The sequence below is a fragment of the Pyrus communis genome, chromosome 11 (assembly GCF_041283825.1).
Source record: "Pyrus communis isolate YQ-2024b chromosome 11, ASM4128382v1, whole genome shotgun sequence".
NCBI lineage: Eukaryota > Viridiplantae > Streptophyta > Magnoliopsida > Rosales > Rosaceae > Pyrus > Pyrus communis.
In genome coordinates this window covers 8,435,260-8,495,000 of record NC_142575.1, presented here as the reverse complement: position 1 = coordinate 8,495,000, position 59,741 = coordinate 8,435,260, and the positions used below count along the sequence as shown (strand labels likewise).

The window sequence follows — 59,741 nt, the reverse complement described above, 5'->3', positions numbered from 1 at the left end:
GGTATTACGTATGTAAATGGATGTTAGGCCTTGGGATGAGAAGGGGGTTTATACGTTTCACTTCCTTTAGGCCGTTTGGGAATCTATAAAAGTGGGAACAAATAGAATATGTTTTCCTTTCTTTCGTTTTTACTTTCTGTCAGTTTCGCGTTGATCAACTGTCATTCAAGATCAAGCATTGTTTGATGTTTTACTGTCATTTGGTTTCACAGGTGTCTTTCCAGTTACTTTATACGGTGCCTTCCTACCCCGACATATATTCTGTCGACTCAATGCTTTGTGTGCATGTATACGGTGCCTTTTTGTTGCTCTCTGCATGCTGGTCATGTGGCCATCGTTTGATGTAATACTAGCAGATCAGGTTTCAGTTGTCATCCTGATGCAGTGCATGGGGAACAAATATATTTAAGGCTTTAGTGACTTCTCATCTCTCAAAACCTTTAATTGTCACCATAACTTTTAATTAAGTTGCCTAGTAACTATTCTACTATTAAATATGTACTCTACCAATGCTTTGTAATCTCCCTATTTAAAGATCTCCAAATGTATTTTAGGGTAGTCAATTAGTGAATTAAAATTAATCCAAGAAGAGAGTGAGTTTTCTCCTTCCTTAAAATCAAGTGTGAGACTTGGTCATGTTGAATGAGTCCACGATTAGTGATGTGAGTGATTCCGTTGCCTCTGGTCGAGTGATTCCCAAATTCTGTACCCGTAGAGATGTCGAGAGAATCCGTTGCCGTTGGTTGAGTGATTTCCAGGTTACTACCCCTTGTCTTTTTGAGACCCTTGGTCTTTTCTACGTCAAGTGGCATCAGAGTCGGTTTTCCACTGCAGTTAAAGATCATGGCTATGATTATCAATCTGTTTCAAGATCACATCATTGAAGAGATTAGTTTTGTCGATTGGAATTCTCCACCAATTTATGATAAATATGATGATGACGACGAGTATACCGTTGATGTGGCTCATCCAGAAGTTTATTTTCTGCTAGGAGATGAAGGCTTTGTGGATTGGGGTTATCCACATAATATGAGTACAATGGCGGAAACATTTTACATGCAGCTTCATAAAGAGTAACTATGGTGTACTTGCTTTGGAATAGCATGCATGGAAGTGGAGTTCAAAGGAATATTTTGTGGGACGGAACAACTTGACAGCTTTGGATTTGCTTTTGCTATTGTGGCTGTTCTGTAAAAAAAAAAAATTGAAAGGTCATCCAAAAGATCGAGGAAAAAAAAAATCAAAGGAAACTCCAGGATAAGTTTTTTTTCAAGAAGACAAGAATGATGCAGTGCATGAAGAACAAATACATTTAAGGCTTTCGTGACTTCTCATCTCTCAAATTTTTTTGTCACCTTCTCTTTTATGAGTTGCCTAGTAACTATCCTATTATTAAATATTTACTCTACCAATGCTTTGTAATCTCCCAATTTAAGGGGCTCCAAATGTATCTTTAAGGTAGCCAATTAGTGAATTAAAAAGAAAAGTAATATAAGAAGAGAGTTTTCTCCTTACTTAAATCAAGAGTGAGGTTTGGTCGTGTTGAGCAAATCCATGATTAGCGACGTGAGTAATTTCGTTGTCCCTGGTTGAGTGATTTCCAAGTTCTATACTCGTAGAGACGTCAAGCGAGTTCGTTGCCACTGGTTGAGTGATATCCCAGGTTACTACCCCTTGTCTTTTGAGACCCTTGGTCATAATGGCTAAATAGCCAAAATGGTCCCTGAGATTGTCTACCATCCATCATTTTGATCATTCCATTAAAAACTCCATTAAGTGTCCTGGAGCTTTTGGCCGGAAGTTTGGACAATGTTCAAAGCTTAATAACTCAATCATTTCTTAACCAAGTTTGACCCATAATATATCAAAATGAAGATAGGAAGGTGTAGAACAAAATTATACCCAAATTGAAGTCCAATGGTTGCCGGAGATAACCGGAAAACAACCTCAAAGTTGACTGGTCTGCGGGAAAACTGGAAAACTCACCGGAAACTGGGTAAATTTTAAACGTTCATAACTTCTTCAATACTCAACGAAATTGAGTGATTCGAAAACAAAAATCATACTTCTTGACGAGAGGAAGAGAAAGGTACCTTTCATGAGAGCTAACTCATCGTGTTTTGGCCGAAAAATGGCTCGAAAGTTGGCTAACTCGATAATGAGTTAGCAAATTTCGAGCCGTGTTCCGGCCAAACCACCACGGGTTAACCACCAATAAAGGTACCCTTCTCTTGGTCTCGTTGAGAAGTATGATTTTAATTTTTGAATCACTTGATTTCATTGAGTATTGAAGAAGTTATGAATGTTTAAAGTTTACTCAGTTTCCGGCGAGTTTTCCAGTTTTCTCGCGGACCAGTCAACTTTGAGGCTATTTTCCGGCCATATTAGGAAACAATTGGGTTACAAATGGTATAATCTTGTTCTACACTTTCCTATCTTCATTTTGATATATTATGGGTCGAATTTGGTTTAGAAATGATTGAGTTATGAAGCTTTGAAAATTGCCCAAACTTCCGGCCAAGAGTACCAAGACACTTAATGAAGTTTTTAACGTAAGGACCAAAATGATGGATGGTGGACAATCTATGGTGGACAATCTCAAGGACCATTTCTATTGATTTTCAATCTTAGGAACCAAAGTGATGTGTTATGCAAATCTCAGAAACCATTTTGGCTGTTTAGCCGTCTTTTCTATGTCACATTGCACTGCTGAAGCTTAAGAAGGCAACAAACGTATATGCACTTATTTCGTACAAATTGTGATCTGGTAGCTTCTGGTAGTACCGTAGTAGAGTTGTTTAATGCATTACATCTTTCTGTCCAGGTTTTCTTTTATTGTCATTTTCCGGATTTATTGCTGGCTCAACACACAACTGTTTTGAGGAGGATATATAAAAAAACCCATAGACTTCGTAGAAGAAATGACAACTGGTCTGATTCCATATCTCGGGTTTATGACATCATCTAATTTTTCTTGTGCATTTTTCAGTGTTATTTTGTTGCGGCTATACCACTATTCCTTACTATATTTCCTTTTTCTTTTTGATAAATACTGGCACTCCTACAGGAATGGCATAACAGCAAATTCACAGCATCTACGTTTGCAAAAACATTTAAGCATCTTGACGATAGAGGAATTCAGCCAGCTGTTCTTTATCGAGCTGTCAATGTGAACCAGTTTAATGAACCCGCCAATTCATCTGGTAGTTTACTGTTTCTTTTTCCTGCTTCGGTTTTTTCATTCCAGACTAAATTTTCTGTCTATCAATCGTTTTGAGAGGAAAAAGAATATAGACGTGGCAATTTCAGCTTTTGCTTTGCTTCGTACCTTTGAAGGGGATGTGCTTCAAGTTCCTGATCTGGCTGAAGATTCCTTGACAATTGCAGGCAAGTTCCTAATTATAATCTCCCCAACTAATCTACTAATCTTAACGATTCTATAGGGATATGCGTGTTCCTTTATTACCTTATGTTGCTGTTGAACACTGTTTATATTATTAGGCTATCAATAACCAAGTAGAAGCATGCAGTAATAACCTGGTCGTGTGATTAAGCTTTCCCTTAGTTCATTTGTGTGTTTAATGCTATACGGATCTTGCAATTTAACGTTACTATTTGAAGAAAGCCACGAAGAAAGTTGAGGTTCCACCATAAAATCTAGGGCTGGGTTCGGTTCAAAACGGTTCGGTTTTTTGCCAAAACCGAAACCGAACCGAAATTTCGGTTCGGTTCTTTTTTTTTTTCAGTTTTTTTTGGGTTCGGTTTTTTTCGGTTTCGGTTTTTTCCGGTTCGGTTTTGGTTTTTTTCGGTTTTTTATTTTTATTTTTATTTTTACTTTCAGGGCAAAACTCATAAAAAAATAAATCAAGTAATCATCATAGTAAGAGGGATCAGTAAGAAAAAAACCATTATACGCACACACATTGCGGACTATGAGGTTTTATTGTTCATACTTACTATAATTTAATTGTGATCTTGTTTGAGATATAAAAGATGATACCTACTAGAAAATAGTCATTTAGCTACATAAAACACCAAAGGAAAAAAAAAAGTTGAACAACTGACTCAGCCTAAAAAACAAGTTGTTGATAGGTTCTTTGTTAAAGAAAAAGTACCACGAAGTTCAATTTTTTTTTAAGATTGTCTTCAAAATGGCTCCTTTTATAAATTTCGCATAAGGCTCTCGAAATCTCAGAGACGACCCTGATTTAAGATAAACTGATAACTATCATGAACGTTTATTATATATTCCAAACAAAACAAAACAAAACCTTATATGTTTATGAATCAACATAATTTTTTTTGGTTGCCCTCGTTTTTTTGGGCCACAAGCTGTCACCCTAATTGCACTGGACCAGGGCTAGCCTTGAATATCAGGACTATAGCTGCGTCTTTAGAATGATTATCTTCCAAGCAAAGAAAACCATCAACAAGGAAACAACTGATTAGTACTTGTTAAACTCCGATGAACATTAGCCGATTATGGCCCAGTACAAATTCCATTACCAAATCACAATACTATGATTTCAGTATTTGTGCTAGCTTAAGGACCAAAAGTATAATTTTGAGTTAATGTACAGTGGTAGACTTTAAAAAAACTAGGTCTTCGCTTTGATTTCGAGTTAATGTAGACTTTAAAAAAAATTAGGTCTTCTCCCAATTCTTCCCATTGGCCCGAAGACCAATAATTGATTAAATAACTATCCTAGGCCCTAAAGACCTATTCGCATATATTTGTTTTCTTTTGCTTGTTATATATTATGTCTTGTATATATTGCGTTTGTCTATAAACCTGAAGTTCATACTTATGAACCCGAAGTTTCCAAAAAATGCTATAGAAACTTGAAGTTTCTTAACGCGCAACACTCATGTTAAGACCCAACGTTCTCCATGCTTAAATCCGTTTAAACCAAACCATGTCTTAGAACCTGCAAGTTCTAACTTGGATATTTATGGAAATTTTATTTCCTAAAACACCAATCACATTCTTGTTTCCACCATTCAATGTATTGTCGAACCGTAACAAGTTCGATTTTACTGATTTGGAAGTTTCGAACAAGAAACTACTTTATATGGATACAAGACGTGACACCCTGCTTAACTACGACTAGTTGCGAAATTATTGGAGTCAGTTATGGGGTGAAAGAGCTTAATAAGCCTTTGCCATGATCTTTATTTGAACACTTATGCCTAAAGCATATCAAATGGAAGTATATAACTGCCGAGGACTCCATGGCTTCTTGACTCGCTATGGACCGTTCCAAATCATGCAAAGATGAATTCTTGCCTAAAGAAAAACATGATTGAAACCTTTACGTCCATGAAGTACAATTCTAAAGTTTATATCCGATCGAATTTCAACTGGAAGAAAATCTTTCTCAACCTTCTATATCTCTAAATTGCTCTTGAAGTAACAGTATAAAGAGCGGAAGTTTACCAAATTCTTGGATCTAATTACTACCACACTTGTGAGAGAAATGTACCCCAGCAATTTGACTGGGAGCTACTATAAACCCAGTTTCGACTGGAGTCTACTAAATGGAGGTGCCCTGCTTTGGCAGGGATGCACCGAAGGGCATGCTTTGTTTCAGCAGAAGTGCACCGAAAGGTACTGCTCTGCTTCGGCAGAGGCCTACCGAATAGACCTCTCCAGCTTCGACTGAAGTATACCGAACCCAAGTTTGGGTCTGTCTGTCTGTCTTTCACTCTCACAATCTCATTTTGAGTTTGTTTTACAACATATGGTAGAATCAAGGCCTGCCAAGAGGTGGTATCACGCCCAAAGCATGATCCTCAGCACCTAAGACCTAAGACTTCAAGAATAAGGGATAATATTCCTGAACCTCAACCCTGCAGAAAATAATTTTGTTTTAACGAAATAGATCATTGGTTCTCCACTTAACTGTGTCTCTACCAATGTTGTTGAGGAGTACCATTCTCGTAGTCAATTTGTGAGACTAATTTTGCTTAACCTAACACATTTGGAAGAGTGAAATTTGACATGGAATGCCTGCCGAACCTCTTGTATATTTAGATGTCATTATTATTCTCAAATAAGAGTTAACTAACGAAAATTACCATTTGTGACTAATACAATTAACTCATGCTTAGGTATATTTTGTGGGGAAATTAACAGTCTGGTTTTATGCTGACTTCATACCTAATCACCCCCTGAAAACCTTTCAGGCTTATCTGACCTGATTGTGGGGCATGACACTGCCCTATAGTGTCCAATGGTACTAATTTTACCATGAAAAGAAGCCTTATACTCACATCATTCCTGGACAATGCTCTATTGAGCTTTAAGGATATTCGAGAAAACTATTACCATATTGAAACTAATGTAGAAAATGGAGTAAAATTCTTTTGCACTTCCTACGAATATAGCCAGAAGCGTATTCTAGAGAAGATGAAATGCCTAACGAGTATATTACACCCATTAAGGCCCACTGTGCAGCCGGCCAGAAGCCCAAAATCCCAAGGAATTTTCACTATGGGTGTACGATTGGGATATCTGGGATGATCTATGATGCACTATTTTGTGCATCATCTTACCAAAAGTAAAAACATCATATTTGGACACGCACCATGCATTAGTACCCTCCATCTTTTCTACAAAGGATTCAAAGGGACATTTGTGGACTAATTCAACCACCCTGCGGACCATTTAGATATTTTATAGTATTGGTTGATGCTTCTACACATTGGTCACACGTATGGCTATTGTCCATAAGCTGTTTTCTCCACACTGGTGGCTCAAATTAACAAGCTCAAGGCTCACCACCCTATTTATCCGATCAAATCTATTCGATTGGATAAGTTGGAGAATTTACATCGAAAACTTTCGATGAATATTACATATCGGTTGGGTTTTTGAAGTTGAACATCCAATACCACAAGTTCATACCTAGAATGACCCAGCAAAAGCATTCATTAAACGCCTTCAAATGATTATGCAATTGTTGGTCTTACGTACCAAATTCCTGATCTCCACTTGAAGTCGTGGAATATTGCAAGTAGCCATGTTGATCCGCCTGATGCCCGTCACGACCCAACTTTATAAAGTGTTTGTTAGTTGGTTACTAGATACGAACTCGATATATCGCATATGTGCGTCTTTGGTTATGTGGTTTATGTGCCATTTGCACCGCCCTTACGTACAAAAGAAAAAAATGGTCCTCAGGGAAGGATGAAAATCTATGTCGGTTATGATTCTCCTTCTAATATTCGTTAATTAGAACCCTTGATAAACAATCTCTTTACCGCTCGTTTTGCGGATTGTCACTTTTATGAGACAATCTTCCTGCCGTTAAGAGGAGACAAGAACATCAACGTTCTTAAAGAACGACGCAAATTATCGTGGACATCCCCACTATGTCTCATTTCGATCTCAATCTAGATCGTCAGAGTATAACTAGACACTTCCTCTGATCTAGCAAAAGTGACAATATCACATATACCAGCTGCAAATGTGCCTGCAAAGATGAATGTACAAATGTACGATGGACCTTCATCCCCGAAAGCAGGAATGCCACTACTGTGGCTGACCCTCGTACATTGGCGGCTAGCCAATCAATCTGTCATGCCCCAGAAGTGTGGCAGATCACTCGGTTCGAGGATTGACTTCCCCAAAATTGGAGAAACATGGCACAAACTGACACACCTCAAAATTGGAGAAACTCAGTTCGAGGAACGCGACTACTGTAGGCACGTGCTAGCTGGCACTTGAGGGTGATGAAGTCATTTTAAACATGCATACAAACAAAAATATGTAATTAGAAGGAAATACGACAATGCAGAATCATGTTCAGAACATACAACTACTCAAGAATAATGTGGAAAAATTATTATAGAAAGGTACAAACCAAGGGATGTGTCCTACACAGAGGAGACTCAAGGATACCTTAGCTGAAGTGCCTTAATGCTTGGATTGTATGCCTCGATTCTAACTTCTGAGAGGACGAAAAACAGAAAAGGTGAGTGGACCAAAGTTTATAATAATACTACTAATAAGGAAAACCGATATATTTATGAACATAGTAACCCTCTGTTTTGAAAATGTATATACCATGAAATCATTCGTAAAACAAATATGAGTAAAACCATGCTCAATAACGGTGCTATCATCGCCCGAAGGCAAATCCATAAATCTCGTCAATACTGTACTCTCTAGGGGTAATATAGTCGTCCGAAGGCAGTACCTGTCCATCACCCGAAGGTGAAGCTGAATAACATGTCCATCACCTGAAGGTGAAGCTGAATATAATAGCATAACATACACACCGACACTAATCGTGGCTAATGAAGTTGTCCAACACTGGTTTCGCCAGTGAAGCTAGGGGTATAAATATCTCACTACTCCTCCATTGTGTCATATGGCCATAGACGTCATACCCGTGTTGTGTGTATGTACCGTATAACAACCTACTAGATAAGTACCAAAAACATATCTCAAAACTCGCATTAAAACACCGGAGCTCAAAAGCTTAAAATCCAATTTCACAAACCCATAGTAAATCACATTCGTAAATTCATAAAATAAATCATATTTGTAATCCATAGAATTTCATATACAAAAATCCGATAATTCATAACCTTTCGTAAAACGTAAATGCAATAAATCATAAATTGTGAAATCCCGTCTCTAGATTTCACTATTTAAAATTACGTATTTCGTATTATTATTATCGACGCGTTTATATTTGCGGAGCATAAATTTATTTCAGTAAAAGGACGAAAATGCCCTTAATGGACGAAACTGAATTTTCGAGGACATATTTGATGCGCATGTATTTTTCCATTTTTCTTTATGTATTTGGATAGTACTTGTCGATACGAGCGCGTGAGCGCAAACGGAACGTAATTTGGAGTTATAACGAAGGAGATAATAACATTTAAAGGAGGGGAGGAGGTTGACCAATGGGAGGAAAAGAAATGAGGGGAAGGGAGAGGGGAGAGAAGCATGGAATCACCTCGCCCATTTCCCTTGCGACCCAACCCAGTCGGAAACCATGGAACCCAATGGTTCTCTGGCCAATTTCTGGAGAATTAAGCCCAGACACCACCTCGAAGTAACTCAGCATCAACTCCTTTTCCATTTCCACCTACAATCGACAGGAGTTGGGTCCCGATTCATGTTGAACCGCGACGGTGGAGCTGGGGGTTCTAGGGCCGTGATTTTCCGTTTTTGAACGTGTCACGGTTGTCCACCACCACCATTACTCTCTCCTTGAACGCAAGAACAAAGCCCAAATAAACTTGGAGACAACGGAGCACCGGAGGTGACGAATCGAAGCACACCCTTTTTAGGGTTTTCGGTGTGTTTGAGGGAAATTGGGGCTTTTCCCAGAGAGGGACGGTGGAGGTTCAGGTGAATGATTTGTTATTGTGTGACAGGGGTTGAGTGTGGTAAGTTTTGAGGGTTTAGGGTTTACTAGGGTACATATCTTTTAGGCTGTCAAAAGAGCTTTGAAAATTTTGGCATCCTTGCACAAGAAGGGCTGATAGAGCCGTCAAATGTACTATGAATTGTGTCATTTCATAGTAACATTGAACAAATTTGTATAAAGATGTTAACTTTTAACTTTGTTGGTAAAAAGAGGATTAAAGTTACTTTTTTGGACAAGGATGATACCAATGTTACGTATCATTTAATTTTACATGTGCTTTTAGCCGTTAGATATGATTTTTCCAATGGTTAAGATTTTTATTTCCAATCTCATGTGCTCATAATCCGTATCAGTTAATCCTACATAGTATTTAAAAAGAAAAAAAATTTGGACGAGTCAAGCCATTTTTTGCAGTGGGTCATCCACTTGATATATATCGCTTGATGTCACATTCAACACGAAGAGTTAGGGTAGTGAGGGAAAATGGTTTTAGAGGACGTTTGCATTGCCTTGGTGCTTTATTTGGTGACAAGACGTGACAAGATCAAGTACCGTGAATCGTTCGAAGGGCTAATGAATTGGGAAAGCATACCACATTCAAAGCTTTGTCTAATAAAACCAAGGTATTCATCATCCCAAAGGGCCATCCATTATTATTACATTATTGATAGAGATTCGTGCAAACTCTCTTATGGAAGAGTGGTACCAAAATTGATGTAATTGATAGTGTTCATTTTTCTCCTTCTTTTTTTTTTTTTTTTTTTTTTATCAAACTAAAAAACTTCCATTAATTAAAAAAGGCAAGTACAAAGAAAAGGCAGCCCACTACCTACATACAAGCACAACAACAAAAAAGAAAACACAGTAGATAGGCCCAAAATTGACCAGCTGGACAATAACAAAGAAAACCCTAAGACTGGAAAGGAAACCAACAGCAACCACCAGATACGCCTCCATCGCAAGGCCACCACCACGACCAAGAAAAAGAACCAACAAAACAACTGGATCAACGGAAAATGGGGGTGAGCGAGCCACCTGCGCAGTGAGCGCTCTCATAATTCTCGAGGATCACTAAACTTGGCTTACTTCTTACTGAATGTCGTACTTAGCACTCGGGGCGGGCCGAGTGGTAGAGGCCGGTGGTAAAGGATGTGTGACATAAAGTCGCATCGGAGCAGATAGGGCCATGAAGGTCTAGATCTGAGACCAGCTCATGGGAATTGAGACAAAGTTCAAGCGAACAAAGCTCAAGGGAAGTCAAAACAAATATCAAAAGAGAAAAATTTCAGAAAATAAAAAAACTAATTGAGTAGAAAGATGGGGAAGGATAAAGGAAAGAAGGGGAAATGGAAGATGCAGAGAGTGGAGATGAATGGGAAAAGGGAAGGATGGCTAGAAAAAGGTGGGAAGAATGGTGGAAATATGGGGAAAGATTGGGAAAGAGGAAGAAGCAAAGGGTGGAGAAGGAAGAGAAAGAGGGAAGGATGGTAGAAAGAGGTGAGTTGTGTTGTCGCCGACCCTAAGTTGAAGCAAGGAGCAGTGGCTATGAATGTTTCGTTTTTTTCTAAAAGCATGGGGGGGAAAGGTACAGGAGAAACCGCATGAGAAGAAGAGTGATTCTTTTTGGAAGTCATCAAATCTATCAACAATGTTCATTTTTCTCATAGAGTTATAATTGGTTACGAGTTCTAGTCGTGGAAGGTACGATTCCGCGTTTGGGAGTATGTCTATAGTCTATACGAAACTCATGTAAGGATTTTTGTTAGAAGTGCTTTTATGAAAGTATACAACCCATTTGAATATGTCTTTTTTCTTTCTTTTATTTTCCCAAAAAATCACTTGTACGCTTCCATTACAAGCACATAAAAAACTTTAATAAAAATACAAGCGTTTCTAGAAAAAGGCAAACAATAAATTCTTTTTTTTCTGAAGCACTTCAAGTACTTTTTTTTTCTTGAATCTATCAAAGAAGCAAACAATTGTCTATATGGATAGTAACCCAATTACGTTTAGTGTTTAAAAAAGTGATTTATAGCAAACATGGTCATAAGCGCTTTCGGTGTTCTAAAAGCACTTTGTGGCCTTAAGTCACTATTTTCCAACTTAGCCATCTTCAACACAATCAAATAAGAACTCCCATTCCCATCATTACCTTTGAAGACTCATTAGGGACTTAAAGGGAATCTTTCTATTCCTAAAGGAATTTGCCTCCAATGTGAAAGTCCTTAGACCATAAATCTAAGGTTTTTACATTTTTATGTGATAATTTGTTTAGGTGCAATTTTTTGTTTGTGTTAACTTTTTTGAATTAATTAAAAACTACGTTGTCGTAAAAAAAATTTGTGAGCATTTAGACAAACAAAAATTCAAATTTTGACACCAAACTTTTTTCTTCACAATAACGTGACTAAAATGGCTCCATTATGAGATTATGTCATGATCAATTATTTCTGATTTAGAAAAGATTTTAACTCTCTGCAATAATTAGATTAGATTTTCTTATCTTAAGCATGACATAGAGCAACATCTTCTTCAATTCAGTAATTCTACCTTTGGTTGGAGCCTGACTTGAACCCTCCATCAAGGGATAAAATAAATCAAGAAACTAAGCAAAACGAATTATGTAAAATGAGAGAATTGAGGTTAAGTGATGAAGTTGCGGTAAATTTTGCAATAATAAAACAAAGAGAGAGGGCAACATGTGTGCAAGGGGCCCACAGCTGACGATGCGAGAGTAATGCTTAGTTGTGAGTGGTTTGCGCGTTCATCACAGATGCTTTGCAGCTTTCATGCGGCGGGCTCAAAATTTTTATACACATTTTGGAGCCCTTTACTATAGTGTCTTGTCTCATACACTTAGGAAAGCTTGTACCTCCTAAATTAGGCTTGTACGGTTGTAGGGACTAGACATGGAGCACCACTGTCCGGCGGAGAAAGAGTCATCCGATTTTAGAAGAAATACATTTAAGCGCTTAGCTTGTCGATTGAACGTATTTCTGAGTTTTCATAAATAACTATTATTCGCCTAGCTTGGCTCGGCCTGATGCAACTCTACTTTATGTTGATTGGATTATTCTTGCTTGTTCTTCGCTTTTGACTTTTTGGTTTAGGTTAGCTCAAGTGGTGAAGGAAGGTGATATACAGATTAGAATTTTGACAAAATCCAAATTTGACTCCCTCCAATATACAATAAGATAAAGTTAGTACTAACCCATCATCACAATAAGGTTCCTCTCTTTAACAAACTTAAAATTTCATTTGACGCAGAACAAGAAATAGTGGGAAAGGGCAAAGAATTTGGGTGTCCATAGAAAATTAGAAATGAAAGTGGGGCGTGTCTGTGTTCATTTTATATTGGGCCCTTGGCCCAATTTCCCCAAACAAAGGAAAGAAAACTCCTAGAAGTCGCCGACCTATCCAACTCACGTGCAACGCACGTGACGAAGACTTCATTCCCGCCCAAAGTCGTTGAAAATCCTCAGTCCCAAGAAACCCAAATCGCGACCCCCAGAAATTCAGAGTCCCACAAATTCTCGGTCACAATTTTCACAACCCAAAATGCAGCAGAGATTTTGGTCGCCTTACTCCTCTCGAGTACCCGAAGATCAAGCTTTTGCGACTGTCAGCGGCGGCGCAGCTTCGCAGCAGCAGCAGCCACAGCTGAAGCACCACCACAACAGCACTCCAAGAGCCAGCGAGGATGAACTCCCCGTCTACGACCCGCGATCCAGCACTGGAAAGAAAGACGGTTCTTCAAGATCGGTGGAGAAGTGGGTCCATGCCATTCCGGTGATCGTGTTCTTCTGCCTCTTCGTGCTCTGGTGGTTCTCCGTCTCAGGTATTGCAAATTCCGACACGAAATTTGGGTTTCTTGGTTTTATCTGCTTGATTTCTTTGATGGGTTCCTTATTAATTCTGTTTCTGAAGATAAATTTCTGTAGTTCTGTTTAGTTAGATGGGAACTTTCTGTTTAATCTGAAATTTGTTTCTTGGTTGGAGAAAATTGGGTGATTGCTAATTGCCTTGATTCTTTGGGGAATTGGTCCTTTCTGTATATGAATTATGATTTTTTTGCTAGACATGTGATTTCTGTAACGGGGTAAAAAATTTCGATCTCTTCAGGTTCTCTGCCTGATTTCTTTGATGGGTTTATGTTATTGTTTCTTGATAAATGCTTATTTGATGTCGACTTCATAATTCATTCTGTTTGTGAAAACAAGTTACCATTTGGGGAAAAGGGTACTTTATTGCTCCGAACTTCGTTTCTTGGGAGGAAATTTTGAGAAATTGCTTCGATTCTTTTGAAATCGCTACTTTTGTATATGACTATGGGGTGGTTGTTCTGGCTTGAAAATTTGGACAAAGTTTCAATCTCTTGGTCTTTATTGGTTTTGCTTGTTTCGATTTCTTGTTCATTACGTTTGTGAATATAAATTACCATTTGGGGAAATGGGGTATCGTTCATTTTCTCTAAACTGGTTTATCGGGAAAGAAAATTGAGTTATTTCTTTGATTCTTTAAGAAAATGATACCTCCGAATATGATTATGTGGTTGTTTGTGTAAGTGAGAGGAATTTAATATTTTCTGATCAACTATCTGTTGCCTTTATTCGAAAACAGTAAAAGTGGCGAGCATCGATGGAAGAATTACATCTGTAGTCGAAACTGAGATACCGCTCCTTCTCAATGAGACTCGAATTGATATTGCAATCCTGGCAGCCTTGGCCATGTCACCAGTCGCCACAGTTCCTCAGAATCTCACGGTCAACAATGCAACTGAAGTACCAAGTGGTGAGCAAAACTGAATGATGACCAATTTTCTTTTCACTACAGTAAAACAGCTTTATGAATCTATTTTTGTCAATCTTGTAAACAACTTAGAACTGCGATTCATGCGAAGCTTGGAGAAGACGTTCATAGATGTATCTGCTTGATACGCTGAATGCACCGGCAAGGAACTTGTCGTAGTTAGACTTTACAGATATAACAACGGTGAATAGTGTACTCGGTTCAAATTTACATAAAAAGTAAGAACAATGAATTTCCAATTCGTAGCTGTCTGATTTCACCATTGATGATATTTTATGAACTTTCTATTGAAGCTAAATTTAACAAGGGACCTTTTCGTATTCTATTCCCATCAAAACTTGCCATTTGATTTTATTCCTATAACCCTCTAAAGTCTCAGACCGCGGGAAGCAGAACCAGATACAAAAATAGATCAAGGAGAGATGTTTCCCTATTCCTACAAGCCTCTACAACTCACTAACCTCACCTACTCTGCAGTTGTCGATCAATAAGTACATGGTCGAGTTCTTCTGCGATGGAAGAATTCTACAACAATCTCTCCTCGGTGACTGCAAAAGGAAGTTTCTTTCAGTTAGAAACGGAATTATGAACGAAATATATGAGGATAGTATTAGGATCAATGTGAGTGCAGTAAAACCAGTAACCCTAATTCATAATTTTGCTTGATACATGCTTTTATGTGTTGTAAAAGAAACGATGCGTTGGAGTTATGGGTCAAATTTCATGTGCTGGAAAAATCATACCTTTTCCCAACGAAGAGGATCCGGCCTTTTTAAGACTACGATGGAATCAACTACCTCTGGTGACGCCATTTTCCATCGGCAGTGAGGAATGGGAGATTTGTGACGAGTGTAGTAGCCAATAATTTTCTTTCCACCTTGATCATACTGCGTTGAGCTCAAGTAAAAAATGAAGGGTTTCTGACATGGGTGCTTGGGCACAGGCCTTGTGTTGAATGCATATGCTGTGTAATCAGCTCTTCTATACCAATTCAGAAAGGTTCTTGAGGGCGTCTCTAGTTCTCTCGGAGACATGATTCCCCTAATGATTTGAACTACATAGCCCCATGAAACAGAGATGGACCAGTATCGATCTTTATCGTAGCAGATTGATTGCTGCATTATACTAGCCGAGTCGAGCTTGACGGATTGGAATAGATGATGAAGCGCTTTCCCTGGACTCATGTGCGGGAAAACTGGTTCAACTACATCAAGGTGGTGAAGTGACACCATAGGAGTCACAGGATGTGCACTCAGAAGGCCTAGTAGGTCTCCATACACATCGTACTGCACAAGCACAAGAAACAGAGTTCATAGTTTGTATTTGCAAGTTATTTCAACAATTCTTGCATACCAAGAAATGTAAAATGACATCTGAAACTCCATCACATTCAATTTCATTGATGAAAAATCCACGAAAAATGAAGCCAGAAAATGGCTGATGCAAAATACTTGATAAGAATGTAACACGCTAGTACTAGAATCACAAAATTCTGGTCACCAAATGTAGCAGATGACACAGTCGTAAATAAACAAATGAAACATTTCCTCATCATTCGGGATCCAAAGTTTTCGGATTCAAGCAATACTCAGAGAAAAAGGAGAAAAACACAGATCAGTTGCCAATTTCAAACATTTTTCATGTTTTGTTTCCCTCTTACCTGATGAAATCCAGTTTCCTTGGTAAGTGGCACGCCTAGTTCAGCCATACAAGCCTGCATTCGATCATCACTGCCATATAATGCGGGATAGCGCTGAATGCACCGGTCCTGCATCTTTTCCAATTCCACTGCCAAGGGATAACTTATAGCAAAACCTCCTCCACCATACGCCATAGAATACGAGAAAAATATGTTCTGAATATGACTCTCCGACGAGCTTCCCACGTAATAAAATTGCGTGTGGTCATACTTGTTGAGAATCCTCACCACATTTTCCACGATGAAAACCGTGTCATCATCCCCCATCACAAACCATCTCACATCCTTCACTCCAAGCCTCAATGTCTCCGAAACCACCCTTGAAATCCTCAATGCAGATCGCCGCCCCTGACGATTCACGTACTTAAATCCGCTTGTGTCTCCTGAAATCCGAATCTCGGGTAGCCCCTCACTTCTTCTAGCCCTTACCCTTTTGTCCAACCAAACTACCCCTCTAGTCTCGTTAGGCCTCCACCAAACTTTGATGTATTCCTTCCTCTTCTGCCACAAATTTGACGAAGCAGCTATCCCGAACATAATGTGTTTAAGCTCCGTGTCGTATCCCTGAGGCTTTTGATAAAGTGCAGCCACTTGTGGGGATTCTTCGTTGCCTTCTTTGTGGTCCTTCCCGAGTTTGAGATCAGCTGAAGTAGTGGCATTGGAGATGGATTCCAGGTGCCGTTCGGTGGAGGGATCTACGGCGGTGGTTGGACAATCTTGGTGGTCGTAGAGAAGGCGGTTGGAGTAGTAGAGGACATAGAGAACAGAAACGGTGAGGAGAACCCAAGTGAGGGTGGCTCTGAAGCCTATCATTAGAGGAGCCACTAGTGCAGGTGACGATTTCTTTTCGGAGTCTTGGAGTTTGTGGTTGCTGTTGATGCTGCTACCTCCCATTTCTGTTGAGTTTGGTTTCAAGAAAGGAGGTGAGAGAGAGAGAGAGAGAGAGAGAGAGAGAGAGAGGGGGATGTGTGTTGTGTCCTAAAGTTTGTTATGGAATGAACGAAATTGACTGCGAGGAAGTTGGAAGTTTATTGACCCTTTTTCCTAAATGACACATATTGATCATGTCTAAATTGCTAGGAGAAGGAAAAATTGTATGGTTTGTGGGAGAGCAGGCAGTTTTAATGAGAAATATTTTTGCACACCAACCTCTTTCTCATGAAGATTTTGGTCTTATGATTTGTAACCGAAAAGAAAAACATTGGTCATATGATTAGCAAAATTTGGGTGGGCATGGCAGGTTAAGTGACAAATGTTGTCACGTGTTATAAGTATTTTGTGTTTTAATAACTCAAATTTTGTAACTTGTGAACTGAATTGTACCTACCACTTGGTGTGCTAGGTGAAAATGGCAATCTCCACTCCAGTCTTCTTCAATAGAATTGTAAGATTCAGGTCCTCTCCGGATCCGTGCCTCCAGATACTGAGGACCAAGTCATATTAGCTGTTTGATTCAGATCTTGCGGTCGGATTTTGATTTAATTTATTTCCCTTCTTCTTCCACTTTCTTTTCCTCCCTCTTCCTATTTCTTCCTCTTTGTCTCTGTCTCTCCCCTTCGTCTGAGTCTTCTCTCCCAAATCTCAATACCAGAGAGAAAACCCAGAAGCCACCAACCACATAACTTTGCTTTCCGTATTGCTTGAAGATGTAAAATGTTTGTATTGTCGTATTCTGATTTTGAACAATTGATCAGGTTGAATCTTGTTTGAACATATTCATTATAGTCATATATTGTGGCAATATAAACAGAGAACGTTGCATTTTGCATGTTATTATTACAGGTAAAGTGACTGATACATGGGCATGGTCCGCCTTGAGCCCACAAGAACTCAGAAATCTCTTTTCTTTGCCTTTTGGACCCTTTGTTCTTTTGGTTATGAAGCAATCTAGAGCCCCCCAAAATCACCTCGATTCCTTGAGCTATCACTGTTCCAAAAAGTTGAAAAAAGCCCATTTTTTAGTTTGGGTCATCACCCAACAATCCCATATAATGACGGGAAAGTGACACAGAGATAAAAGAAATAGCTGAGAGACTTTTTTTGGTGTATCCAGTGCTTTTTTACATTTTAACCGTTAAATCTTTATTTAAAATTGTCAAACTCTTTCTGGCTTTGTGAAAAGATCCCTCTCATTAGATTATCATGACCCCTACGTTTCTGCTTTTCAAAAGGCGATCCGGAAGAAGAATTCAAAAAGTGACAAGGCTGCAAGAAAAACCTAAGAAGGAAGTTTCGTGAAAGACATAAAATACAGGATACTCCGGAGCATCTGAAAATTTTTGAAGCTGCAATCCCAGTGTGACATAAGACAACCCAAGTTAGTTCGTAGCTGTGTAACTTCTCTTTACAACGTTATAGCAACACATGGTGGCATGACTCCCATGCTCTCTCTCTCTCTCTCTCTCTGTGAGGCAATCACAATCGTTGGGAGGGACCATGTTCTGAGGGTGATTTTTCTATCTGCCAGAGAGAATAGGGGTTGGGGCCAACCAAGGAAAGGGTCAGCACTTGAGCATGAGGGGAGGTTGTGTCGTCTGATGTGATCCCATCAGGCCGTGAGCGGATGAGATGTCTCTGTGTGAAAAGTTTGTTCACGTGTTTCTAGGGCCTACCACATGTGTGAGTACCACATAATTAAAGGTGAGTATCATATACTTCACTGGAAAAGGCAGAAATCTCACCCCAACTTAAATTTGATATTAAGTTAACAAAAACTTACGCTTATTTTTAGCTACGCTCCTTAGAATGCGATTTTAATTTTATTTTACTTTTTGTAATTCAAAGATTATCATTTTATTTTTTGAAATTTAAAATTCGCTTTACTTTGTCTCTTTATCTTTTGGCACTCAATTTTGATCACATTTTTCTTTCTGAAACTTGAAAATTGTCTCCATAAAACTTAAAATTCGCTCCACATTGCCTTAGATCTATTAATTTTTATGTGGGTTTGATTTGAGTGCGTCATGCTAATCAATTTATTTATTTTTTATCTTTTTCTTCTCTTCAATTTCTTTTAAACTTAACATTCTTTGATTGTTTGAACTGTGGCATAGTCATATTGGGTGTTAGGTCCCACTTATGTTTTAGGTGGTAACTTATAAGTTTTCGGGAGAAAAGTGAGTCCACATATCAAAATAGTACGAATTTTGAGTTTCAGAGAGTAAAGCGATAACTTTTCAATTATAACAGGTACAGTGAAATCAAAATAGAGTTACAGGAGCGTAACTAAAAATAAGCCAAAAATTGATAACTTAAAAGGTTGGGCTTATTGAAGAGAAATGTATGCAGCTAGCCACTTCTTGTTCGGATCTGCCAAGGTTTGTAACTCACGTTTTGGCAATGGATTTCAAACCAAAAGCATCTCTCTCTATTCCCCAAGAATCAAGTTCTATATATAACATTTACCACAAATTCTAATTTCTAATTTATAATTAGCCAAGTCTCTACACACACTGCTTATTTTCCCTACTGTTGATACCTTGCCTCATGACAACTATACCCAACTACAGTGTTTGGAAACTCCAAGGTTTGTAAAAATGGTGAGTGAGGGCAATATTTTTCAGTCGCCCTCGTGTAAACCTGCCACCAGTATCGATTTCAAAACCCTAGTGATGATCAACTCGTATATTGAAGCAAAACTCAATACCTTGCACTTCATAGCATCGAATTATATCACAATTGTAACCTAAATGTTAGCATTCATCTCCCTCCACTAATATCGATTGTGTTAAAAACCAAAACACACAATACCTTGTAGGATAGGGTAACACTTGTATAGTTTCCTTCAAGTTCCTTATGCTTTGGTATAACCACAGCACTTACACTTGATTTTTTTCCTTTAAGAAATTCACTGTCAATTTTTTTTAGTTCAACCCATCCAATCCTCTTAACATATATAGTAACGTGTACTTGAAGAACTAATTTGATCAAGTAGGGTTCTCTCTCCGCCAAATGAGAGGATGGAAGAGGAGGGAAAAAAAGAAGGAAGAGAATCCTGCTCCTCTGAACAAACCCTTCCATGTTCCATGTTCCATTGTTCCATGAGCATGAGTAAATTTGGTAACTTCAACAAACCTAGGTAAATGCTTTTTAACCCTCCCAGGAACATGTTCCATGTTCCATTGTTCCATGAGCATGAGTAAATTTGGTAACTACAACAAACCTAGGTAAATGCTTTTTAACCCTCCCAACATTGCCATGTGCATGTGCACTCCTCTTACATCAGAGTTCTTACCCATGACCACTCCACCTCAGGACAAAATATTATGCTTCTATAGTTTATCTTACTAATTTCGGAAAGTTTATCCCAAAACCCAGGTAAACTTTTAAAGCCACAAGCAGTTTGATATTCCCAAAAAGGATAAATCTTTGCCCTAATTAAAAGAAAAAATATAATGCTGACAAATTCACAAATCTAATCATAACATTCAAGAAAGTTTCACCGCCACAAGCGGTTTGTGTGCGCGCGCACATATATATGTATATATGTATATATATAGATATATGGTCTTCATCATTTCTCTCTTTTCCAATGCAAAATATAGAAATCTTACTTTCTATCTAGCACGGCAGAAAAACACAAGAAGCGTTGCTGATCGAGCTATACGGGTTGGATGAAGGGCTCCTAGATCTACTACTGCTTCTGCTTCTGTGACTGCCTTTGTTGTTTTAGCTGCTGCCAGCCAATTTCCAGTCTGTAAAGAAAGATACCGGAAGCTCAGTCATATATTGGGGGCAAGGTAAGAAAGATATTAATAATGGAAGCACAAAATAAATTTATAATTTAGATCTCAATCATATCTTGGAGCGTCTGTAGTTTTTCTAGCCTAATCCTCCGTTGCGCTCTCTATGGTGTCTTTAAGAACAATACATAGAGTGTGGGATTGGTATAGCAAGATGTGGAAGAGGGCATGTGAGTATTTGATATGGAGGGATGGGAGGCCAAACCATTTGTTTTCTCACAATCATTTTATCTTTCTTGTTTTTCTCTCTCAATCTTTTAATTTGCCCACTAAAAACTGCTCCCTCACCCATATTATGCTATCTTCTCTTCTCTCTCTCACCAATTATTTTCTTGAAACAAAAGCCATAAAAATGAGCTTCTTCAATTTGCTAAGAATTGAAACTCATTTATTTCCCAATTGCCTTGTTTAGCAGTACACAAGTTCACCTGATCAGGTACTTCTTCTGTATATGCAAAATCTTTGAATGTTCTCTCTCTCTCTCTCTCTCTCTCTCTCTCTCTCTCTCTCTCTCTCTCTCTCTCTCTCTCCCCAACCATTCCAGCTACTGAGCTACCAGTCTTGTGTGGGTGAATAAAAATTTTCTACAACACTCTATTGGTTAATGGGTTTTTAGGAAGATGCATGATGACAGAAAATTGAACTACTTAAACAAACTTTTTGGGTCCACTGATTCTTGCAGTTCTGAAAGTTCAAATTCAACTATACATCCAGCTTGGTAAATTTGAGTTCAATATGCATGATCAGTTGATCACTTCCTACTTCTATGTTATCCTTAAATATTACTCTAATTGCAAGATTTTGAATGATATTTTTGTTTTTTGAGTTTATGTAGAAGCCAAATGATATGCCAAACTTAGAGTTAGAACATCTCCAACAAACCAGTTAAACTCACTTTTAATTAAGTCATTTTCAGCCAATGAACTCAAAGACACTTCTCCAAGAAACTAGCTAGCTATCCACGAATCAAATTTAATCACGTGAGTAGTATAGCTAGCTTTGCTGGAGTGCTCTCACAACATGTTTATTTGAACTCTAATAATTCCTACTTCATCAATTCATTCACCTTAGGTTATAACAATCATATGTATGATTCTCCTCTCCAACTATGCTTTTGTACAATTTGTTGCCTAAGTTATTGCTTTCTATATCATTAATGTTGCATATTTTTTAACTAATGACCTTGACCATGCATGTCTACTGTGAATTATATATATCACAATCGATCATGAGAAAGAAATGGGAGCAAGCATGTTGCTGTAGTGTCCTTTTTAATTAATAGCACACCCACCTAGTTCCCACCCTGACCTCTTGTTTAAAGTACTACATAAGTCGGTACAGCACAAACAATTGCAGTTGAAACATGAGGTGCTCATCACTCCATCAGTCCTCAGGACCTTTTCAAAGTTTCAATGAGGACTAAAACCCTCTACCTAACACATATGTTTAGTTGGATATCAAGATTTATCAACTGACTTAGTGGCTTTTTATTAATTCGATCGAGATTGTCTGAACTTAACTACTTGCGCATGAAACCTAAGACAATCCTTTTTATTTACTTTCAAAATTTGTGTCATGATTTCACATCAATCCAAAAGTTTACAAATCACCGTCCATGTCCCTCTAGTCTGAAATTTGGCCAAACCCCAACTCTCACAGCCCCACAAGAGCTATGGTCAGTGTAGGCATTGGGTGCAAGGAAAACAACACGCTTAACATTGCATTAGTCCACATCTTATTTCTATCATTTATGTCACGACATGGCTCATTCTCTTTTACTCCTATTTTTTGTAATATCTTCAATAATATCTTCCAAAGTGTTGTGCGCTATGTCCAACTTGCAATGTGGTGTCCTTGTTTCGAACCATTTATCTTTTTCTTCTTCCCATTTTATGCATTTTGCTATAGTATTCTATGTCTATTAATTTAGTCTAACGACGATCAGTTTTCACTTTATTAAAAAAATTTACCTGTTCAAATTTAGAAGGCTGTTCTGGAATAAAGGGGAGCTGCACGATAAATAATTATCATGAATCAGGCATAATAAAACAAAATAAAATAAAGTCAAAATTTATCCTTAGCAAGTATATAATTAATGACTTTTTCAAACAGAGCCTTTACCTAAAGGATTTTTTTTTTTTTTTAAATGGGAACTAGTTGTGGGGCCCATTTATACATCAAACTTCAACAATTTGAACTGCTTATTTTTTTTAGTCTTCATTCATAGATAATTTTTGCAAAAAATCAATTCAATCCGAAATCATTTACTCGTTGAATTTCATGATACAATTTGAATGTTTCTTAGAAAATAGTGTTCGTCAATTCTATGAACTCAATTAGATACCTCAAACATTTTTTTATTTTTGATTAATATTTTGCAAGGATTATTCATAAAGTACAAATTGAAAAATAAACGATTCGAATCATAAAAATCCAATGTGGAGTGAGTCATACATACACACATAGTGCTTCCGGTGGACGTTGAAATTAGCATGATTCTAACAAAATTGCAATACAATTTTTGAGTTCTCCAACACTTTTTACATAAATATTCCTCAAAATAATATGTAATAGTTAACAAATAGACGGTTAAAATTATGAAACCACGTATCGTTGCAGCGTAATGTGGTCCTCAATTTTGTTATATTCTTCTGCAAATATCAACACGAACATTTTCATGGTGACGCATGATTTTTTTATTTTTATTTTTTAGATTGTATAATATAATAAGGCTTCATATTTTAATTTTTAATTATCTGGTCACAAAATATCCATGCAGAGATGGAAGACGAACAGTTCTCAGACACAACGCCACCCGCCTCCCTCATCCCGCCATTTCCCAGAGACTCCCGCGGCTCTCTCGAAGTCTTCAACCCCTCCACCTTCTCCTCCGCCGCCAAACCAACAAAAACTACAACCGGTTCACCAGCCTTCCGCTCCGAGCAGACGTGGCAGAGCTGGATAGACCCACTTGTCACCACCCCGGAACCCGACCCATTACCCAACCTCGCCTCCAAGTCCACCCGCGCCGCCGACATCACAACCTCATGGATGGCCCTCAAGGACGTCGCCCACCACTCCCCAACCCCATCTCCGCTGTCCAATATTCAGCAGACAATCTCCTCCTCCTCTGTCGACGCAAACGACAAGCCGTCCGACGACGCCGCGCAGAGGGCTGCCGAATGGGGTCTGGTGCTGAAGACGGACGAGGAGACCGGGAAGCCGCAGGGAGTCGGCGTCCGGACCTCGGGCGGACCCGAAGACTCGACTTCCAAACTGAGTCTTGGCGGAGGAACTGAGACCTCGAGAAGGAACTCGAACAACTCTGCTCGGAGCTCCGGCGAGTTGTCGTCGGACGACGTGTTCGGTGGAGGGAAAGAGAGAGGGATTCCAAGAGTTTCAAACGACTTGAAGGACGCGCTGTCGACGTTTCAGCAGACGTTCGTCGTTTCGGACGCCACCAAACCCGATTACCCGATTCTTTACGCCAGCGCCGGGTTCTTTAAAATGACCGGGTACACCTCCAAGGAGGTCATCGGCAGGAACTGGTAATTAGTTAACTTTTTTACTCTTTACCGTTTTATTAATTTTATTAACACACCCCTCGTTCAGTTACCTCTCTCATCATTTCACCATATAATCGTTGTAATTGGAACAACTTATTTTATTTTACATTGCCATCTAAAGATCAATTTTTAGAATTCAGTCAATTTAGTGACCATTAAGTCAATTACATAATTATATTGCATGTATCAAATAAGTAGACCGTTATGATAATAAGTAGCATTCTCATAAATCGACAATTTTTTCTTTATATATCTATACAAATTTTAATAGAACACTCTTCCTTAACTAAAAATTAAGAAAAAACTATTAAACTCATAATTGAATACTACTTGTTAATAGAACACTTTTTGTCAACTAAAAATCAAGAAAATACTATTATACCCTTTCATGCGTACTTGAAACAAAAAAATTCATGCGCATTAAAGTATTTTCACACAAAACAAATTTTGCTATATTTTTTATTCTATCACCCCACATATTATCAAAACATATCTCTAATTTTAAAAAATAAATAATAAAAATAAAAACCTTAAATCCCAAGTTCTCTCTTCCCCTTGCTCTTGAGAAATTTTTCAGTGTGCTGAGAACACGGCCTGGTACACCAAGTGTCTTGGTACAAGTGGTTAGAAGTTTTTTTTTTTTTTTTTTTTTTTTTGAAATATCCAACAACCTGTATTAAGACACTTGGTGTATCGGACCTTGTTCCTGCAACACTGAAAAGTTTTTCCTATCTCTTTTACATTTTTCTACAACTTCCCTCTTTTCCATATATATATTATTTTCTTTTTAAATCTTTTATATTTACACATACATAGTGTGTGGACTTCATCTAGTATAACTAAATGGTCTATAAATTGAATAAATTTTTCTATAGATAATATTTAGATAATGATAGAGAAAATGAATGGTCCTACTTATACAATTGGAGAAAGAGTTGAAGGGTGGTATCCTTAATTTTATTTTCAACTTTTTGCTATATTTATGGTAACGGAAGTAACGGTATGAAGTGTGAGGAGGGTTGTTTTGATAATTTCGGGGTTTTTTTGGGGTTTTTTTGCAGCCGGTTTTTGCAGGGGGCGGGTACGGACCCGCAAGATGTTGCACAGATAAGGGAGGCTTTGCAAGGGAACAAGAGTTACTGTGGGAGGTTGCTGAATTATAAGAAAGATGGGACCCCTTTTTGGAATTTACTCACTATTGCTCCCATCAAGGACGAGAGTGGGAAAGTTCTCAAATTCATTGGGTATTTTTCTTTCTTTCTTTCTTCATGGTGAATACTTTTTCGTATTGGAAATGTGAGTTGTCATACTATCAATCTCATAATATTTATGGGTCAGTTTCGCGGACGCACAGAGTTTATATTACATTACATTAATAATCTATAAGAAGTAGAATTTAGATTTCATAGAATAACGACATAACATATCATGTCGCCTGATGTCATGAATGATATAACATTTTAGATTGTTTGATGTGACAAATTTCTTGTTCATCTAACTCCATAGTTTTGTAATCATATGTATGCGTTGGGTATAGGAGATTTTTCAGTGTGTTTGAAGCACAGGTATATATGTCATATGTCATTATACAAGTGGAGAGAATAGTTGAAAAAAAAAAAAAAAAAAACTTTTCTTTGGATAATGACATAAGATGTACCATCCGGTGTTCTAGGCATAATGAAAAGGACAAGGATTGTCTGCCCTCCTGCTTCCGATGCCCTTCCGTGCCCTTCTGTTTGTGTGGTCACGATTAATTCACGTCAACATTTTATATTACTATTTATTTTTGTCTTATTATCTCTATAAAATAAAATAATATAAAATATTAACGTAACTTAATCGTGACCACACAAAACAGGATATCATGAAAGGAGATAGAAAGTTGGAGAGCAGAAAATTCTTGTCCTAATGAAAAATTTCTCGGGCAGTAGAAATATGATCGAGTCCATTATTGACTGTCTAGCAGAGTGGGTATAGACACACATGTAAAGTTCCAATAATTGTTACTTTTTCTCCAGCTGGGGCTGCCCTGCTCCTCTCTAGTCTCTATAATCTTGCCAGATTCAATTAGCCTATATAGGACTTGATTGTGATGGAGTGTCGTGTGTGTGTGGACCTTCCTGTCATAGACCACATCTGCACCGTGTATTGTATTGAAGTCTCTCTCCTCACGTTACACATCACGTGAGGAAAAAAAACAGACACAATACAGGGTACAGTATCCAGTAAGCTAATTCCCATGCATGCATGCATGCACTTGCCGAGATCGATCGGATACTCGATGGGTTGGGAGGGAGATGGATGGACATGGCCTAGAGAGACAAGAATGTTGGGGATACGGACATTTTAGCAACTATAGATATGCATTGCATGGGAATGCATGCGATGCTAATTATCCATGCATGCTTTTGTTTACTACTTTCGTGACGTGGCAGAATGCAAGTGGAAGTGAGCAAGCATACAGAGGGGTCCAAGGATAAGATGCTGCGTCCGAATGGATTGCCCGAATCCTTGATTCGATATGATGGTATATATTCTAATTCTTTCTCTAATTCAATTGTTTTTTTTTTTTTCCAGATTTTTTTTTTGGTGACATGATTGAACCAGTACCAGCCATGAAGTACAACGATTTCATAGCTCAACAAGTGACTAACAAAATATCATAAGTTCGAGTAAAAAGAATTTGCTCAATAAACCAAAACGAAAATCGAAGGTGTTTGTTGTGACATAAGCAATTTGAAGACTAACGAAAAATCGACATAGTGAGAGTGTGATGCAGAAAAGTTGCTTCCCAGAGTTTTGAAATCACTGATACTACTTAGAAAATACCCTTTCTTTCCAATTAAAATGTAGTACTAGATAGCTAGAGATAGATTGCGAAATCTGCATATGAAAAGCATCTGTCATTGTTTTCGAGTTCTTATGGAAAATGAACACTCAGTGACTTATCTAAAATTTATATGCTTTCTCTAAATCCAAAAGTTTGCTAGCATTGTTATGCAATCAGTCAAATTTGTACTAAACTGTCATCAAACTCTAGCTTTTTTTTCCGAGTATGAAGTACTACCGGCGTTTTTGAGATAGCGACAATTGATGACTAAAACTGAAACATGTAAATGATTGTCACATTGTCTTAGGTTTTGAGCTAACTGATAATTGGATTTGTTGCAGCTCGTCAGAAAGAGATGGCTTCAAACTCAGTATCTGAACTGGTACAGGCAGTGAAAAGACCAAGATCACTTAGCGAATCAGCAAATCGTCCCTTCTTTAGAAAGTCAGAAGGTGGCAGGGCAGAGGAGAGAACAGATCAACCTCCAGGGAGGAGAAACTCTGAGAGTGTTGGTCCACCTAGGCGAAACTCACGCGGGGATCATCCTAAAATCTCAATGCAGCGTATCAACGAGTTGCCTGAAAAGAAACCGAAAAAAACTAGCCGGCTTTCTTTCATGGGGTATAATTTCATCTGTTCATATGAATATAACTACTGAGAAATGTTAAGGCATGCATAGACTTAATACTTTCCTCTACTATTTTACTTCACAACTTTAGGAGGATTAGGAAAAGCCAAACTATTGAGGAAAGCTTTGACACCGGAGTCCCTGCGGATAGCTATGAGAGTGACGAGGAGAGACCGGACAGTCTTGATGACAAAGTAAGACAGAAGGAAATGAGGAAGGGTATTGATCTTGCTACAACACTCGAACGTATTGAGAAAAACTTTGTCATTACTGATCCAAGGCTGCCTGATAATCCCATCGTAAGTCAATTTCACTCAAACTTTGTCATTAAATTTTCACAATCGAGATTTAAATAACGCAAGATTTAAGCATGTGATATTTATGAGCGTTTGCATTTCAGATATTTGCGTCCGACAGTTTCTTAGAGCTTACAGAGTACAGCCGCGAAGAAATATTGGGAAGAAATTGCAGGTGTACTTCAATACAAATAAACTGATTTTGTTGTCTGGCGAGTTGCTTTAAGAAGCTCAATGATCCTCATTCGGGATCTGATCATCCCAAAATGTTCAGCACTTAGAAGAGGGTTCTAATTTGTTTTGTTGTTTGGATTTCTTTAGGTTCCTGCAAGGACCTGAAACTGATCCGGAAACTGTGAAGAAAATAAGAGATGCAATCAACAACCAGACTGAAGTTACCGTGCAGCTCATCAATTATTCGAAAAGCGGTATGTTTCCTTTTTCCATTTTACTCAAGGCACATCAATTAACTACACTTAACAAACAATAAGGAAAATAAGTTTATACTTGAGCTGCAATCCAAATTTACCCTTCCATAATTAACTAAAATCTGTTTGCGCTCGATCCAGGTAAAAAGTTCTGGAATGTATTTCATCTGCAGCCTATGCGTGATCAAAAGGTACGATCTACACAGATATTGAACGAAAACAATGCGACTACAGTTACCTGCAATAGAAAAGACTCCGGAACTGAATGACATATGAAATTTTACTTGTTTCGGTAAATAGGGGGAGGTGCAGTATTTTATTGGGGTACAACTAGATGGCAGTGAGCATATTGAGCCTCTTAAGAACGCTATTCCTGAAGACACTGTAAAAGAGAGCGAAATACTGGTCTCAACTTTCTTCACATTTTTCTTTTTTTGGTTTTCTGTTCCTGTATTCTGCTCTTGAATTTCTGTTCAGAATTAAGCTTATTTATACGGTATGTGATTTCTACTTTTAGATCAGAGAAACTGCTGAAAATGTCGATGAGGCAGCGAGAGAACTTCCTGATGCCAATTTGGTAATGTCTTGATTTAAATCCTCGTCATCTTAAATTTTTTTGTATGTTTACGAATTTGACAGCATCCTTTTCTACTGCAGAAACCAGAAGATCTATGGATGAACCATTCGAAGGTTGTTCACCCAAAGCCTCATAGAAAATATACCCCCTCTTGGGTAGCTATCCAAAAGGTACTGATCATCATTCAGTTGTGTATGGTTCATGGATTTCGCGTAGTGGGAAAAGAAAACCTCTCTCGATTTTCAGAATTCAGGATTTATTTTAAGAACCTTGAGTTGCAAGCAACTAAAATTGAGCGAAGTAATGCTTCTTTTCAGAGACGTGGTTTATGTGAATGTACTTTAGCCCTTTTATTATCCACTAAAATTTAGAGTAGAAGCTCTAACTTTGGCAATTTCTTTTTTGTTTTTCGGGTTAGCATTCATTTTTGTGGTATAGGAAATCACTTACATTTTGTGGATTTATGTATGCACTATGCATGGAAGTTTTGATTAATAATGCAGATTTATCTCATACATAAAGATATATTTGGTCTATTAAGTGTTAGGGCTTTCTTCTTTTGATTTTCTTGAATATCTTCACCCTTTATATTACGGTAGATTGCTGAAGGAACCCTTGATTCTGCAGATTATAGACAGTGGAGAGCCGATCGGATTGAAACATTTTAGGCCTATAAAACCCTTGGGATCTGGTGATACTGGCAAGTTAGTATTTTCTATCTTCGCATTTTTACCTCCGGTTTTCACTATTAATATAATGAACTTGAGGAATGTTAATTACTTGGTGGCTCTGATCGAAATCCATTGAATAAAACTATAGATCTTTAGTATACATTCGTTTTTACTTGTCGATATTTAGGAGAAGTCTTTTAGTTGCAAACTCATACGAATCATTCAACATTATATGTTCTTATGTCAGTGTGCATTTGGTTGAACTGTGTGGAACTGGTCACTACTTCGCCATGAAGGCCATGGATAAGGGTGTCATGCTCAATCGCAACAAGGTACTGAAATCCATGATTTTATGCGTGTTGATTACCTTGCCTTACGCTTTATTTGGAGTCACGTTGTGGTACTGCCACTTCCATATCTCTTTACAGGACTCCTTTCGTTCCTTTCTTGCAGGTGCACAGAGCTTGCGCGGAGAGAGAGATCCTTGACATATTGGATCACCCTTTTCTTCCTGCATTGTATGCTTCATTTCAGGTTAGCAAGAATGGATGATTTCTGTCTGCAGAACTCATCTTTTTGTTTCTTTCACACTCTTGCTTTTGCCTTATTCATTTTGTCACAAGGCAACACCTGACTTAAGATTAAAACTATCATTTATATATGTTAGACATTGCTTACTTACATATGGATTTCTTTTCAAACTTCAACATCTATAAATTTTGCAGACCAAAACACATGTCTGCCTCATTACTGATTACTACCCTGGTGGAGAACTCTTCGTGCTTTTGGACAGACAACCGACGAAGGTTCTTAAGGAGGATTCTGCGAGGTAAATTACGAGAAATGATAATGATGCAATAGGTTACAGACAATTGAAAGTTTGTTAAGTTTGAGCAGAAATAATTGGTTTAACTACTATTGCAGTTGAATATTTCAGTATTTCTAGTCAAATACTATTCAAATTTTGATTGCGATCAAAGGTTTTACCGAATTGTAAACAAACGACTGAGTGCTGTTTTGTGTGGACAACTGTAGATTTTACGTTGCAGAGGTAGTTGTTGCACTGGAGTATCTTCACTGTCAGGGTAAGTTGCGTGCATCATTCACATGACTTTCTCAGTGTTGCAATGATGTTTGTCCTTCCCAGTATCTTCAAGTTATTGTATTGAGCCTTCTGTTGTTTTCACAGGGATAATATACAGGGATTTGAAGCCAGAAAATGTTTTACTTCAGAGCAATGGGCATGTGTCGCTGACAGATTTCGATCTATCATGTTTAACATCTTGCAAACCACAGGTATCCAACCACATCTTACAAACCATATCTTACTTTGGAACTAAAAGAAAAAGTCCTTTTCGTTCTGAAGTAATAATTTTGTTTCCCTTCAGCTTCTACTTCCAAGCATCAACGAAAAGAAAAAACATCGCAAACCTCAACAGAATATGATCTTCATGGCTGAACCAATGAGAGCATCAAATTCCTTCGTTGGAACTGAAGAGTACATAGCTCCGGTGTGACACTTCAGGACACGCTCTTTTTTAGTCTTTTCTTCCAAGATATGTCAAACTTCAGGACTCTTCATATTTACTGCTTTGTGTTCCCACTACCTTTGCAGGAAATCATAACTGGAGCAGGTCATACTAGTGCAGTGGACTGGTGGGCTCTTGGTACGCAATTTATTCAATTTCGTATTTCAATTATTTTTTTCGGCTTTTAGTATGTCATCTGTGCATGAGAATGATAAGAAACTGTCTTCATCGCCTCATGACGGGAGTGTCTTACCTCTTCAAGAAATTAAATCATTCGTCTACCATCTGCCACCTCTACTGATCAACTGCATCTTTTTTTCAGGTATTCTTCTGTATGAAATGCTCTATGGATATACACCGTTCAGGGGGAAAACAAGGCAAAAGACATTCGCCAATATTCTTCACAAGGATCTTAAATTTCCAGGAAGTATATCGGTAAGATTTACTGTTTGCGTGTATAGATACACATACCTATATGAAATGTGTATATTCTTGCACAAATAATTCTGTAGGTTCACTTGCGTCTCACAATGCGTTTATGATTGCTTGTTTGATGTGCTTTGGCGGAGACATTAGGATCTATAGAGAGAGCATTATGCAGACGAGCACAGACATTTTTCTTCATTCACAAACTGCAACTCTGAGTTACAAATATAATATTCGTGAAGTTAGAAATTACAAAGTGAAAATGTTCCTCTTTGGTTTGGATGCTAACGGAGTTGTGTCCTGATGCAGGCAAGTCTCCAAGCAAAGCAGTTAATGTATCGGTTGTTGCACCGTGATCCCAAAAACAGATTGGGCTCACAGGAAGGAGCAGATGAAATTAAGCGCCATCCGTTCTTCAAGGGCGTCAACTGGGCTCTCGTTCGCTGCATGGTAACACCGAAGGGCTTACAAATTGCAATGCCCGAAGCATTAAAATTTAGAAAGTTCAAGGAGTTCATACTGAAAAGTTTTTAAATTTGCAGAACCCTCCTCAACTCGATGCTCCTCTCTTTGGAAAAACTGAAGCCGAGAAGGGAGCAGATGCTGTAGATCCTGAGATGCAAGATTTACAAACAAATATATTCTAAGAGGTATATATAATATATCTTCTCCACCCGGTTCCGAAGAATTCTGAATGTTGCTAGCATTATTAGTAGATTAACACTTTGCTTTCTTGGTCAGGAATTTTCCGGTGCACGTTTTGAGTACTTGAACTTTATCTCATTCGGGAAATTGCGAAGAAAAGCTCATCGTTTCGTTCAAACATTCCGGTGTCGTTGATTTGCTTGTGTGTTATTGTTAGCAAATTTCAAAACGGGCTGGTCCTGGAGGATGTTGCAGTTTGTTGATAGAACTTTAAGGTTTTTAATAATTGTTCGTATGATGTCTGCAAAGTGTGATGTTTCTGTTATCTATGTTGGTTTGTACTCCAAAAATTTGAAATTTAATTAATTCATTTAACCTGTTTTTCTGTCTGTCTTTATTACTCCATTGTCTTTATTACTCCGGCCTGAATGATTTTTTAAGGGTGATCTTCTAAAGAAGATAAAAAAAACTAAACGGTTTTGGTTATGAAATTCATATGATGCACGTATACATTATTCAAAAGAAGTGAATATGTTCATTCTCTGATAAAAAAACGTAAGTATTATCCTGTGTAAACCTAGACGTCTTGCAAATTGAGCTCTAATAGTACCACATCGGAAAAAGGTGAGAACCTAAATAACTTATAAGTTGTCAGAAAATAAGCAAATAATGTATATTAAACTGACTAATCATGCCGACCATTTACAAACTCAGACATGACTCATGAAGAGGGTGAGAATCAAGCTGAGTTTGTCTAGCATAGACCGGCTCAGAACATGAATAGAGATCCACAACCATTATATCCTTAATTACTAGACCATGTATGTCGATTAATGTTATGAGCCGGTTCATTCAGCAATTTTCAAATCAAGTTTTAGCTGAAATATCACATCATGTCCTTGTCCTTTCACTTTGGCAGGTCTTTTGTCATTTGGTGAGTCCACAAAATTATTGGGGGCGTACATAATTTCTCTATGTACTCCTATCATATGAACGATTCTTCCAATGGATCATGAGTGTCAAGAATATTACAAAATGCCAAAGTTGTGATGTGAGAGTGTACAGCCCTGCCGGCATTCACTTGTGGAAGCGACAACTCATCCTCCGCAAAATTTAAACGCACATGGTTTGTTTAAAACTCAAAATTTAAGCAATTGACCAATTCACTCGAAATGACAACAGAGTGGCTTTGTGTACTTGATGCCAAGCCCTTATTTTTTAACCAAACTGAAACCACCGTGAGTGTTAAAAACAAGAAAGCCATAACAAATTATTAAAAAACCTCCATACGAACTTTCTTTTTTCTTTCTATAATCAGAATCGTTCAGTTTTTTAATCTTATATGAAGTTTATTTCTATGGTATAATACTTGTGTTTTACCTACTTGAATAATACTTGCATTTTTTTCACTGGGAGAATGCACATATTCTACCTTTTGCGAAAAGTGTATTTTCATCATATAAACTCTATAGTCAATATCGTTCAGTTTTTTAATCTCATTTGAAGATAATCCTAGGGAAAAATTATTTGAATTAGAAATCTTTTAGTCAACCAAATGTATCAAATAAATAGACGGTTCATTATGAACATATTACTTGGTATTCACACCGTCGATTTGTTTCATACATTTTGATGACTAAACAAACTCCATTTGATTTTTTTTTTTTTTTTTTTTTTTTTTTTTTTGTAGGAATCATCTTCCAATAAAGATATAAATTGAACTTTATGAAATTCATAAGATAAATATACAATATTCGAAAAAAGTGAGATATGTACATTCCCACGTGATGAAACACGAGTATTATCTTATAAAAACCAAGATTTTCTTATGGGTAATGCTAGGAAAACAAAATTTGTAAATAAAATTTTAGAAACTAAATTACATAGAAGTTGATGATTGGTTTATTACTTAAGCGTTGATAAACATACTCATATCTATTAGTGACACATTATTTAATTTCTAAATTTAATCTCCTTAACATTACTGTTATACATCGAATCATGATAAAATTTTCGTATGTTACATCTCAACTCATTTTTCACGCATTTATTGGGCCGATAATTTCAGGCTCACAGTCGCTCTATTATTGACTTTGCACAAATATTACAAGGGCAATGGAGCAGCTTTGCTGGTGTGATTGTCTTAAATATCATTTGGTCCACCCACGTGGCACTTGAGTTGATTCTGTTATGAATTATCTTTATCCTTGTACTAACATAGAGCACACAATTTATGTGTGTAAACAACCGTCCACTTCTTTCTACATTCTCCTCAAGCACAATAGCTTCAGTTCATTTAAACAATTTAAAAAATATTATGATTTCACTTACTTGTATGAAAAAATGATGGTGAGACAATTTCTCTTCATAAGTGCATATTTTATGTAAATATGTTGATACAACATTATTATTTTACCCTTCTTATGTAAATATTGTGCATAAAAAATGAGGGCAAAATGGAAAAAAAAAAAAAAGGATATGATTGTCATTTTGTCAAAAGGTACAAAATTACTATTTTACCCTCATTATCTCAACTTTGTGTATTCAAAAGTGAGGGACAAAATTGAAAAAAGCGGGCAAAAAGGTTGGCAAGGTATGTTCTCTTAATAATATACAAGATAATATAGATAAATAGATAAACATCCACTCAACCACACTATCTCAAGAATAATCACTTACCCTTGCGTTTGAACAACAGACCGTAACATAATCTCATAAATCATTTTGTGCAACAACAAAAGCAAACTTGAGAAAAGTTGATCGCATTGTACCCAAATACCAGTTTATCATCTCGAACGCCCTCAGTGTTGTGGGTGAAACACACTATTTATCCGACTATCTTGCTTCTCACGTGATATGATTCATCCGTCGCATGAAAGTTATTTGGAGAATGAGAAAGGGAGAATCATTACGTTGAAGTTGGAGACATGCTATGCCCCATTGCTCAACCACTACATATGACCGTGTCACTACTGCACAGAATGCAGAGTTCAGATCCCACTTCTAGGTCCTCCTCTGCAACTAAAAAACCTTTCTTTGTATCAAAAAAAAAAAAAAAAAAATTCTATTCCATTTTACTAATTATGATTAGATTATTAAATCTGGATTAGGGTTCTCTGCACTCTGCAGCAACACAGGTAGAATCTCCAACCATTATCATCCAAACATCCAAAATATTAAACTAATTAAACAAAAGTTAGATCCATTTGATAAACTAATTAAAAGCTGATTAATATTATAATTATTATAATTTATACATAGTAATACACAGATGGTCCACATGAACTCCTTTCCTCCATACCTATAAAGCATAATTTTACAGCAAACCAAACAAAATTGTACGACCTGGAGCGAGTGAGAGTGGGTGGGCAGCCCAGCTGTTCATATAAATATTACCTTCTTCCTTCCATAAACAAACCCTTTTACTCAGGTTCGTCATAATCATTCACACCATTACCTCTCTCTCTCTCTCTCTCTCTCTCTCTCTCTATTTCTTGGATTCCTACTTTCTTCATTTTCCAGGAAAATATTTTACTGTCTACTTCCCGAGAAAACATTCTTTATTACTTCCCCCTCGCTCTCTCTACTTTCCTAGAAAAGTTCACTTCTTTCTTTGATTGATTGATTACTCATTTTCTCTCACTCCAATCCTCCAAGAACCCATCTTTCTTTCAATCCTTGCATCCCCACGAAAATCCCACGATTCACTTAATTCCCCCACCGAGCTCTCAGAGCTCCAATGGCGGCCGAGAACGCGCTCAAATCGAGGGAGGTCTCCGCCATGATCAAACAGGGCTTCATCTCCGATCAAACCCTCTCCTTCTCGCCGTCAAGATCCCTCTCCAAGCTCTATTCCCCCACCTCCTCGCCCTCCAAGCCCCTCTCCTCCCCTCCTTCTCCCCAACCGCCGCCGCCGCAACTCGCCGGGTCAAATCACTCTCTGACTCGACCGACCCCGTCCCAAACCCTCTACGAGATGATGTCCGACGACCAGAACCGGGACTCCAAGCTCCTCCCGGACCGGAAAATCCATGAGAAAGTCCACAGGCTTCTCCAAAACGCGCCGTTTCGGAACCCCAATTGGGGAGGGCTGGTGTCCGGCGACGTCAGGCTGACGGTGGTGGCCAAGGACGGGTTCAGGGTGTCGATGGACGTGCACAAGAGCGTGCTGGCGGCGAAAAGCCGGTTCTTTGCCGAAAAGCTCCGAAAGGAGCGGGGGGTTTCGCACTGCGTGGAGATTTCGGACTGCGATGACGTGGAGGTGTATGTGGAGGCTGTGGTGCTCATGTACTCTGATGATCTGAAGAGGACGTTGATGGGTGAGGAGGTCTCTAGGGTTTTGGGTTTGCTAAAGGTATGTGCTTTTGGCTTTTGCTTTTAGCATTTTCTCTGTTTTGTTTCTCTCTGTCTTATGCTCTGTTTGGTTGGTGAGAAAATTTTGGATTAGGATTGTGAGTTTTGGAAATCTGTGCACTTTTGGGATAGTCAATACACGTAATTGATGTACTGTTAAAGTTACTAAAATAGGGCAAATAAAAACTTATCGAAATTAGGAATCCTAATTCTTGTATTGTACACGTCTTTGATGAATCGTTAATTTTTTTTTTTTTTTTAATTCCCGAAATTTTTTAATTCCAGAAATCCCATTTTACATTTGCAATTTCTTGTGCAAAGCTGCATTTTTGTTTTCCTAGTTGTTTGTCTTTTAAAATCAACAGCCCGAATCTGTATTTTCTAAAATCTATATGAAAATTTGAAAAAAGAATCGAATATTCGATAACTAGGAGTCACGGTCTCTGTATTTGTTTATCGTTTGTCTAGTTTGTGACGATGAATGTTTGTGAAATTTTTGTTTGTTGCAGGTAGCTGCTGCTATAATGTATGATGAGGGGATTGCCTCATGCTTGGAGTATTTGGAAGCTGTTCCGTGGTCCGAGGAAGAAGAGGAGAAAGTTGTATCGCAACTCGGTGAGCTCCAGCTTCATGAAGACTTAGCCAGTGAAGTTCTGCTCAGAGTTTCGTCTGAATTGTCCACTTCTGCAAGAGCTGATGGCATTTTCATGAGACTGCTGACCGGCGTTCTTCAAGCAAAAGATGATAGAGCTCGGAGGGAAATGAAGACGCTCATTTCTCGGTTGCTCAGAGAGGATGCAGGCAGTGACAGCAATAGGATTGATGTCTCTAAAGAAACCCTTTATCATCTTTGCCACAGATGTGTGAGTTCTCTTGTCCTGTGCTTATCTGAAGCTACATCTGCGGATGACGGCAGGCGGGACCGCGGGGTTTTGATGGCAGAGATAGCGAGAGAGGCTGATAACATGCAGTGGATTGTTGGTATTCTGGTGGACAAGCAAATGGGCGAGGAGTTTGTCAAGTTATGGGCGGATCAGAAGGAGCTTGTGGACCTGCATTCGAAGATTCCAACCATGTACAGGCATGAAATCAGCAGGATCACTGCTCAGCTATGCGTTGCAATTGGGAGCAGGAATTTGCTTGTGCCGAAAGAAACAAGATTCTTGTTGCTATCGACATGGCTGGAAGCTCTGTATGAAGATTTCGGATGGATGAGGAGGGCTTCTTCGAGATCTATTGATAAGAAACTGGTTGAAGAGGGAATAAGCCAGACAATTCTCACACTGCCATTGCAGCAGCAGCAGACAATTTTGCTTAATTGGTTCGATCGGTTTCTAAACAAGGGAGACGATTGCCCCAACATTCAGAAGGCATTCGAGGTTTGGTGGAGAAGAGCTTTTATCAAACACGTATCGGAGCAGGAAAATACTCAGTTGCAAATAACTGTTTGTGACTATCCAAGCTGAATAAAATCTACATACAATGTACACGTACATAAAAGCAATACGTTTGTATTCCGTACCAGTTTTTATCGCATAGTTTTTGTTGGCGCTCACGAGCGAAAACTACACAACTCTAGGCACTGTGACCTACAAATCTCTGAAATGGAAACATTTTTTTACGGTTTCTCAACATTATTTCTCTGAGCGGCTAGAATTTAGAGAGAGATGTCAATTTTGAAGATCAATGCTATGAAAATATTACATACAAATTATACAGGCGTCCATCTCTGGTTAGCAAAGTTCATGCTCCTGATTATTAAAGAATGAATTTAAGCTATTTTTTTAATTATTTTTTTTTTAAATAAATAAATTATGTAGACTATCTTAAATTAATTTTATGAACATTTTAACCTAAAAATATTTAAATTTCGATAAATATTGAAAAATCACTCAACCGACACTATGAAAATCATTAGACACTATGAAAGAATATGAAATGCATAAAAGAATATGAAATGCATGATACAAATGTTTTTGTAAGATGGTAGAGAGAGAAATTGGAAGAATTGTAGGAAAAAAAGTGAATTTTGGGTGGATGTTTGAACAAATATACAGGTATTTGTAGAGTTTTTTTAATGAAGTTTGAATTAAATAAATTTTTAAAATTATTTTAATTGTTGGATTTAAATTGGGGTCTTTAAATCTTTTTTTTTTATCATTGGATTTAATCATATTAGATCTCAACCGTTGGATTCAATAAATTTATAAATATAAAACTAAAAAAAATTAAAGTTGAATTTGGACCGTTGGATTAGTCAACGGTCCAAAGATCCAAACCATTGGATTAAATCAAAGAGTTGTTAGGCTCTCAATTCTTGCCGACAAGCCCTTTTATTTTGTAGACATGCCCATGTGCATGGGATCCAGCATGTTTGGCTTGAAAAAGATGGGGGCATGAGATTCAAATAGGCGCATTAAATCTCATGTGGGTGGCCTCTACTAGGCGCGTTCAGTCGCACTAGTGGGGTTAAAACCTAAAAGTTGGTTGATATTTGGGCCAATTTTGAGTTTTAACCCAAAATCAAATTTTAGGGCAAGAGTTGGAGTGAAATGAGGTGAGTTTAGAAGCCAAAATTTGAGACTTGCTCCAAGGGTTAGAGTTAGTCTTAGGAAAAATGTATTTTGAATAAGTTCTCGATAAAATACTAAAATAAAATGAAACAACTCTACTATCTGTTTGGAAAAATTACACATAGATTATACTTTTAATATTTAATTTTATATTGAGACAATATTTTTTAAACATTTCATGAAGAGACAAAAGTTAATACAATGTGCAAGATGGTAGCCCAAGTCTATTGATTATTGATACCCTCTCCCACACACATTTTTGGCAAGTTACTTTTCTTTTTTGTAGTTTTGAATTAATTCTCGTGTATACTTGTTGCCTTTATGTTTCGATTAGATTGATTCTGTTTGTAGCTTCTGATGGAGTATTAAACCCATTTGCCTACGCATTTTCAAATATAGTATTAAATTTTGATTTGTATATAATGTGTTAATTTTGGAATAATATGTATAATATTGTTTGCGAGATCGTGTAATGTGTGATTGCGCCTTCAGTTAATTCATGAAGAATTGTTCTTCCCTTAGGCTAGGAAAATCTAAAAAGAAAAATAATAATAATAATAATGGAAAAGCCAAGTCCACCGAGTGAGGCTAGGAAAATCGAGAAAAATAATAGTTAAAGACGGGTTGAACTAATTGTGCAAAAAAAGTCAAAGACGGGTTGAATTGATTCTAAAAAAAAAAATGGTCGAGGACGGGTTGAATTGATTATGCCAAAAAAAAAAAAAAAAAAGGTTGAGGGCGGGTTGAACTGATTCTACAAAAATGGTCGATGACAAGTTGAACTGATTCTGCAAAAAAGGTCGATGACGGGTGGAACTGATTTTGCGAAAATGGTCGACGAAGAGTTAAACTAATTCTACAAAAATGATGAAGGATTAATTGAACAGATTCTGCAAAAATGATAGATGACTGATTGAACTAATTCCACAAAAATGGTCGAAGACGGGTTGAATTGATTCTGCAAAAATAGTCAATGACGGATTGAACTGATACTGCAAAAATTGTAGAAGATAAATTGAACTGATTTTGCAAAAATAATCAAAGACGAGTTAAACTGATTTTGCAAAACTGGTCGAAGACGAGTTAAACTGAGCTACAAAAATGATCAATGACTGATTGAACTGATTCTGCAAAAATAGTAAAAGACGAGTTGAACTGATTCTGCAAAAATGGTCAAGAATTGATTGAACTGATTCTGCAAAATAGTTAAGGATGGGTTGAACTAATTCTGCAAAAATGATCGAGAATTGATTGAATTGATTTTGCAAAATAGTCAAGGATGGTTGAACTGATTCTGCAAAAATAGTCGAGGATGATGTGACATCCCACATCGCCCAGGGGAGTGATCCTTATATGTATATTCCTATCCCTACCTAGCACAAGGCCTTTTGGGAGCTCACTGGTTTCAGGTTCCATGGGAACTCATAAGTTAAGCGAGAAGGGGACTAGAACAATCCCATGATGGGTGACCCACTGGGAAGTTGCTCGTGAGTTCCCAAAAACAAAACCGTGAGGGCGTGGTCCGGGCCCAAAGCGGACAATATCGTGCTACGGTGGAGTCGGGCCCGGGAAGTGGTCCCGCCCGAGCCGAGATGTGACAATTTGGTATCAGAGCCTAACCCTGGCCGAGGTGTGCCGACGAGGATGTCGGGCTCCTAAGTGGGGTGGATTGTGACATCCCACATCACCCAGGGAAGTGATCCTTATATGTATATTCCCATCCCTACCTAGCACGAGGCCTTTTGGGAGCTCACTGGCTTCGGGTTCCATAGGAACTCTGAAGTTAAGCGAGAAGGGGGCTAGAGCAATCCCATGATGGGTGACCCACTGGGAAGTTGCTCGTGAGTTCCCAAAAACAAAACTGTGAGGGTGTGGTCCGGGCCCAAAGCGGACAATATCGTGCTACGGTGGAGTCGGGCCCGAGAAGTGGTTCCGCCCGGAGCGGGATGTGACAGATGAGTTGAGTTTATGACACATAACTCCCGATTTAACAGTAAAAGCAAAAATAGTATGCGGAATTCTTGTAAAGAACTCGAAGTGATTTTTTTTTTTTTTTAGTGAAACGATAACGTTAGTAAGTTAAATGTTAATTTAGCCACAGACGGGGTTACAACCCATGCTGTCATGTAAGGGCACAACACATTTCCACCACTGTGATGAATGGCCACTTGCTAACTTGAATGGCCCCTTGCAAACTTGAAGTGATTAATATAAGCATTTCAAAATTTTCACGGCAAATCAATAAATAAACGTGTTTTATTTAAACCATGCATCCCGAAATTGGTAAACCCTAGATCAAACCTCGCCCCTTTTCTCCCTAAAACCCTAGAAATCCTAACCATGAAAACGGTCTCAGGATCGTTGTCTCGTCGAAGCCAATCTCTCTCTCCAAAGCGACCTTCACTCTATCCTCCTTCGTCACCAGCGACACCGACACCTTGCAAGAGTTCAACGTTTACCTCCGACGCACCTTGACATCGTTCAAGGAGCTGAAGCAGCTGCACAAGGAGCTCAAATCGCCAAGGTTGGAACATAAGTGATAACGGCGACATAGGTCAAAGACAAAAAACAACGACGCAGAGACCGTTGGAGAGAATCCAGCGCAGAGTGCCGGTAATAGCGAAGTGAGTCATGGGCTCGAGTTTAAGCTGAAAACGCAACGACAAGTAGTGGATGCTGAAAGGAAGAAGAATGAGAGGAAGAAGGGTGAGGTTCGTAATTTTGGGGAAGATGGAGGTGGAATTGTAGAAAGGGGAGGGGACGGTGGTGAAAAGAAAGAGGCATCTGATTCAGTAGAGGTGCCTAGGAAGAAGAAGAAGAGGGACAATGATGGTAATTCTAATGAAAATGGAGGGCGAATTGACAAGGGAGATGTTGGGGTTAAAATTGCAGGGAGGGCAAATATGGGTGTTGAAATGAAAGAGCCGGCTGATTCAGTTGATACACAAAATAAGAAGAAGAAAAAGAGGGACAATGTTAGCAATTCCAGTGAAAACAGGGTTCAAATTAAGAAATGACATGGCAGGGCTAAAACGAGGGAGCGAATAGGCAAAGAAGGAAGAGAGTAAGAAGAGGAAGAGTGGGGTATTAGAAGATGATCGAAGACGGGTTGAATTGATTCTTCAAAAATGATCGAGAACGGGTTAAACTGATTTTTCAAAAAAGGTCGACGATGGGTCGAATTGATTTTGCAAAAATGGTCGATGACGAGTTAAACTGATTCTACAAAAATGATGAAGGATTGATGGAACAAATTTTGCAAAAATGGTCAAAGACGAGTTGAATTGATCCTGCAAAAATAGTCGAAGACGAGTTGAACTGATTCTGCAAAAATAGTCAAGGACGAATTGAACTAATACTGCAAAAATTGTAGAAGACGAATTGAATTGATTTTGCAAAAATGGTCGAAAACAGGTTAAACTGATTCAGTAAAAATGATCGAAGACGGGTTGAACTGAGCTACAAAAATGATCGAGGACTGATTAAACTGATTTTGCAAAAATAGTCAAAGACCAGTTGAACTGATTCTGCAAAAATGGTCGAGAATTGATTGAACTGATTTTGCAAAATAGTTAAGGACTGGTTGAACTGATTCTGCAGAAATAGTCGAGGACGGGTTGAACTGATTCTGCAAAAATAATCGAGAATTGATTGAACTGATTCTGCAAAATAATCAATGACGGGTTGAACTGATTATGCATAAATAGTCAAGAATGAGTTGAGCTTATGACACATATTAATTTTGTATGAGTTGTGAAGGCTGGGTTATATTAATAGCCCTAAAGCCTTAGGGGTATTGCTGGTATTTTAAAACATTGTTTACATGTTTTTGAGCTAGGCTTTAGTTGTTTTTATGTTTTGATTTCTCATTGAAATGTTTAAAGACTAGTGAAGTTCCTTGAATATAGTAATTTTTTTTTATCTCTTTATATAAAGCTCCCTATCCATTTTATGTCAAGTAATAGGTGGAGTAACTTCTGATATAACAATAAAAGCAAAAATAGTATGCGGAATTCTTGTAAAAAACTAGAAGTGATTTTTTTTTATTTTTTTTATTTTTATAGTGAAACAAACCGACGGCGTTTAAACTCACCCTGTCATGTAAGAACACAACATTTTTCCACCATTGTCGTAAATGGATACTTGCTAACTTGAAGTGATTAATATAAGCATTTCAAAATTTTCAAGGCAAATCAATAAATAAACGTGTTTTATTTAAACCATGCGTCCCTAAATTGAAAACCCCAGATAAAACCTCGCCGCCTTTCTCCCTAAAACCCTAGAAATCCTAACCATGAAAACGGTCTCAGGGATCGTCGTCTCGTCGAAGCCAATCTCTCTCTCCAAAGCGACCTCCACTCTGTCCTCCTTCGTCACCAGCGACACCGGCGCGTCGCAAGAGTTCAGCGTCTACCTCCGACGCACCTTGACATCGTTCAAGGAGCTGAAGCAGCTGCACAAGGAGCTCAAATCTTCGAGGTCGGAACGGAAGCGATCGCGGCGGCACAGGTCGGAGAACGAAAACGACGACGCAGAGACCGTCGGAGAGAATCCAGCTCAGAGTGCCGGTGTGAGTGAAGTTAGTCATGGGCTCGAGTTCAAGCCGAAAACGCAGCGACAGGTAGTGGATGCCGAGGGGAAGAAGAAGGAGAGGAAGAAGGGTGAAGTTCGTAATTTTGGGGAAGATGGATGTGGAATTGCAGAGAGGGGAGGGGACGGTGGTGAAAAGAAAGAGGCATCTGATTCAGTAGAGGTGCCTAGGAAGAAGAAGAAGAAGAAGGACACTGATGGTAATTCTAATGAAAATGGAGGGAAAATTGACAAGGGAGATGCTGGGGCTAAAATTGCAGAGAGCGCAAATGGGGGTGTTGAAAGGAGAGAGCCGGCTGATTCAGTTGATACACAAAATAGGAAGAAGAAAAAGAGGGACAATGTTAGCAATTCCGGTGAAAACAGGGTTCAAATTAAGAAGGGACACGGCGGGGCTAAAACGGGGAGCGGAGAGGCAAAGAAGGAGGAGAGTAAGAAGCGGAAGAGTGGGGTATTAGAAGATGGAGGTTCTGATGCTTCGGAAGAACAAGGGGATAAGAAAAAGAAGAAGAGGAGGAAAAGTTGAGAAGACAATGACACAATTGTTCATTGCTGTCGGTTTTGAGTTTTCTGGGATTCGGTGGAGATTTCAATTCCATGAGGGTCTGCTGCTCTGCACGTCCAGGGTAATTTTGTGGGGATACTGTTTTCTATGTAGTGCTAATTACCAATGCCAGGTGATATTATTGATTGCAATGAAAACTTTGATAATGCCATATCGATTTTGATTCTTAATACGGGTGTCATCTCCGTTTGTTTTCTGCATTCGGTTTTGTATGTCAAGCGTTATGATTATTTCAAAGAACACTGATTCTATCACTTGCAATTTTGTAGATGGCTAATGAAATACTGGCCTTCGAAAGTGAAAAAAAAGGCCTAGAAAGCGCCGTTGGATGATGTTTTAATCAATTGGGAAAACTGTGTTTACTCATATTTCCAACAAATAAAGGATGCTTCTTTCACTTGTTGGGGATTGCATACATTACATTCTTTGCATAAATCCACGTTTTCCGTTTATGTTTTTTTTTATCCCTGTTCTTTTTTTCTTTGATGGGTATTTGGTATTTCCTTTGCTCTTGTATATAATGATCCAAGGCCCTGTATATGCATAAGGTTCTCCACCAGCATATTCTAATTTTGGGCATCTTTTTGTTCTTCTTGGATCAGTTCATTTATAATAGTCTGTCAACTTGTTTCCTCAAGGCTTATACCTTTTTGAAGTTTGAACAGAATAACGCATAAACCTATCAGATACCGTGGTAACCAGTTTTATAAGAGCACTACCAGGTATGATATCTCTGAATCAACTCTTCCGTGTTCGTGTTTCCTCTTATTTAACAATATTGCCCCCTCCATCTTGCTTTCTCCTTTGCCAATATTTCGTTCTTCCTATTTGCCTTAATATATCCATGTTTATTCATGTAATTGAAAACAAAAAAGAAGGGTACACAGTACCAGTTCAACACTAAATACTGCAGAAACTATAGAATCCTTACTCCTCTGTAATGATTCGTTAGATGTATATGTATTTTTGGTATACAATGTATATTTGAATTCCCTCTGTTTCTGATTTTTTTTTTTTCTTGAGAAAAGATCAATAGCTTCATTAAGATAGTATCAATAGCGTTGCAAAATCCATTACAACACTGCTTCTTCAAATAATAAGTCAGAGATGAGATCCGGAGGGACCCTCTCCCAATTACAGTTGGTTCCTGAAAGAAGACCAGTGCGAGCCAGACAATGGGCAATGCCGTTTGCTTGACGACGAACATGGGAAGAGGAAGCTCCAGTGACTGAAGCAATAAGCGCCTTTGAATCCTCAATAATATGTGTGATCAGCGGAAGGGTTTCTAAGCGCCGCAACAATCTGGAGCAAATTAGATCCCAAAATAAAATTTTGAAGACCCCTTTATGTCGCCACCAAGAGGCCATCTCTGGCAGCCAACGCCTCAGCCTGAAGAGGAGAATACACATGTTCAAGCTTTTTGCAGCAGCTGCCACAAAAGAGCCCTGATCATCCTTGATAATACTCCCAACTCCCCCCTGTTTGAGTTATTCATTCCATGCACCATCAACATTAACCTTGAAGAAGGAAGTAGAAGGACGAGACCAACGAAAATGCAACTGTGTGTGAGCCCCGGTTCTTTGGGTGGGGGTAAAAGCCACTCTGTTTAATTCCTGCCACCAACAACGACATCGGGTAGTGACAAGGTCAGGTGGAGTCACTACATCGTTCCAGAAATGGTCGTTCCTTGCATTCCAAATAGGTCACATGACCATCAAACAAATCTCAAAATTTGATTGATTATGTTCGACAGCCCAGAGAGCTGAGCAATCTAAAACAGAGGAAGATCACGATGTACACGGGGGATATCATACATTTTGAAAATGCAATCCCACATTAGATGGTTTGTGGATTCGCCATACGCTCCACAGAGAACACATACCATATCCGTTTTGAATCCGCTTTCTATGGAGATTGATGCATGTCGGGATGATATCCAATCCAATCCTCCAAACCCCAGTCTTAACCTTAGGAGGCACCCTAGCAGCCCATAGTTTCTTCCAAGCCTCACCGGAAGAATTAGCAGAGGAGGATGAAGCAGCCTCCCTTCGAGATTGAATCCAGTCCCGGGTGACATGATACGCACTCTTGACTGAGAAGATACCTTTCCTGTCATAGTGCCATATGAGTTTGTCATTCGGCAAGCGGAAGCTCAGGGAAAGGGACAGAATGCTTTGAACCTCCACATCCGAGAAGAGATGGCTCAGGAGCGGAATGTTCCGATTCTTAGACTCATCAATAAGGTCTTCTACAAGAACTAAGTCACAGTGGGGCGGTTTCGGGGAAAAAATCTGGGACCGTGAGGGATTGGGAGCCATCTATCTTCCCAAATTCTCACTTCATCTCCCCTTAATAAAGAGGGATTAAGGGAAAGAAAAACTTTGGTAGGAGGAAACATTTGGCCACAAGCTTGTTCACCAAAATTTGGCCACAAGCGGGTTCAAATCGTCGCAGAAAAACTTTGGTAGGAGGAAACATTCATCGTATAGAGAGGGATTGACTGGGCAACAACCTTAATAAAGAGGGACTCTTTATTTTCTTCTTTCCAATTAGGAATAAAATAACAACAAATACAAGGGAAAGAAAAAAAAAAAGTACAGATCAATTTACACTAGATAGAAAGGCTTGTGATTGCTTCTCATAACGAAAATGATCCTTCTTGGAGTCATCTGCAGACCAAATGAAAATGCCATGAAGTTTGCCCTCGCTGTTAAGCTTAGTACAAGCCGCAAAGAAGCCGTGTTCAGGAGACAAACCCCCGCTGTTATCTGTTCCAAAGCTCACTAGAATCTTGCCACCTTTGTAATTTGAGCTCTGCATCTCGAAATATTTCAAAAACTGAGTTGTAGTCGTGCGATTGTCATAGGCATAGAACTGAAAGTTAACGTAGTCAATGAGATGCCCGTACTTCCTCCACAATGCCAGGTAATTTCGCTGCACGGAGTCATCATCATATGGTGCTATTGATGTGAAGGACACAATATTGTTTTGCTTAAGGGAGAACAACAGTCGCCCAATGCATTCGGCAAATGTATTGGGATCTGTCTGGAAGTGTTCGTAGTCAATATCAATTCCATCCAAATGATATTTTCTGATTATCTGAGTTAGTGAGTAGACAGCATTTCTAACCCAAGAATTGATTGATTTAGGATTGAAGGACGCATTTTTGTTGCCAACGGTATCACCTCCAAGACTCAGAGCTACTTTAGCATTTGGATGACGGGCCTTAATGGCGGAAACATTGGCAGGGGTGAGGTTCTCTGTGTCCCAGAAGACATTAAAGTCTCCGTTGGTGGGAGAAGGATTAATGGATTGTGTTGTATAATCAATAGCAAAGGAGAGGATGAAGTGAAACTCAACTTTGGAATCAACGGGTACTTCTGTGAAAGTGACACCTTTGTTCTCAGCTCCTATGTATTCTCTGAAGAGCTTTGGGTTTGCTGGGGCTGCTTTGATCATTGACGCTGCTGTGAAAAACATTTGAAGAAAAAGGAACGGTAGGAGCTTAAATGAAATCATGGCTACAAGTGGAACTGTGAAAGTTTCGTACTTCTGGGGCCAATTGTGCGACCTCGTTTGGAGGTACATATACAGGTGAGCCTCAGATGGAATTACTTTTGTTTACAATATTTTTGTTTTGGTGCTGGTGTCTCATTATTTTGAAGGATAATGTTACTGCATCGCAAATTCATTTGATTCCCCATCCAGTATGTTGACAAGAATATATGGTTTCTTGGCGGATGTCACGAACCAACAGATACATAATAGATATCATTTTTGTTTATTAAGAATTCAACTTGTATCATTTGGATACAAAGTGTTGAATTGGTTCATTAAGTAATTAAGAACCTATGCGGAATGTCGTATTACAAACATATCCTAGTGTTTGGATTCTTAGGTATATACTTGGTAAGGAATATAGTGAGACTGCTTATTGCATAGAGCTATCATCTATTTGACGTGAATGCATGTCTACTACTGATCGATTAGTTAATTGTAGGGCTCCATTAACATGGAACCCTTATGAAAGCTATTTCGACACAATTGCTTGTCTACTTCTGATCAATCATTTGCAGGGCTCCATTAACTGGAAAGTGGAAACCCTTGTTAATCAACTCTGTGAAACAATAAGTTCTACTTCATTTGCAGGGCTCCATTAACTTGACAAAATTAGTTTTTTTCTCGTTAATCGTAGGTGTTATGATGTCAAATTGTGAATACAGCTGTTGATTAGGTGCTGGAATTTGAATATGCAGACGTAACATGCCATCCATTCAATCCGCGATCAGTCTTCTATCGTGACCTGCTACTGCACACCTAGAAGAAAACCATGCTGTTCTTGTTTTCATTAGAGTGGAGCAACTTCCAGACGCTTAAGCTAAAGATAGGATCCCGTCTTCTTGGGCGGCTACGTAACTTTCAGGTGTCTTTTTCCCTGCGGCTGCGTGCATAGGTATGCTTTATCTGGGTTTGGTTGGTTTCTTCTGTATACTAGGAAATCTGAACATTGTGCAACGACACGCCTTAGCTGAACAATTCAATAACACTTCTTGTTTGTTACCAAAAGTGTGGATTTAAAATAATGCAGGCCAGTCCTTTTCTGTGTTTGTTTCTTATATTCCAAGAAATGAAAAAGAACAGCAAGAATCTGCTGGTAAATGTTATTGAATATTGAGAGGCATTGTACATTAATAATATAATTAGAGTGTTGTAATTGTCTCTCTCTTTTGCTCCCTTCAGCTATTCTTAAGAAAAATGCAATCACACTCAAACAATGTAATTTGGGAAAGTAATTAAAATGCAGAAAGGTACCAAAGAATAAACAAATATTAATGGGTCACAAAATTATTCGGGCAAGTTACGGTCAGAAGAATGGGTTGAAAATATTCAGCATTTGGGAAGATCTGCAGGGGGAGGGAGCAGTTTTTGATTGGGAAGCTTGCCATCCAAGACTACCCAGCCCATCTTCAAGCCCCAGCTTGTGTGGATCTCCAGGTGGCAATGCATAAACCACACACCTGTGTATTGACACATGATACATTAACAATCATAATCAACAAAATCAACAATAGGAAAATATGATTTATCTTTGCGACTTTGTTATTGGCACATTCACCATTACTAATCACATTAGTAACTATATTTCTGTCTTTACGTAAATCTTACTTCCATGACCATGAGAAAATTCTTGTTCCTAGATGCTCGATTAGGACACCGAAGTGAACGGTGTAAAATCTAAGAGGTTAGTTGATTGGACTGCCTTGTAGTCCAGAGTGTCGGACACATGAATTTCTCTCATAAGAGAGATGTGATCATTAATGTGATAGTACATAGTTATTGACTTTGATAATTACTTTTTTGGTCATTTCAATTAGTTACCTGGGTTATCGGCAAGAAAACGGATAGCAACCCACCCACCAGAGGGCACACCCACAGTGTTCCTCTCAACAGGGTCAACCAGGTTGAACATTTTAGGGTCCTTATTCCAGTCAAAGTTCCCAAACCCTTGACCCACAACAAAGAAATTGAACCCATGAAGGTGCAGAGGGTGGCTCTCAGCACCAAGAATGCTAGTATCCTGCATCACCAGCTCCACCCTAGAATTAAATGGCAGCACTACTAGCTTTGTCCCATTGCTCACCATAATATCATTTGGTGGGGTCCCTGTATAGTTAAATGGGACTATGGGATTGGCTGGGAAGTCAGGACTGTAGACCCCACTTGATTGGCCAGAAAAGTGGGATTGGAGTAAGGCAGTGTTTGGCATTGCAAAAGAAATGTTGTTAATTGAGGCTGCAAACATTGTCCCATTGGGTCCTTGGCATGTTTGGTTGTTTTGGCTACAAGGGTTGGTTCCAAGGCCTATGGTGAAGAAAAAGTGCTTATCAACTTTTTGGGGGACATTAGCTGGGAATCGTTGGGTGTTCAAGCTACGGAGTTTGTTGGCGAATTTGGTTGCGAATGATGTGTCGTTGAGGGTGGGGAGGTTTGGTTTGAAGAGCGGAAGTCTCTTCGTTGTTAGGGTTTTGTTTTTAGAGGGCGATTCGTACTCTAGAATGCCAGCAACTGTAGAGTTATCAAATGTGCCTTGGCCAGTCACATATGGCCTAGCAGTCATGAAAAATGTGGTGTTTGGGAAGTTGGGTTTGGTCTTGAGAAGAACATTTGTGGTTTGGCCGGGGGCAATGAGAATTGTGTGAGTCTCGAAGGGTTTGACATAAACAGCGTCGACTTCTACTACTTTGAGGGTGTGATTTGCAATACTGAAGAAAAGCTCGTCGTTGAGTGCTGCGTTGATTAGCCGGAGAAGGTAGGTCTTGCTGGGTTGAACCTTCAGCTTGAATGCATCTGCAGAAAAGAGCCACACGTACAAAACAATTGAGATGAAAGTAACATGTTCTATAATATTGAATGGAAGCACCATGGATACTTCTGATACTATATCGATAACATGTTGATACTTTTTGTTGGTCACATTGATATTGACACATTATCAAAGACAATCAACAATTCATATGACTTCCGTTCCATATTTTGATACCTTTGGCAGAACAATTGTATAGGGGCCCTGGGAGTCCATTGATGGTATAAGCATCAGAGACATTTGGACCTCCACCTGTTTGCAAGGCCTGGCTAATTATGGCTTCAGGATCTGCATTCCACCACTCACCTGTATTTCAGGTATAAATTATATAGCTTTTATTGGCAATTATATGCAATATTATAGGCAGAAAATATATTTGAAATTAGAATTAGTACCTACACACACACACACACACACACAGAGTTAAATGTTAATTACCAAAAATAATTGGAACCTCCTTGTAGGGTTTAGTGAAAGGGTAAGGCACACCGTGCTTGGGAAGTATGATCAAGGGACCATAAACAGTTGATCTAAGCCATGAAATGTGAGCATGCCAGAAAAGAGTGCCTCTTTGCCCAATAATGGTGAAATTGTAGACATAACTGTTGCCTGTTTGTATGGGACATTGGGTCACATATGCAGGGCCATCGGCCCACCCTGATCGAAGTTGTCGAATACCATGCCTAGCAATTTAAAGAAATTAATTAACATTATTAATTAGTATTTATTTAGATTAATTATGCATGGTGATTGGGTGTAAAATATAAACAAAAAATGATTAGTTTCTATATTGCTTATGAAGTTGTAGTTGATGATTACCAGTGGATAGAGATGTTGTTTTGGACGTGGTTAACCACTTTAATTAGGAGTTGATCACCCTCTCTAGCAATGATTCTAGGGCCAGGAAACTGCCCGTTCACTGTTATTATGCTCTTTGTGTGACACAATCTTGTCACGTTCTGCAGTTTGATCTGTAAAATCATTTAAAAGGATAAACATAAGAACATAAAAGGAAAGGAAGAAATGGTTGCATGCATGCATGCAAGGACTCAAACTTCATGTATGTGACAAGCTTAACATGTTTGACAAGAGTATACTCCCTTGTAGGTGCGTGTGTTTACATATATAATTACAACTAGCTAGTATATATGTTATGACATATATATGCATTTCCACATACTTGAAACTTGTAGTGTCTGGTTATGCCAGCAAGAGCATGTTGAGGAATAACACAAAACGTTATGACGGAGAAGAGAAAGAGCCTAAGAAATGGTGGTGTTGAAAGAAGATGAACACCCATTTTACACACTCTCTCTCTCTCTCTCTCTCTCTCTCTCTTTCTCTCTCTCTCTCTCTCTAGATCTCTCTCTCCTTTTTCTGCAATAAAGTGAGAAGCTGCTACAATCGAGTGCGTGTTCAAGGAAAGATTTTGGGTGTGTATATATAGAGGAGAGGGATGAGTAGTGTTTGGTCGAGTAGGTGCATGGTCATAGAAATTAGAAATATAGTATATTACTTTTCTGGAGGATACAGGAAATTGTAGCAGAAGAGCTTGATGAATTAGCTATTATATTACAGGGATATGCATATACGGTTGTTAGAACAACTTTAGAGTGGTGTCAAAGACAATCAAATATTTCTGTTGACCTCTCTCCTTTGTTTTCAAGTCCAACCTTTCCTAAGTATTTCCACGTCCTTCTGCATAAATGGACGTGATTTTGACCTACTTAATATTACTTTCCAGGCTTAGCAACAACTACGAGTCTGTCACGAAAGGTAACACGCATAAACAACTCTTCTTTGCATGCATGTATACACAAGTCGTAAGGGAACTAATGATGAATATATGTTATGTGAAGTTTATTGCCAACTTGCATGTCGCTTTAAGTGTCAGCAATTTGTGTCCGGGCTTCTTATTATAGTAAGAAGGGTTTAGGGTTGATAAACAAAGTGATCGCGTGAATCATCCGGATAAGTAAACGAAAACTAAAGAAATTCTACTTAAAAATAAAAGAAAAATATATAACTAAACTGTAGTGCTAGTAACTGTGATTACACTTTTGAGTGTTTCATATCGTAAGGATGCGATTAAAGATTGAGCTTACTTCTGTTGCACCGGTTCTATATCCTTATTTGGCCATCTTTCTTTGTCTATAAAGTATAAACTAAATGTCATGAACTCTTAATAACCTTTATAGTATTCATAAAATAACTTTAACCATTGTTTTAGATTAGGGGCTTCTGAATTTCATGGAATTTAGGCTAAATTTGTTAGGAATTCACTATAAAAATTAGATAGACTTGAAAATAACTAGATACAATACATTGGATTAAGAACTTTTAAGGTGTCATTTTGAATGTTCTTAATTTATTTAGTATCTTTGTAATGCATCTTTAGTGTTTGGAAAATGGAGATTAGCCTAATTACTTATAAGTACATGCAACGTCTCTTCTCTTTCCTATGTGGGATTCATAATCTCAACCCGCCCCTTCACGTGTGTCGAAATTTCAAGTCTAACACCTGAACAACACAAATTAGATGACGTGGAGCACGTGTGGCCGTTGGGCTTCACACATGTGACAACTTGCTCTGATACCATGAAGAAAGTTGAGGTTCCACCATAAAAATCAATTGACAATATGGGAAATAGTCTAATTAATTATAAGCACATGCAAATTCTCTTTTTCCCAATTTTGGGTTCATAATCTCAACACTTGATGCCTAGGTATGCTTGACCGATTTCTTCGTTTACAAGAATTCTCAATGATTTTGTTTCTGTAATCTTGTGCACTATCTATACATTAATTAAATTGATCTATAAATATATTTAAGTTCTTCTGCCAACAAATTGAATTCAATGTAAATGCGTTTACTTTAAATATATTAGGAACGATTTAGTTTGGTAGCGCCATTGTTTCTGGTGGATTGGTGCTACATTTCTTGTCTTCTTTCTTTGGTTATACACCTACATTGTAGTGCATTCTAGAGATACAGCATGAAAATGAGTTAATTTTGTTTTCTATAAATTCGGGGTTGTTATTACGAAAATATAAACCCTTTGTTTGCAGATTTTTGTTGGATGAAACTTCAACCCTTAGATTAATTGGTTGTCTACTTGGTTGAAATATAAAGATGGAAAAATTAAACACAATTACTATCTAAGACGCCATGAAGAAAAATCATACAAAATCAATACTTTCATATTCAGTCTCTCACATTAGAATTTGATACTTTTACAGTGTGTCCCCTCAACTCCATAGGAATCAGTACAAGAATTATTGAAACATAATTGATTAGATAACACATGAAAAAATTAAAGTTGTCAGTAATAAAAGAAGGGTTACAATAATGACAGCAGTTTCTCGTCCAAAAAATTTAGCTTGGAATGAGTCAAACATTAACATGTGGGAAGATCCGCCGGGGGAGGAAGCAACTTCTGGTTGGGAAGCTTTCCATCTAGGACCAGCCAAGCCATCTTCAGGCCCCAACTAGTGTGGATCTCCAAATGGCAATGCATGAACCATACACCTGCAAATACATTTTTGATCACTAAAGTATATTAGGCGAAATAGCTTTGATTAAATTCTATATGGTACATCTTATAGTCAGATTTGCAACTCTATATTATACTACTGCACTTTATTAATTTACTCACCGGGGTTATCTGCTAGGAATCGTATGGCAACCCATCCACCAGAGGGCATACCCACGGTATTTCTTTCAACAGGGTCAACCAAATTGAAGTTTGCAGGGTCTTTATTCCGGTCAAAGTTCCCGAACCCTTGGCCAATAACAAAGAAATTAAATCCATGCAGATGAAGAGGGTGGCTTTCGGCGCCCAGAATGCTTGTGTCCTGCATGACCACCTCCACACTAGTGTTATATGGAAGTACCATTAGCTTTGTACCATTGCCCACCATAGTATCATTAGGTGGGGTGCCTGTATAGTTAAATGGGATTATAGGACTGCTTGGGAAGTCAGGGCTGTAAACCCCATTTGATTGCCCGGAGAAGTGGGCTTGAAGTAGAGCAGTGGTTGGCATTTCAAAAGAAACGTTATTAACTGAAGCCGCAAACATTGTTCCATTAGGTCCCTGGCAGGTTTGGTTATTGCTGCTGCAGGGGCTGGTTCCAAGGCCTATTGTGAAGAAAAAGTGTCTGTCAACCTTTTGGGGGACATTAGCAGGGAATTGTGCGTTGGCTAAGCTACGGAGTTTGTTGCTGAACTTTGTTGCAAACGATGTGTCGTTTAGAGCAGGAAGAATTGGTTTGAAGAGCGGAAGCTTCTTCATTGGGAGTTGAGTGTGGAGGGCTTTAGAGGTTGATTCATACTCTAAAATACCAGCAACAGTAGAGTTGTCAAAGGTTCCTAGTCCAGTCACGTACGGCCTGGCAGTCATAAAAAATGTGGCACTGGGGAAATGGGGTTTGGTCTTGAGCAGAACATTTGTAGTCTGCCCTGGGGCAATCAGAACCGTATCAGTGTCAAAGGGCTTGACATAAATGGCGTCGGCTTCTACCACTTTGAGGGTGTGGTTCGCTATGCTGAAGAAGAGCTCGTCATTGAGTGCTGCATTTATTAGCCGGAGAAGGTAGGTCTTCCCAGATTGAACCTTTAGCTTGAATGCATCTGCATAAAGACCGCCATATATATACAAAGTTACTCATGCAAGTTATAAATCACGAAATTATCATATAATTTCATTTTCCTTGAATTTGATACCTTTGGCAGAACAGTTGTACAAGGGCCCTGGGAGTCCATTGAAAGTATAAGCATCGGAGACATTTGGTCCTCCACCTGTTTGCAAGGCCTGGCTGATAACTGCCTCAGGGTCTGCATTCCACCACTCTCCTGTATTCACATTGTATAGCTTTTGTTAGCATATAATTGATAAGACATAAATTTTTATATATGCTTATTAGTACGTTACATTTGGTGAGTAGTCTTATGCAGATATGAAGCATTACCGAAGATGATTGGAACCTCCTTGTAGGGCTTGGCGAATGGGTAAGGTACACCGTGCTTGGGAAGTATGATCAAGGGACCATAAACAGTTGATCTAAGCCATGAAATATGAGCATGCCAGAAAAGAGTGCCTCTTTGTCCTATGATGGTGAAGTTGTAGACATAACTGTTGCCTGATTGTATGGGACATTGGGTCACATATGCAGGCCCGTCAGCCCACCCCGATCGAAGTTGTCGAATGCCATGCCTGGTGGTTTAAATGGTTAAGTAACCTCCATTTTTATCAAGATTCAAAATGCATGGCAACAAATTTAAGCTAGCACATATACTTTCTTTCCGAACTTGTTATAAGTTAATTATAGCTGTACTATTAATTACCAGTGGATAGAGACGTTGTTCTGAACATGATTAACAACTTTAATAAGGACGCAATCACCCTCCCGAGCAACAATTTGAGGCCCCGGAAACTGCCCGTTTACTGTTACAATGCTCTTTGTGTGGCAGAGTCTTGTCACATTCTTCTGCTTGATCTATAAAATCATACAAAGGACAGACAATAAGAATCCCGAGGGGTGTGTGTGTAAACACATTCAAACAAGAACCTATAATTGTCAAATTGTTTGACAAAAGAATATCTTGTGTACGTATAGACATACATCAAACTTGTAGTGCCTCGTTATGCTTGCAAAAACATGCTGAGGAATGAGACACAACGTAATGAGAGATAAGAGAAAGAGTCTAAGAAATGCTGGTGATGACAAAAGAGAAACACCCATTTTGCTGTCTCTCCCTTTTTGGGCGGAAGAAAGTGAGAGATATGTAGGGTTTGGATGAAACTGAAGCTGCTGCAATGGAGCGTGTGTTGAATGAAGGTTTAGGGTTGTTTATAAATAGAGAGGTGAAGAGCTTCATGAGTTTTGGTATATATTTTAATATTTGTTGGATGCAATTGCTAGAACAACTTTATATATAGAGTGGTGTCAAAGACAATCAATTTCTGTTGACCTCCTTTCCTTTTAAGTCGATCCTTTCCCAAATATTCCACGTCTCTCCATCTTCTGATGAACTCAAAAATGGACGTGATTTTGACCTACTAAAATATTATTAAGCTTAGCAACAACTAGATTATTATTTTGGTGATTGATGATTCTATTAATTAGTAGGTGGCATCTGTACTTGCAGATGCAATAAGCCATACAGAAATCAGTTTACTTAATTTGCAAGTCTGGCTAAATAGTGAAACTGTCCTAGGAGAAAACAAAAAAAAGTAGATATTTCCAATTTCAAATACGGGTTCTCCTAATTTTTCATCGAGTTTTCTTAAGTTTACGTGAGTTTGAATGACACATATTCATATAACGATTGTGAGCTACTGTATTATGAGTTCACACATTATGTAAATTCTTTTGTATTATATATATTCAGCATCTTCAATAGGGAAAGGCAAATTTGAGATGCAAAACCATATTTACATCTCATTTTAGATGTACAACATGGATCCTACTTAATTTTTTCTTTTTGGTTAGTGGTATCCATCACCAAAAGACATAGCAAAAAAGTAAATTTCGGTTTTTATTTACATTTTTCGATGGATAACATTACACCATAGGAGAATTTTCTAGCAAAGAAAAGATGTGCAATGCCCATAAGCAGTGTTGAAGCCACCTAAGCAAACTTAAAAGATACTTAACGGAATAGACAAAATTCTACCAAAGTGAAGCAAATATTGAATTTTAAGGGGCAAATTGGTAAAAATTTAGTTTCATGAGAGAAAGTGGGATTGAAGTTGAGAGGCGGCGTTGGGGTGTGTAAAAGGTGATGTGGCACAGGGACCCGACTTTATGAGGGCCTCCAAAAATTTTTATCCTTCTATATATTACATATGTGTAAATTTTCTAATAAAAAAACTTTTTGACTGAAAAGAAAAATCATCATCATAATTTTTATCTATATTACAATTGGTTAAGTGGAGTCTATACTTAATATATTAATTTTCCACTTTTCTCTAGCAACAAAAGAACTTGTACATTACTTTCTTCCACTTTTCTCTAGCAAAAAAAAACCTAACTTGTGTCTTACTTTTTTTTCCACAAACACAAGTGTATTTCTGTATCTTTCTTTTAGTTGTGCTCCTTTTTTTTATGGATGGACCCTAAATCATAGTAATTAGATTCAATTAGTAAGAGTGAGATGCTGATTTCAGTTAAATTTAAATTTTGATTGTTGAATTCTGTATGAATATATTGTTCAAAAAATTATGTTTTCCAAATAAGAAGGATCTTTTTACTAAATTCGCATATGCCCCTAATATGTCAAAAGTGACCCTAAAGTTGAGTTCCAAGGAGCTTGACGAAAAATAAACCAGTGACAAACACAGAAGAGTAGAGAGAGAGAGAGAGAGAGAGAGTAGAATAAATATAAAAAAAAAAATATCCGACCAACCCCCACCCCCCCTTCTTCTCCCGGGGGTAATTTTTCTCATTTATTTTTTAGAATTTCGTAGTCTAAATTAAATTGTAACATCCACATCGTTTAGGTGAGTGGATCCTGTAAGTCTTATATGTATATTTTCATCTCTACCTAGCACGAGGTTTTTTGGGAACTCAATTGCTTCGGAGTTCATCGGAACTCCGACTCCGAAGTTAAGTGAGTTCGTGCGAAAGCAATCCCAGGATGGGTGACCCATTGTGAAGTTCTCGTGTAAGTTCCTATAAACAAAACCGTAAGGGCATGGTCGAGACCTAAAGCGGAACAATATAGTGCTACGGTGGAGTCGAGCCCGAGATATGGTAAGGGCCCGGGCCGGGATGTGACATAAATAACTCTGTTATATCGTGGACAATATTCTATAGGTTAGTTTATTCAAAAGCAAGTTTTAGACTTCATGTATTCCACATGCAATGCAACTTTCTCACTTACACTGCTTAATCGTAATGACAAATTAAGCAGATTAAAACATTGCTACATGAAGCTGTCGTTCTTAATATTCATTCTTTAAATCATTATCTCATGGATGAATAGTATCAATACGGAAACCTCATTTGACGTGATTTTGTCTTAAGTAAAGCTATCTACGCATGCACTGCATGTCGTGATCGAATTCGAATGTGGATGGTAAGATTTCATTGTATATACTGCTCCTGTTGATATATACATATATATCGTCGTGACTGGAGCTAACCGCCTGCTGTTGCACCTACTACAGGTTTTAGGTTTATCTATCCAGATATTTAATTTGTTCTTAATTTCAAGGTAATAAGTATTTTATTAATCATATAAAACGAAAAACATCATCTATTTAGAATACAATTTTATGATTATAAACACGACAGAAAAACAATACAAAATCTACCTCATATAACCACATTTAACCGAACGGAAAGGTAATTCTCACGAGGACAAAACCTTGCATCACTTTCTGATGCTCCTTCGACAAAGAAGCTCTGCTATGAGACATCACGAAGATGTCCTCATAATCCTTTGCCAGGCGAATAAACAACGTACCACAACAAAACAAAACAAAAAGACGACACAACAGAAAATAAAGTTTTCAGAGGTACGATTACTCAATCACGGGAGACCCACACCTAACTAATAGAAAAAATAAGCTCATAAGGCTTATGTCTTATGAGTCAGACCTAACATTATCAAGACACATACCATTACATAGGGGCTTTTGTTCTTAACTAATTAGTTTCTTGATCTCATTATCACTACAATTAGCCAACTATTAACATATAGCAATTGCCACTTAGTACTATGATCTAGTGGTATTCCTCTAGCAAGTGAGAGACCTTAGGTTCGATTCTAGCCCATTGTTAGGCTAAACCCACCCCCTCCCTCTTAGTGTAGATCATGGTTCTAAAAAACATTAGGCGCTAGCCAAGCAGTGAACTAGGGCCTAGCGCCTAAGCGGACTAGGCTGATTTAGATTTATTATATATTATATGACTATATAATTACTTATTTTATGTATATAATATGATAGTCTAAAGAAAAAAAGCTATTATTTAAATAATTCATATAACATTTATATATAACATAATATATAGTATAGATATGTATTTATTTATATCTTCAACATTTTAAAAAGA

General features: G+C 38.2%; 8 protein-coding genes and 2 pseudogenes across 12 annotated transcripts; 6 read left to right on the top strand and 4 right to left on the bottom strand.

Moving 5' to 3' along the window:
• Positions 1–3,443, top strand: part of LOC148692844 (uncharacterized) — a 9,194-nt pseudogene extending 5,751 nt beyond the window's left edge.
• A 9,420-nt stretch (positions 3,444–12,863) lies between these two features.
• On the top strand, positions 12,864–14,437 carry LOC137742802 (Serine/Threonine-kinase RLCKVII protein). The gene is made up of 2 exons (XM_068482756.2): positions 12,864–13,227; positions 14,010–14,437. Exons 1-2 carry the CDS (start codon positions 12,948–12,950, stop codon positions 14,192–14,194), a joined length of 465 nt encoding a protein of 154 aa, XP_068338857.2. The 5' UTR covers positions 12,864–12,947; the 3' UTR covers positions 14,195–14,437.
• Positions 14,387–16,833, bottom strand: LOC137743091 (uncharacterized). The gene is made up of 3 exons (XM_068483004.2): positions 15,859–16,833; positions 14,942–15,484; positions 14,387–14,746 (listed from the first exon to the last, which is right to left on the bottom strand). The coding sequence occupies exons 1-3, from the start codon at positions 16,789–16,791 to the stop codon at positions 14,645–14,647; spliced, it is 1,578 nt and encodes a 525-aa protein (XP_068339105.2). The 5' UTR covers positions 16,792–16,833; the 3' UTR covers positions 14,387–14,644.
• A 3,471-nt stretch (positions 16,834–20,304) lies between these two features.
• On the top strand, positions 20,305–32,624 carry PHOT1 (phototropin 1). Of its 3 annotated transcripts, none has more exons than XM_068481255.2 (24): positions 20,305–20,636; positions 23,419–24,187; positions 25,267–25,449; positions 26,641–26,732; positions 27,377–27,656; positions 27,755–27,962; positions 28,064–28,134; positions 28,281–28,387; positions 28,529–28,578; positions 28,688–28,792; positions 28,905–28,964; positions 29,045–29,134; positions 29,592–29,668; positions 29,883–29,967; positions 30,089–30,169; positions 30,361–30,464; positions 30,671–30,720; positions 30,825–30,931; positions 31,024–31,146; positions 31,251–31,302; positions 31,487–31,599; positions 31,900–32,040; positions 32,133–32,240; positions 32,332–32,624. In XM_068481255.2, the coding sequence occupies exons 2-23, from the start codon at positions 23,421–23,423 to the stop codon at positions 32,235–32,237; spliced, it is 3,051 nt and encodes a 1,016-aa protein (XP_068337356.2). In that variant the 5' UTR covers positions 20,305–20,636; positions 23,419–23,420; the 3' UTR covers positions 32,238–32,240; positions 32,332–32,624. The 3 variants fall into 3 exon arrangements, with proteins under 3 accessions (XP_068337356.2, XP_088535551.1, XP_088535552.1); XM_088679425.1 differs by lacking the exon at positions 20,305–20,636 and adding an exon at positions 20,775–21,075; XM_088679426.1 differs by lacking the exon at positions 20,305–20,636 and adding an exon at positions 23,094–23,319.
• A 2,893-nt stretch (positions 32,625–35,517) lies between these two features.
• LOC137741748 (BTB/POZ domain-containing protein At5g60050) lies at positions 35,518–38,220 on the top strand. Of its 2 annotated transcripts, none has more exons than XM_068481471.2 (2): positions 35,518–36,593; positions 37,102–38,220. In XM_068481471.2, the coding sequence occupies exons 1-2, from the start codon at positions 35,975–35,977 to the stop codon at positions 38,052–38,054; spliced, it is 1,572 nt and encodes a 523-aa protein (XP_068337572.2). In that variant the 5' UTR covers positions 35,518–35,974; the 3' UTR covers positions 38,055–38,220. The 2 variants fall into 2 exon arrangements, with proteins under 2 accessions (XP_068337572.2, XP_068337571.2); XM_068481470.2 differs by having other exon boundaries at positions 35,520–36,589; positions 37,098–38,220.
• A 3,281-nt stretch (positions 38,221–41,501) lies between these two features.
• On the top strand, positions 41,502–42,293 carry LOC137743092 (uncharacterized; annotated as a pseudogene).
• A 1,079-nt stretch (positions 42,294–43,372) lies between these two features.
• Positions 43,373–46,861, top strand: LOC137742376 (uncharacterized). 2 transcript variants are annotated; one of them, XM_088679618.1, is made up of 2 exons: positions 43,373–44,377; positions 44,586–46,861. In XM_088679618.1, the coding sequence occupies exon 1, from the start codon at positions 43,456–43,458 to the stop codon at positions 44,275–44,277; it is 822 nt and encodes a 273-aa protein (XP_088535744.1). In that variant the 5' UTR covers positions 43,373–43,455; the 3' UTR covers positions 44,278–44,377; positions 44,586–46,861. The 2 variants fall into 2 exon arrangements, with proteins under 2 accessions (XP_088535744.1, XP_088535745.1); XM_088679619.1 differs by having other exon boundaries at positions 44,919–45,038.
• Positions 44,571–48,928, bottom strand: LOC137742375 (chitinase 2). The gene has a single exon (XM_088679617.1). It carries the CDS (start codon positions 47,902–47,904, stop codon positions 46,918–46,920), a length of 987 nt encoding a protein of 328 aa, XP_088535743.1. The 5' UTR covers positions 47,905–48,928; the 3' UTR covers positions 44,571–46,917.
• Positions 48,929–48,944: 16 nt separating this feature from the next.
• On the bottom strand, positions 48,945–52,033 carry LOC137742374 (laccase-17-like). Its single transcript, XM_068482228.2, has 6 exons — positions 51,861–52,033; positions 51,500–51,651; positions 51,119–51,363; positions 50,858–50,986; positions 49,696–50,664; positions 48,945–49,334 (listed from the first exon to the last, which is right to left on the bottom strand). The coding sequence occupies exons 1-6, from the start codon at positions 51,978–51,980 to the stop codon at positions 49,204–49,206; spliced, it is 1,746 nt and encodes a 581-aa protein (XP_068338329.2). The 5' UTR covers positions 51,981–52,033; the 3' UTR covers positions 48,945–49,203.
• Positions 52,034–53,863: 1,830 nt separating this feature from the next.
• Positions 53,864–56,522, bottom strand: LOC137743388 (laccase-17-like). Its single transcript, XM_088680590.1, has 6 exons — positions 56,304–56,522; positions 56,026–56,177; positions 55,650–55,894; positions 55,405–55,533; positions 54,337–55,311; positions 53,864–54,209 (listed from the first exon to the last, which is right to left on the bottom strand). Exons 1-6 carry the CDS (start codon positions 56,421–56,423, stop codon positions 54,079–54,081), a joined length of 1,752 nt encoding a protein of 583 aa, XP_088536716.1. The 5' UTR covers positions 56,424–56,522; the 3' UTR covers positions 53,864–54,078.
• Between the last annotated feature and the right edge of the window lie 3,219 nt (positions 56,523–59,741).

What these genes read in the sequence shown, in the direction of transcription:
- LOC137742802 (XM_068482756.2), top strand. Translation starts at nt 12,948, where the DNA reads ATGCAGCAGAGATTTTGGTCGCCTTACTCCTCTCGAGTACCCGAAGAT. An exon ending in CTGGTGGTTCTCCGTCTCAG is followed by an intron (nt 13,228 to 14,009) that starts GTATTGCAAATT and finishes ATTCGAAAACAG; the next exon opens with TAAAAGTGGCGAGCATCGAT.
- PHOT1 (XM_068481255.2), top strand. Translation starts at nt 23,421, where the DNA reads ATGGAAGACGAACAGTTCTCAGACACAACGCCACCCGCCTCCCTCATC. An exon ending in CTTGGGTAGCTATCCAAAAG is followed by an intron (nt 29,135 to 29,591) that starts GTACTGATCATC and finishes TTGATTCTGCAG; the next exon opens with ATTATAGACAGTGGAGAGCC. An exon ending in CTTAAGGAGGATTCTGCGAG is followed by an intron (nt 30,465 to 30,670) that starts GTAAATTACGAG and finishes GGACAACTGTAG; the next exon opens with ATTTTACGTTGCAGAGGTAG.
- LOC137743091 (XM_068483004.2), bottom strand. Translation starts at nt 16,791, where the DNA reads ATGGGAGGTAGCAGCATCAACAGCAACCACAAACTCCAAGACTCCGAA. An exon ending in AGGAAACTGGATTTCATCAG is followed by an intron (nt 15,485 to 15,858) that starts GTAAGAGGGAAA and finishes GTGCTTGTGCAG; the next exon opens with TACGATGTGTATGGAGACCT. An exon ending in ATCCTCTTCGTTGGGAAAAG is followed by an intron (nt 14,747 to 14,941) that starts GTATGATTTTTC and finishes TTCCTTTTGCAG; the next exon opens with TCACCGAGGAGAGATTGTTG.
- LOC137742374 (XM_068482228.2), bottom strand. Translation starts at nt 51,980, where the DNA reads ATGGGTGTTCATCTTCTTTCAACACCACCATTTCTTAGGCTCTTTCTC. An exon ending in AACAACATCTCTATCCACTG is followed by an intron (nt 51,364 to 51,499) that starts GTAATCATCAAC and finishes TTAAATTGCTAG; the next exon opens with GCATGGTATTCGACAACTTC. An exon ending in TTTTCTTGCCGATAACCCAG is followed by an intron (nt 49,335 to 49,695) that starts GTAACTAATTGA and finishes GTCAATACACAG; the next exon opens with GTGTGTGGTTTATGCATTGC.
- LOC137741748 (XM_068481471.2), top strand. Translation starts at nt 35,975, where the DNA reads ATGGCGGCCGAGAACGCGCTCAAATCGAGGGAGGTCTCCGCCATGATC. An exon ending in TTTGGGTTTGCTAAAGGTAT is followed by an intron (nt 36,594 to 37,101) that starts GTGCTTTTGGCT and finishes TGTTGCAGGTAG; the next exon opens with CTGCTGCTATAATGTATGAT.
- LOC137742376 (XM_088679618.1), top strand. Translation starts at nt 43,456, where the DNA reads ATGAAAACGGTCTCAGGGATCGTCGTCTCGTCGAAGCCAATCTCTCTC.
- LOC137742375 (XM_088679617.1), bottom strand. Translation starts at nt 47,904, where the DNA reads ATGTACCTCCAAACGAGGTCGCACAATTGGCCCCAGAAGTACGAAACT.
- LOC137743388 (XM_088680590.1), bottom strand. Translation starts at nt 56,423, where the DNA reads ATGGGTGTTTCTCTTTTGTCATCACCAGCATTTCTTAGACTCTTTCTC. An exon ending in CGAGGCACTACAAGTTTGAT is followed by an intron (nt 56,178 to 56,303) that starts GTATGTCTATAC and finishes ATGATTTTATAG; the next exon opens with ATCAAGCAGAAGAATGTGAC. An exon ending in GGAGGTTCCAATCATCTTCG is followed by an intron (nt 55,534 to 55,649) that starts GTAATGCTTCAT and finishes ATGTGAATACAG; the next exon opens with GAGAGTGGTGGAATGCAGAC.